This window comes from Prionailurus bengalensis, chromosome D4, assembly GCF_016509475.1.
Source record: "Prionailurus bengalensis isolate Pbe53 chromosome D4, Fcat_Pben_1.1_paternal_pri, whole genome shotgun sequence".
Lineage (NCBI taxonomy): Eukaryota > Metazoa > Chordata > Mammalia > Carnivora > Felidae > Prionailurus > Prionailurus bengalensis.
Window position 1 is genome coordinate 53948146 of NC_057359.1, and position 72089 is coordinate 54020234.

The following is a 72089-nucleotide window of genomic DNA, read 5'->3' on the forward strand; positions in this document are numbered from 1 at the left end:
AGAAACAAAACAACAGATATACACTATTTTATCATTATGGAGCTTCCTTTAGTCATGACCTCTTACCTTACCTGTCAGTTCTACCACTTCTTCCAAGCAACCCATTGTTCTCAACCAACAACATACCTTCTTCATTTTAAAACAAAAAAGTAACTAGGACTGAATCTGCCAATTGCATTTGATCTTACTTTTAGAACACAAGTTTCTTCCTCAGAAATCTGTTTTTTTTTTTTTCAGGCAGAATGTCCTGGAAGATATTGAAACGTCATTGGCATAGTTGCATGGTCTTGACTCAGTGACTCTCACAGCACAAAGTCAACACTGTTTTTTAAATAATACATGGCAGGGGTGCCTGGGTGGCTCAGTTGGTTGAGGGTCAGATTTGGATCTTGTGGTCCATGGGTTCGAGCCCTATGTCAGCCTCTGAGCTGACAGCTCAGAGCCTGGAGCCTGCTTCAGATTCTGTGTCTCCATCTCTCACTGCCCCTCCCCCAACTCACTTTCTATCTCTCTGTCTCTTTCTCTCTCTCAAAAATAAATAAGCATTAAAAAATTAAATAAAATACAGCAAACACCTCCTAGATTACATGACTTAAGTTCCTACTTTCTGAGGTCATCAAGTACACTGGAAAGAGAAACAAATCAAAGATTTCACCCTATGAAAACCCTTATGTATATTTACATAGTCCCTTCTGGTGGCTATTACCACTGCTCTGAATATCTTCTTCTTTGAAGATCCAGAATCATCCTTTTTTATGCAACGCTCCTTCACATATTTATGTATTTTTAAAACATGAAAGTAATTGCTCTCAAGGTTTGCAAAACTAAGTCATTTCATATTCATGGAATATATAAGGGCTGTTTTGGTGGAGGAACTCGAGTGGTGTCATGAGAGTTAGGAGGGAGGTTCTAAACAACCGACCGATAGAGAATCAGAATCCCATCTAGTTGAATACATTGGTGTTTATCAAGACGAAACCTATTAATGTTTCATTAACCACATTTACACAAATGAAAGCAAGTATTTTAGAATTTATATTAAGGATCCATGAAAAACTAATAGAACGTCAAACTCCTAAAAATTTTCAGGCTATTAAATCAAATTCATATACCAAAAAGCCTCTTTGAAGTGATTCAATAAGACTAGTTATCAGGTGTGTGTGAACAACACTGTATCCCCAGCACTTAGCCTATACTCAGGCAAAGAGTAGACACTTAATAAAAATCTTTTGAATGAATAAATAAGCAAACACAAGCCATTAAGAGAGTTAACATAAACATGAGGAAGAACAGTGACCTTGAAAAACCACTCATTATTTCTGGAGTTTTATTATAATAGTGGTTCCTCGAGTTAGCCTGTTGAAGAGTAGTTACCTGAGCCTGGAAGCAGAAACAAAGATGACTTCTTTGACAAAGCAAATCTATCTTTTCTGTGATTTTCTGAGGCACGCAGAAGTGATACAGGGAACCTTCTGCACTGGGATCGCAGCAACTATCTTTTGGCTCCCCCTAGGGTATGAACTGGAGATATAAAACTGACAGAGGTTTTAAGTTCTGAAAAAAATATGTATACTGAGGTGTAAAATAAAAAATATGAATGTAATGTGATAGTTGAGTCGTGAATGAGTTGTTAATAAAACCCAAGGTTGCTACGGTAAGGGTATTTAATACTATTATAAAGGCAGTATCATGCATGATAACTTGAAATTCTCCACAAAAAAGAGTTTTTAAATGTGACTAAATTGGGTAGTTATTTGTTCTCTACCAACACCATAGTAGCAGATGAAAGTGAGGATTCAGACACAATAAAAGCAGCTTTTATATGATTTGGAAAAATCATATATAAAAAACAATGAGGCAATAAGAAAAACAGTGAATTACTTAAATGCCATTAGCCCTTTTTATTTCTAATATTAACAAAAAGTAGTATTTAGCAAAAGTAAGTAACTGAACTGCTCTTAGTGTTTGAGGACCTTCTTACATATCAGGTTTGTTTGCTAAGTTTATCTATGTTTTATCATTAGTCTTTACAACTCTGCTTGCCAAGTATTAATAACTATAGTAGCGTAATTCAATATGTTTTAAGCCACACTTATTTTTATATTATAAAATAAGGATTGGGAGTTTTGAACGCAGATCTCTTGTTTCAAAGTCAGTGCTCTCTTCCAAATTGTTGCTGGGATTCATAGCTATAGCCATGACAACTTAGTGACCTCCTTCGGGATAACTATCTTTTCACAAATAGGTCCCTGATGGGTCTTGAGGCATTTTCTAAGCTCAATGAGTTCAAAACTGTACTCTGCTTTATTCATGTTACAAATACACTATAGTTCAAAGATCTTATACAAAAGAAGATAAAACAAATTAATTGCCAATTTATTTGGCGTGGTCTCTAGAAAACGTGGCCCTTCTTTTAAAGGAAAAGTTTTGGTATGGCAGCTACGTAATACTTACAATCTGTTCTTACTATGGCCATTTATTGTCACTAGTTTCCGTAGGGAATTAATTTTTAATAATACTGGTATGAAACATAAGCTAAATGTTAAAGAAAAGAGCTAAATATTATTTAAAAACACCTATAAGATTCAGAATGATTTATAGGGATAGTTACATCTGTTGGTTGAATTCTAAGCCTCCAAGTGCCCTTTCCCCTTCTCAAGACGTAACTAATTTTCATCAGGACTCCATCTAAAAACTGAGTGTCCTCAAGCGCCTCATTCTAGTCCATGTGAATTTGGCTAAGTCTGTCAACAAATTCCATTTTCATGGTCAAAGTGATTTATTTAGAGGCTGCAAATGTGATTTTCACTAATGCAATAAGAGTGAATGTCAGGGCTTTGTGTAGGAGTTACTAAGGACTAAGTTACTAAGTTTCTTAGGACTAAAAAATCTCTATTTATGTGAGCCACACAACTTGCAAGCAAAAGTATCTGAATTGATTCAGAATTTAGTTCAGGGAATTAAAGATTGACAGTATCAGATCCTGAAATTCAAATTAACTGAATTAAGGAGGCAGAACAAAGGGTAGTAAAGACCCCGCCTCTCCCTCCTCAACAACGCAAGATGGCAATCCTTATGTGTTGGTAAAGTAGCTGTGAATCTGTGATCACTGTACATAGCACTCAGATTTTGTCTATAATAAGCCTGCAAAATTAGGGTTGGGGCAGAAAAATGTCCTAATGTCTGAGTGTGTTGACTAATGCTGCAGCTTTAAGGAAGGTCCTGAAAGATACAAGCTTTTCTGACATCAGCCCATCTGAAAGCAGGAAAAAAAAAAAAATAGAGCTTTGCTGAAAGCAACTCCTTTGTCTATGGACTGAAACAAAGAATGACCAAATTCTAAACATTTTAGAAAATGTTGGAGAAGCCAAATTCTATCTATAAAACTAAAGTTAGGGCAAAGTTATACGAGATCGCTTTTGGTAGGTAGGATATTTGTTAGGCAATACGATCAGAGCCTAAGGGAAATTTGACATCATCTCCTATCTACAAACCCACAGCGTTATTGAAAAGCTTCAACCTGATTATTAAAAAGAGGAGGGGTGAGGGGAGGGAGGGGTGGGAAGGAAGAAGAGAGGGATAAGAGAGAAAATAACTTCAGGGATGTGTACGGAAGGCAGGTTCTGTTTCAGCAGCAACACCCATCCACAGTATCGAATTCAGAGAGATTTGGGGGAAGCCTGGGTGGCTCAGTAGTAGGTTAGGACTCTTGATTTAGCCTCAGGTCTTCATCTAGCAGTGTGTTGGATCAAGCCCCACACTGGGCTCTGCCCTGTCAGCACAGAGCCTCCTTGGGATTGTCTTTCTCTCCTTCTCTCTCTGCCCCCTCCCCGCTTGTGTTCTCTCTCAAAAATAAATAAACTTTTATAAAAAGAGAGAGATTATGAATGATATGCTACAGTACAGTGCATGGGCGGGGCTTATTTGCATAACAGAATTCACAGGCCTGATTGGAGGTTCAAATGTTATAATCAGATAATCTTTCTAGTTTTGTTTTCTAGCACACATCATTGTCTCAAATCGGGGAGATGTGAAGCTTGTTAAAAGTTTTAAGGGAGTGGTTTTAAAAGGAGACTCCGATACTGATAAATAGGTGCCTATGATTATTCATCTCAGCACACAGTGGTCACACACTAGAATTTGCACTGAAAGGAACATGGTTAGGGCAGGATAGGTGTAGTCTCTAGTCCATGCACCTCTCAGATATAAACATGAAGGATAATGTATAAGAGAGAGTCCTGGAACAAACAGCCCCGGCAGCCAGGCAACCCCTTTACAACAGGCAAGAAAGGTTCTGTTATTGCTAAGCAGAACATGAGAAGGTCCAGAGATGAGACGCGCAAGGATATTGTTTCCGTTCTCTGATGTTCGAATGGAAGCTTTTGCCATTGACAACTGCGTGTGTCCTAACTGTTCCATAAGCTTAATAAAATGAAGAATTTCATTCAGAAGGCCTTTGTGGGGTAACCAAATTCTTATCTTCTTGAGGGACAGAAGTGGGACATATTTTTAAAATGATGTTTCAATGCAAAACATTTTAGATCACTGTGTTGGTACCAAAGACTGCATATGCATAAAATCTTTTTCATGTTTTTACATGTGGCAGTTTTTATTCTTTTTGTGATCAAGTCATATCAAACTAACATACAAGTTTGCCATGGATTATCTGTGCTTTATAAAATGCAAAAAGGTGAATATCTATGCTTCTTTATTTGTCATATATTTTTCCAGGGAAGTATTACCCAATGTATATTCTGAAAAGCAATAAATATATGATCCATTCCTTAAAGATGGGAGCCCCCTTGTCAAAAAAATTTGAGTAACTTGGCAAACATTTCATTTTTTTATGGAGCATTACTGTACTAAGTAATCTATTAAACCTTGTGAGAAATCTTAATTTTAAAAATTGTCAAATTTCGGTGTGCCTGGGTGGCTCAGTCAGTTAAGCCTCTGGCTTCAGCTCAGGTCATGATCTCATGGTCTGTGAGTTCGAGCACCACATTAGGCTCTATGCTGACAACTCAGAGCCCGGAGCTGCTTCAGATTCTGTGTCTCCCTCTCTCTCTCTGCCCCTTCCCCACTTGTGCTCTCTCTTTCTCTCTCTCCAAAATAAACATTAAAAAAATAAATTTAAAAAATTGTCAAATTTCAGTAAGCTATAAATATGTTTAAATTTCATTAATATTTATCCTTTGATCTTTGAGTTAATTAGGAGAATTTTTAATTAATTTCTGAATTATCAACTATAGATTCAGAGTTATGGATGTAGATGTAGAATGAAAAAGAATATCATAATTCCATGTAGTCCCAAAAGATCATTCTTAAAGAATATAGGAATTGTAAGAAAACAAAGATAATAAGGAATGTCTAATTCAAAATAGAAAATAATACTAAAACCAGTTTGAAAAATTAATTATTTTTACAAAATAGAATTATGGAAGTTTTAAATTAAATGTATCAATTAATGTTATTTAACACATCCATCAGTTAGAACTAATTGCTAACATCAAGTAATGCGGGCTTCATTTAGACTGGAATTCATTCATTTATATGGAATACTTTATTTACAGTAAAATCACTAATCTTATCTTTAATTGTAAATATTGAGGCATATTTCTTATCTTCTAATATTTTATAGTAGGCTAAACTTAAAATGAAAGCTAATGTATAAAACAAGTATTATTGGGAAAGGACTCTAGTCAATATTTGTCAATGAAGTTTTTCCTTTTTTAATCTGAGCTACAGGATAGAGAAAGGCATTTTTTAAACAGGAGCTTTACAGCAGATAATTACTTTTAGAAAATCTTATTTCTTATAATCCCCAAATTATTCACGTGTTTGACATTATTAAGTAGCAATAGAAAGACCTTTAACCTTAGAAACACTAATGGCTATCACTATAAAGTGTGAACTATAAAAATACTTGGCTTCAATAACTGAAAGTGACCTATTTAGAAACTCATATTTTGTTTGGGGAAAAATAAACTTATAATGATCAAGTGCATCATTGATTAATTAAGAACCACAGTGACCAAGGTAGAAAATAATCCATATCATAAACTTAAATGAGGTTTCAATCCTAACCTAAGGCAAAGGGATTTGTAGTTTCTGCCAGACTTTGCTGAAGTTAATTAATTAATTAATTAATTAAACAAGTGTGTGTGTGTGTGTGTGTGTGTGTGTAATGAGCTAAAAGCTTCATATGAGTTATCATCTGGACACTTCTCATTACTTTTCTGTTTATATCTAATATTTATGTCTGAAATCAATTAGTATTAGAGGAATGTTACCTGTGGGCATGCACCAGAAAATACTCAATAAATTATGTAATTTTGCATTTCTAACATGAAATGAGTATATAGATACCTAGTAAAATAATAACAAATGCTCCACACTGAAGAAACAAGAAATTTGCAGTGCTATGTGAAGTAAATGTCTGTAATGGGGACAAAGACCACCTAGTGAACAAATGTAAAGAGTAGGAAACTTGTTGGATAAACATGGAAAGAAACAAAACTCCCAAGTTAGAGAATCTCAGGATATATCACAGCAAATTACCGACTCTGTGGGAAGGAGCAACAACTCTGCCCATGGCAAGGGCTGATGAAATTCTGATTTAAAGAAAAGAAACATAGAAGGCATACAGTTCTCATACAAAGCCAGCTTGCTGAGACCAATGTGGTTGACTCTTGATTCCCTCACAAATGCTCCAATCAATCAGATTTAGATCTGCCTCAATACTTCCATTCCTTCCCTGTGTAAGACCCACGTTGCCTCAGAAGTGATTTAAAAAGGGGGTGACTAGGATTGGTTTAAAAAAAGCTCATTTGATTGGCTATTTTCGGGATCAAATGCACCACAATCCCCGGCAATTAAAAGGGTCATTTATCATTCGGTGGCAGTGAGGAATATAAGAAGGTAATTGGAAGATTCTTTCATGATATCTCTTTTAACTACTTCACTCCAACTTTGCATTAGTTATCCAGAAGACTACTCACATGACCCTTACATACATTAAAATACCAAACACAACCTAGCAAAAAACAGTCAGAGCACGTGTTAAGATTTGTCACTCAGAGTAAGCCCTGAGACAGCTACATAAATGCATGTCACATTCCTATTATTTTAAGTAAACAGTGCACTTCATGTTGTGCATTAGTCTTCCTCAATCTTTAGACTTGGGTTAAAATGAAACTTTTCAGGCTTACTGAGAGGAGTAATTTGAATTGAATCTCTCTCACAGACAGTGTTAGGTGATGTATTGGACACATCTCATGCCCTATCTCAAATTTCTCACAGCCCACTCTTTACTTTGGCCATGGCTGCGGCAACCAGCTTCCTACAACTCGAACACATCTGCTTCTTCTTCAGCTGTTCCACACAACTCGCTTTCTGGTTCTGTGCTTTCTGATCCAGCAGAATGGGATGCCTCTGGAAACTCTAAACTCACCCAGTCTGGAAGTGGTGGCGCAAAGGATATGGGAGAGAACTTCCTTGCATAAATAATAAGAGATAGGACTCCTTTAAATACCCCCCTTTCACTCTCTTGCACAGACCATTCAACTATCTTCTTAGAAGACTATCAAACTATCCTTAGAATATCTGGCAAGATTGGGCACAGTTACTCACAGAGGTAACCTTGGAAAATGCACCCTGATATTGGCTTTTCCTCTTTACTAGTTTAATCATTCCTAGTCCTTTGTTTTTATTTCTTGAGAAAACTTTGCAGAGTAAGCTTACTTCTATATCAGCCTGTCTCAGATTCTGCTTTCCTGGGAAAAGACAAGCTAAGCCACTCAGTATCCTGAGAGACAAAGTGGGGCAAATAAGTGAGTAGCTCTACCTACAAAATGTTGGTTGGGTGGGTTTTCTTTTACTCTGTTTCATTAATATTGTAGAATATTCCCAGTAACATATCAAAATTTAAAAAGTACAATCTTGGTGGGGCACCTGGGTAGCTCAGCTAGTTATGCATCTTACTCTCGGTTTCAGCTCAGGTCATGATCACAAGGTTTCATGAGTTCAAGTCCCCAGTCAGGCCCCATGTTGAAAGCACAGAGCCTGCTTGGGATTCTCTGTCTCTTCTCTCTCTGCCCCTCCCCCACCTGTGCTGTCTCAGACTCTCTCAAAATAAATAAATACACTGAAAAAAATTTGTTAATGTACAATCATGGCTTCCAAGGTCTAGGTTTTCATAATCCTAAACCCACTGCTTCAGGGAGCTGTGTGCTGAGGGGTGTTAGAGGCAGCTGCTCAGATAATGTAGGAACACTTTGTTGAGGCAGTGTATCTAATAAGTTCCTGAATCTTTGGTTTCTTCACAGTTTTAAGATTATATATATATATATATATATAACTCCTTGATATTATTTTGTCTTGCTTTTTGCATAACATTTTGTGGAAAGACAAAAATAAAACCACAAACAGTTATAAAGACATCTGTGAAGAGAGGGTTCACCGTCTGTTCTGACTGAAACAAGCATATAGAAGAGTTGCTTCATAAGGTATGCATCTTGCCTGAAGAACACCGTGTTTGCTAAAAAGCAATTGCTTTTGTGTTTTCATTGCCCCAATATTCCATGTGAAAAAATAGCTGCTAAACACAGAAAATTTGACTACAAGCTCTGGATATCAACCTACCCTCCAGCTTACGATTCGAAATGGATATACCAGGTTGTCAATAAATAGCTCAGAGCACTAACCTGGTGTTAAGTCTTCACAGTTCATTGGTGCAGCTAGCAGTTTCTACTCTTCCCCTTGTAGGGTTACTCATGGTCTAGAAATAACTCAATTAACCAAGAAGGAGCAAACAAATAAAATTCATTAAAAACAATAACAAAGAATTTACAGAAATAGTCCATGACATGATAAAATCTTGTGCCCCAATGGTACCCTGGCCTCACTGGCCTTCCTTCAGGAAAGGCTGCTTGGTCTTTCTTTGACTGCTAGTAACTTCCTTGCAATGTGGTGTAGCTCAAACTTCTGGCCTTTGGGCATGATGCACTGGTTACCATGGTTCACTGATATCAGTTCAGTGGTCTCTCTTACGGTCCCTGGACTCAAGGTCCAAACACTCAAATCTACCACAGACTTCATTCAGTTTATTGGTGATCTTTGGATCGCCACATTTCTTAACACTATCAACTCTTGTCTATTTTCCCTATAGCATTCTGAGAATCACAATCCTGCCCACATCAATACTATATTTTGTCATTAATAATCTACCTCCTATTTGCCCCCCTTTTTTATTTCTTTAAAGTTTAGTTATTTATTTTTGAGACACAGAGCTCACATGAGGGAGGGGAGAGAGAGAGAGAGAGAGAGGGAAAGAAGAGAATCCCAGGCAGGCTCTGCACTGTTAGCACAGAGTCTAGAGCCTGATGCAGGGCTCAAACTCACAATCCATGAGATCATGACCTGAGCCAAAATCAAGAGTTGGGTATTTAACTGACCACCCAGGTGCCCCATCTCAACTTTCTTTGAGCACCAGCAAATTCTAGGATTCTGTCCTGGGAAATACACATAAAATACCCCTTTTCCCATTCAAAGAATCATTGTTTTTATAAATAAAAAGTGGCCTAGCTTTCAGAAAACCATTTCTACTACGCACCAAAACTAATAGTTGAATTTTCCTCTACACTGAGACCAACTTTTCTGTGAGGCAATAATAGGCATGGCAAAGTCCTCGTGTTGGATGTTTCGTAGAGGATAACAATCATAAAGTATAAACTAGCGATCTTTTAGACTATTCTGATTCATGTGCTAGTAAATGTGTTCAGACTGGGAATACTTCAATGCACAAGATAAGCAGTTACTCATACAGGTTTATATTTACATCATTTTTTACATCTTGTTCTCAGAAAAGGGCTAGCCCCTTCCATTGTACATTGAATATTAGTAAGATCTAATCCATATAACTGGTGGGCTATTGAACATAAGACACATGATTAATGGTGAATTTGTATTTAATGGGAAAATAAAATGAAAGGTATCTTTTGTTTTCGTAAGTTCTTATCCTTGACTGAGAGCATTTGATTTAAAAATTTATACATGCAGACATTTCTGTATATACATGTGTATTCCATTAATTATCTAGTAGTTGAATGAAAGAGTCAATATATTTGCTTCTTGATCTTTGTGTCCACACTTGTGATATCTAGAGACCATGTTAAGGACAAAAGAATAATGAGTAATGTGTAAACCAATGACTTCAAACAGTTTTGATCTAAAAATGTCAACCAGTAATAGACACTTCTTTGATGATGTGACTCCAAGAAGCATGTCAATTGTCCTTTCTATTGTTACTAAAAGCAGGGGCCACTTTAAATGTTGAGCAATTTATCTCTCCATGTACAGAAGGCCCGATTTCTCAATGCAGTTACTATGCAATCATAGAAAACTGGACAGGTCATGAACTGGATAAATTGTAGTACAACATTCAATGTAATATCATGAAATTATTATAAAAATAAATCTGATCTATACCTTTAAGTCAGCCAGGGAAAGGTATTTAACATTAAATAAAGATGGAATTAGGAAGGTAAGTGGTGATACATATGACATATAGCAAATTTATCACATTTTAGTGCTAAAAGTTTCATAAACTTTTACCCTTTTTTGAAACATGGATAATGCTAAAATTTCAATAGAATACTAGACACTAGCATCTCTAAACTATCTCTTGTAGACTACCACCTACTGCTTTAGATGTGTAAATTATTATTGTCATTAGTATTATTCTGAATTCTTTGCTACCTTCCTGAAGAAACATGGTACCACATGCACCACCATTTTGTTTCATCATTTTTTTAAAAATGCATTCGTTGCAAAAATAAAATCACTTTCAAAAGTTTATTTGGAGCACTCACCCTTATCAAGCCACAGACCCAATGATGGTAACTTCTCATGTGACACCATTAGTGTCTCTTTTTCTAATTACAGCTGTGACCAGCCAGTCCGCTTACTGTTCTACTGACACTTAACCTGTGTGTTGCAAAGCCATGTTTTTCTGATAAACAAAGTCTACGTAGTTCTAGTCCTTTCTATTTGGGCAACTTAAAAACTGAATACAATGTGACTGAAGGGAAAATATTTTTCTCAGATGGAAGTTGGGGTCTATGGTCAAAAGCCATTGAGTGAGAGTTCCCACGGCCTTATAGAGGATAAAGGCAGTTGTGATAAGGCCCTTGTGCTGCTGCCGTGTAGCTTTCAGCGAACCAATTCCACTGTTGTCTCTCAAGGGAGTGAGTAATGGAGAATGACAAGGAAAACAAGCATACACACACGCACACATACAATTGGATATTTTTCCCTATAAACTGTGAGTTATACCCTTCTGGGAGCTTTTCTCAAGGGTATGACTAAAAATTGCAAAGAGAAAACTCTCCTCTGACAATAACTACTCAAGAAGTACCTCTTATAAGGAAATTAAGGAAGTGTTGCATGATTTCATTACTGTAAGAGATGTTCCCCCACCTTTTTTTGATATGAAGATCCACAAGGGATCAAGTAAGTCTTAAGAAAAATTTTTCCTTTAACATTTAAATATGCATGCCTGGGTGGCTCAGTTGGTTGAGCGTCTGACTTCGGCTCAGGTTATGATCTCGTGGTTCTGTGTTCGAGCCCGCATTGGGCTCTGTGCTAACAGCTCAGAGCCTGGAGCCTGCTTCGGATTCTGTGTCTCCCTCTCTCTCTCTGCCCCTCCCCTGCTGGTGCTCTGTCTCAGTCTCTCTCTCTCTCTCTCTCAAAAATGAATAAACATTAAAAAATTAACATTTAAATCTGCCAAAATAAATGTTTAAAACATAATTCCGACTTCCTTTTAAAAAAGCAAAGAGAGCTAAGTAAATATTGACTCAAAACAGGAGGTCTGGTTGTTTTAAAAGTTTGACCTGGATTCTATAACTTCAAGCTTTTTGAATTTTTTAGTTTGTTTTGCTGAATGTCTAAATCAAAAGCGTCAGCCTCTTGGTGTGCCTATGCCACACAACCAAATGTTACCATTTTTACAAATGGAGCTAAAAGAGCTGTGATATTTGTCTGTCACATGAGCTCTCTTCCACACAGGTCCTCAGCAAATCTCAGCAGATCCCACTGCTTTCCAGCTTGTGCCAGATTCCCTGAAGATTAATTGGTAAACTACCTGAAGTCTCTTTTGAATCCCTAGTAACACTGAGAGTTAATGAACTGTCAAAAAACAGCTCCCTGCCTTCTTCAGTTTTGCAAGGAACATGTAGGATATAATGGGACAGTCAAGAATAATTTCTTCGCCTACCTATAAAAATACTTATGAAACACCCACTGAAGTAAGTTTTGGCTTAATCATAGGAAATTCAAGAACCAAGTGCAAAAATAATAATAATAAATAGCCCTTAAAATAATGCTCACTATGAATTAAAGCAGTAGCATCAACAGCCTGTGTTTGATTTCTCAGATGTGTGAGTGCTGGTCGTGTTTGTTATCTGTGCTTAGAAGATTTACACATAGTCAAATCTCTCTTTTGTTTTCCTTACAACCTTCTGATATTGAAATTGCTTCTTTTTGAAATTATATTTGCAAATCACCTTTAGTTCCTGGGAATGTAATAAAAATACATAGTAATTTTAGTCCTAGGAATAATAATAGGTACTTCAGATTAAAGAACTCATTATCAGACATTGCACTGTTTCTTATTTATTTTTATTCAATTTATTCAAATGATCCACAAGTGATTTCACAGTATCTTGATAAAATGTAATGGCTATTAATAGAGAATTTAAACATTTGCAAATTTATTTACTTTCATAGAAGAGATTGATACAAGGGCACATTTTGCAAAACTTAAAAAAATCATCCCATCTATAATTGATGTCATATCAATTTTTGAGTATTGGAATGTAGCTTTGTTTTTTGTTTGATTACCGTGGATTTTTCACCAACAAAATAAAAAGAGCACATTTTTTTAAAGAACACATTGTTGAAGAAAGTAGAAAGTAGCAAGAACTTTCTAAGCAACAACTAGTGTGAAATGGCCTATTTTAATGAGAAGAATGTTTAGTACTTTCCTAAAAAGCTAAATAAAATCTAGTAAGAGTTCCTGATAAACATCAAAATTCAATTATAGTTACTTGAATGTGTTTTTCATATCTGTTTTTTTTTTGCATTTTTACCTCTCACTGAACATTATAGTCATTATTCTTTCTTCATATATTTCTAATGCTAAAAGGATACATTCCTAAGATCAATATCTGGATTAATCAAGTAACCTTCCTAATTCACAGATTATGATCTTAAATCCATAATTTAACAAGTACATTAGTATTTGGCTTCTGTCTTTTATATTCACCACAATTAAAATCAAGAAATGATGAATGGATAAACGAATAAACCCATCCTTGATTTAAAAAAAAGAAAGGGAGGGGCGCCTGGGTGGCGCAGTCGGTTAAGCGTCCAACTTCAGCCAGGTCACATCAGGATCTCACGGTCCGTGAGTTCGAGCCCCGCGTCAGGCTCTGGGCTGATGTCTCAGAGCCTGGAGCCTGTTTCCGATTCTGTGTCTCCCTCTCTCTCTGCCCCTCCCCCATTCATGCTCTGTCTCTCTCTGTCCCAAAAATAAATAAACGTTGAAAAAAAAATTAAAAAAAAAAAAGAAAGGGAGATTTCAAAAATAATGACTGGCAAAAAATTTTCAGTTCTGATGAAATTGTTTTTCTCATTTATCATTACCTATTGACATATTTCTGAAATACTTGCCGGTCCATCCTGATGTGATCACTTTATTAACATATTCATTGCAAATCAAGTGAAATTGCTCAAAATCAGGGGTGCCTGGATGTCTCAGTGGATCAGGCGTCCAACTTCGGCTCAGGTCATGATCTTACAGTTCGTGGGCTCAAGCCCCCCATGGGGCTCTGTGCTGACAGCTCAGAGCCTGGAGCCTGCTTCAGATTCTGTGTCTCCCTCTCTCTCTGCCCCTCCCCTGCTCATGCTCTGTCTCTTTGTCTCTCAAAAATAATAAACATTTAAAAAAATTAAAAAAAGAAATTGCTCAAAATCCAACTTTCATACTTTGTCATTAGCAACTCTTTTTCTTGTTGTTGCTCCTTTTGCTATTGCCAAAATTCATGCAAGTGCTAGAGGCTCAAACAGCAGTTTTCCTCACACACTTAAGGAATTTTCTTCAAAAAATTCTACAAAGTGTGTTTACACCTGTCGAAGGAGCTGTCTTATGAATTCCTAGGTTTTATATCATGATCTGTATTTTGATGACACGTTATTTGGAAAAATTCTTTTCCATCTTCCATTTGAATATAAACTATGTAGCTGCTCACTTTGTTTTCCGGGGGCTTCACTGGCATGCAGTGGGCACACAATAAAATACTTTTGAATGAATGAATTTAGAAGTTGTTTATCATTTTGTGAAGTAGACACACAAATAAGTAAAACGAAGATATCATCTGTAAATGGACTTCTAACCTAATCGGTTAAGTAACACTCTAATTTGAATTATTAAAATCAATGTTTTAGTAAAACAGATGCAGTAGCATTTTAGTAAAGAGACAGACGTGTGGGTTGGTATAGGTCATACATTTCCACAGAGCAGGCAAGACTTGAAAAGATGATGGGAAAGAGTAATTAATGATGGGGTCGCTTTGTGCAAGGCCCCAGTAATGCCATATTGGATGTAGTCATTACAGTTCTGGCGTCCAGTACCGGTGACTGTATATTTTTTCCTATCTTTCAGGATTTTATACCCAAATTATAAAATCGCTTTTCACTGCACTCTCTAAACCCATTTCTTAAAATATGACAAAGGTGAAAGTACATTTTGGCAAGGTGATTTTATTAACACGTCCCTTCAAAAAGGGCAAGGTGGATCCCTGTTTTAATTGGTCAGATTAATTACAGTTTCTTTACTGAATATCGTGCTATTAAGTGTAACGTATTACTGATTCATTTATGTTTGTGTTGAAAAAGGAAAACTCTACAAAAACATGAGTATGACCACAATTATTACTTACATAATGTGTGTTTTTAAGTAAAAGATAATGGTGTATCTGGTTGGTCATAAAGACTGATAGAGAATTTCCATTTAAGCCATGAAATGTGTGGGGTGTCCAAGAAGAAAGGAAATAAAATGACAACGTAGACAGAACTGACCAGATGCTAATAGCAGATGGGAAACTTAAAGTGAAGTATTAAAAGAGCAGGTTTATGATGCTACAGCTGGTAATTAAAATATCTCAGTATCTAATCAGGCAACAACATCTGGCCCACTGCTATTCGGTGGTTTTCAAACAGTGAGAACCACAATATAATTTAATAATCAAAAGTGAACTTCTAAGGCTAGCCAATGAGTAGAAACTCAGAAGACCCTACCATACTATCTCTAGACTGTTCAAAACAAGAGAAACAAAATACTAAAACTTTCCTTTTGTTCATTAAATTCCATATATTGTGGAACTGATGTTGGGTAAAAGTTTAATCAAGCTTTGGGGGTGCCATTAAAAAGGCAATAAACAAATGATCGCATAAATAACAAAAACTTCTGAGTTCTCCTCTAACTGTATAAAAACAAAATTAACAAGACAACGTGTCACTTGGGAAACTGGCAACAATAAAAAGCAGTAAAAATTATTCATATTTAGTTTTAAAAGATTATGGTGGTCATAATTTCTCCATTTTCACTTGTGATTTATTTTCTATTAATTTGAATAAAAAATATAAAGCAATAAGAGAGTTAATGACTCAGTAATGTTTAACATGAGGGAGATCAACAGGCAAAAACATTTTTATTCTGGAAAATCAAAATCAGTCATTTCATTAAGAATATTATATCCTTACTTAAGATAAAATAATACCCAATGTGTTGTATTACATCTCTCCTTAAGTCTTGTTACAGTACTCAGGTGATTCAAAGCTTATATCCAAAGACTTAAGTGCTATGTAAAAACCCTTCTTTCTCTGGTCCCAGCCTAAATATCTAACCTCTTCAACCAACACATCCTCTCATGAATGATAAATTTGGGATGCATTAAGTTAGTCATAATTGCACAAAAAAATCATCTTCCACTTCTTTATATTCTCATCCATAATTTCTAAACATTCCCATTTCTATATGCTCTATGATCACCTCTACTTTTCATGATATAAGCCCAAATGTATTTTCTGAGAAAATCCCAGGTGGGGTTAATGACTCCTTACTTTGCTTGTCTCCGTTTTATCACAGATCATTGACTTTATTTATTTAAATGCCTATTACTGCCCAGGGATTGCTAAACCTGAGTAATTTGTAATTTTCTTACGAAATGCTTAATAAACCTAATCCATGGCCTGGCATACATTATGTTTACAATGAATAAATGAAGTAAGTAATTCTATTATCAAATCAAATTACAGAAAAGAGTATAGTGGTGACATTTTTGGCCAAGTAAACTGCTCTCTTTATTTGGCATGAAAATAAAGTTTAGAGTGAACATATTAAATAAACTTTATTGTGTTTTCTCTTCATCTATTACTATATCTGAGATTCTCATCATATGGTCACACAGAAAACTTCAGAAAAATAACAGTACTGGAAGTTTACCATTACCTTACTTTTCAAATTTTCTTTTTAAATGTAAGGCTAAAGCCTGATTTTTTTCCAGAAAGACTTTATTTGGGAGGGGTAGTGGAGTCACGGTGGAATCTTTTGCACCAAATTGAGTAAAATGTAACAAAGGCTACCGTAAATTGCTCGCTTTGAAAAAGTGATTAATTATCACCTTTCCTCCATCAAAACCCCTCTGCTCACCGATTTGGTAATTGACTCATTTGATAGCTCTGTATCTCTATCAGATGAAGAAAAAGAAATACATCACTGACTTCCAAAATGTGAGGCTGATGAAAGTTACTGTCTGTCAGTAACTTTCAAGGTCAGTTTTCCACAAACCTTTAGTCTCTCCGTCGACATAAATCCAAATAATACTGAAGTATTTCCAGAGTACTGCTAGATAGTTGCCATCTTATCATGATCTCTGTATGTGTTACCTAGACTTCTGTGCCTCAGAAAATAACAAAGGAAAGATCAGGTCTGTAGGAATGGATGATGGAAATTAGAAGTGACAGTGAAATGACAAGTTGTAAGCTGTGTGTGGAAAAAAACATGAAAAAAGAAAAAAACAACATCAGAAAAGCTGTAGTATCATCAGTAAACTTCCCTCTTGTGTTAAGATGGTTTGTATCTAAGAAACTTAATGACTTGAGTCTCTAAGATTTTATCGTACTGGAAAGAGAAGATGTCTGCAATATAAAAGTAATGTTTAATTTTGACTGAAGGATATAAAACATGAATAATCAACACATCCTCAATTGGATAGCTTATTTTCCTGGAAAAAAACATTTCACTATATACCAATTAGAGGAATGTTGCTATATTTGCTATATTCTCCTTATATGACTACCTGTGTGACATTATTGAGCTTTAAGGAGCGGTTGTAGGACTGTGTGAATATCAATCTTTTTTTCTAATGGCAATCTTTCTGCCTACTCACGCTCACCACCCCAGACATCCATAGTGATGTTCAAAGAGTCTTCCTAAGCTACAATTAAACATGCTCAGTGTGGAAAAATGAATCAGGCAGGACCAATGTGTTTCTCCCCAAAAAGCATGAAAACAGCTTCTTTTTAATGGTAGTAGATATAGATATAAATCACAAGGTTCCTTGGGGCCAAACTGACTACAATGAGAAGAAGATTTGGACCACAGTAAGAGACAATGGGAAGAAGAAACTAGGAAAAAGAGACTACTCACAATTGAAAGGTTCCTGATGCTCTGGAGGACTTGTGTCCTTACTGAACACTACATCCAGTTCCCTGTTTGGACTTCATGAATCAGTTTTACTAGTTTTGGGATTTACTCTACTCCATCTTAAACACTGTATATCTTATGTTTTGTCACATATTTTTTCAACTACAATTTAAATAATACCAAAAGAGCTAGAATTTTTGACTCATTACTATGATTCTGGTAAATGGTCCAAATACATATTTAATTTTTAAGTACCCCTATAAAATAGGTATTAATGGCTTCCATTAATTAGTGACACCATTTGGAACCCAGGTCTTCCCTGATTGTGAGCCTAACAATTCTAAATTGCAATCTTACCCTCTAGAAATATTTTTTGGTATCATTGCATAATGTTAGTGTCATTTCAAAAATTACTGAATACACTTTTAAGACATATAAATAGGGGCATCTGGCTGGCTCAGTCAGTAGAGCATGTGACTTTGATCTCACGGTCGTGAGTTCCAGCCTCATGTCTGGTGTGGAGCCTGATTTAATAATTAATTAATTAAACAAAAATATAACCACTATAAATATATTTGAGGACAAAACAAGTAGTTCTCAGTCATGCAACAAAATCTGAGACTAAAAACTATAAGGTGACTAGTAAAATTTCAAATATTCTCATATTTTTTCATATACAACAAATATACTTAGATAAAAATGTACCAAATAATGAAAATGAAATTTAACACACAAAAATATTGCTTCATTACAAATATTGTTAGGATGGTCATTGGCATGGTTTTATAAGCAGATAAAGTTTGACAATTTCCTTTATTTGAGTCTCTCTGGTGAACTGATTTTGACGAACAATTATTGCTATTTAGCATTCTTTAAACAGTCTGCAATTAGTTTAAATTTAGATAATCTAATGTTGCAAATATAATGATGGAGAGTATAAAAATAATAAAGAACACAGTATGCACTCACATCTTTATATTATAACAGATCCTGCTGTACCATATTTTTTATTGTATTTTAAATATTATTTCAATTTATATCAATGATTTTTTCATCTTATTTTAATAATATTTTAAAGGAATAATTTCAATTTTATATATTAGAATACAACATAATATTTTACATAGCCTGCGAAGTTAGTATAATAATTTTTCAAAAATTCAAATCCATCAGGTAGGACTTATAAATGTAAATAATGTCAATAAATGTAAATGACCCTTTAAATCTTTTGTTTGTGTGTCTTAAAACAGATCGTAACTGATAGAAAATAAAAAATTATCTTATTAATAGACAAACTATGAAAATTTTGACAGAAATTGCCTCTTTGCCATAAGTATGTCAAAGCAGAGTATATATATCATATTCAACTAGATCTTGAAATTTGAGACAATAGTATCTGTTTTATATTGTTCCTGGTACCTAAATATGATTTCTAACAGTTTTAGCCTAGCTTTTAAAACAATAGCATACAGTTTTTATGTTATATGCTAGAATTTATATGTGGATTTGTGTATAAGAGTTTTGTTATATCTTGAAAATATACATATGTAATTCTGGCAAAGCTTCCCAATTTTTGCTAAAATTTTCTTAATATTGTCATCTAGTATTCATGCCTTAGCTCTATCAATGATTTCTAATTGAAATACTTGATATGTTCATATCAGATGGACTCCATTACAGTGCATGGGAAATATTGACTTAGTTCTACCTTAGACAAAAAATATAGAAACAATGGAAGGTGAGAGTGGGAAATTCCTCTTACGTGACAAATTTTAGAGTAGTCAAATATGAGTGTTGGCACATTTCATATTTTAAAAACATTCCCTGTTGTGAGGATATTTTAGAAAAGGTATCTAACTAAAAAAATATTGCCGGGTTTGTGAAAGCAATTTTGTCGAAGCTTTTTATTATTATTTTGGGGCTAATTAACATCTATATCAAGTCTTTAATACATGAGCAGGTTATATCGCTCTATTTGGACCTTCCCTCATTTCTTTGTTTTTAGCATTTGATGTTATTAAATGTAATGTTTGAGATAATAGTATTCATCACTACTGGTGTTGGGTAAATAAGAGTCTTAATGTAAACCAGATGCTTTATGACGATCCCGTGGGTCTTTAAATGTTCATTTGCCAAAATGGAAGAGGATTTAGGAGAAAATTGATACACTATCTTGGCCTTAAGAACAAGTAGAATGGACCCCAAGATGGCACATTCATTTACCAGTTTTCCAGATTTACTCAGATTTGTTCTGGAATCCCAGCATCCTACCTCCTGGTGGATTTTTTCCTACTGGGTTGCTCTAGGACCAACAAATACCATCTGGTGGCCTGTGTGTGTCCACACTGCTGGAGTCCCATCCTTGCCACAGAGGGAGACAAGCAACTTGATACGGGGCCATCCCACTGATCCTCCGTGAGGTTGCTTAGTAGTAGTGTATGAAATTGAGTGAACAATTCTACCTGGAAGAAAATCTGAACTATAAGATATGCTTGTCTTCACGTTGTGCTTTTATTTAAAATATGCAGTGAATCAAAAAAAAATCCACAAACTGGACAAGTAAACTTTATCTGTTCACATATGTAATAGAGGTTACGGCAATAAAATTCTGGCTCTGCTAGGTGTTCCTTTTTCAATTCCTTTAATTTGAATTTTTAGTTTTCAACATATAAATCTTATACAAATTTCATTAGCTATACCTAATAATTTTATTTTTTTAGTAACTCTAAATGGTATTATATTTTTAAATTAAGTGTCCTTATGTCCATCACCCTTACAGAGAAATAAAATTGATTTTATATGTTTATCTTATATCCTAAAAACTTTATGAACTCACTAGTTCTAAGAATAGTTTTGTAGATTTCTTGGGATTTCCTATGTACACAATCATGTTATCTGCATATAGGAACAATTTTATACTTTTTAATTTGCATGCCTTTTATTTCCTTTTTATTGACTGTTTGCACTGGATAGATAGAACTTCTAGCACTTTGGTGAATATTTAACAGTCATTCTGGCCCTGTTCCCAATTATAGGAGGAAACATTCAACCTTTCACTATTCAGTACAACATTAGCTGGATTTCTCTCCTTTCTTTTTCTTGCCAATTGCTCTGGCTAGAAATTCAAGTGCAATGTTGACTTGAAGAGATAAGAGCTGACATCCTTGTCTTGCTCCTGGTCTTAGGGCGAGAGTATCCATTCTATTATAATTAGGCATAATGTTAATTCTGGGTCATTCATAGATTTTTTAGCAGATTGAGGAATTTTCCATCTAGTTTGTTGAGTTTTTATCATGAAAATGTGTTAGATTTTTTTGTCCAATGCTTTTTCTATATCTTTTGATATGATCACATAATTTTTGTTTTTATTCTATTGATATGACATATTACATTAAATGATTACCATTCTTGGAATAAATTTTAGTTAGCCATGGCATATAATTTTTTAACATGTTACTGGATTTAGTTTGCTAATATTTTGTTGAGGATCTTTGCATCTGTATTTATAAGAAATATTTGTAGTTTTCTTGTGATCTCTTTGATGGTTTTGGTATCAGAGTAAAATTGGCTTTACAAAATGATTTGGAAAGTATTTCCTCCTCTTGTTTTGAAAGAGTTTGTGAAACTGGTATTCATTCTTATTTAAAAGTTTGATGGAATTCAGCAGTTTTCAAAATTATTTTATTATTAATAACAAAAAACAAATAGCAAATCATAAAAAAATTTTTACTATTACTTTAATCTCTTCACATGTTATAGGTCTATTCACATTATTTATTTCTTATTGTGTTATTTCTTATTATTGAGAGACTTAGAGAAATTTATCTTTCTAGGAATTTGTCCATTTCATCTAAGTTAAGTAATTTGTTGGCATATAATTATTCATAGTATGCCTGTATAATCCTTTTTATTTCCCATATAAATGTCTCTTCTGTATCCAATACTTGACAGTTGAGACTTCTCTCATTTTTCTCAGTAATTTGGATACAGTCACTGATTTTTTTTTCCTATTTTTTTATTTCATTAATTACCACTCTAATATTTACATTTTTTTCCTTCTTCCTGATTTAGGTTTATTTTGCTTTCCTGTTCTCATTCTCTTAAGGTAGAACCTTAAGTACTTATTTGAAATAGTGTTTATTTCTTTTCTTTTTAATATAGGCATTTGCAGCTATAAATTTCACTTTAAGTACTCATTTAGTTTTATCCCATACATTTTATATGTTTTGTCTTGAGTTTCAGCGTTCAAAGTTTCCTTTCTTTTTTTTTTTTTTTAATTTACATCCAAATTAGCATATAGTGCAACAATGATGTCAGGAGTAGATTCCTTGGTGCCCTTTACCCATTTAGCCCATCCCCCCCTCAAAGTTTCATTTCAAAGTATTTTCTAATTTCCTTCTTTTTTTAAATTAAAGTTTATTTATTTATTTTGAGAGAGAGGGAGAAAGAGAATCCCAAGTAGGCTCTACAGAGCATCGCAGAGCCTGATGCAGAGATCAATCTCATGAATTGTGAGATCATTACCTGAGCCAAAATCAAAAACCGTATGCTTAACCAACTGAGCCACCCAGGCGCCCCTGATTTCCCTCTTGACATCCTCTTTGACTCACTTGTGACTTCAGACTGTATTTAATTTCCCACATACTTTGGAGTTTCTAAGTTTTTCCTGGTTATTTATTTCTAATTTTATATCACCTTCTGACTTTATATAGTCTTTATATAGTCAGAAAATAGACTATCACTAGAGCGCCTGGGTGGCTCAGTAGGTTAAGTGTCCAACTTCAGCTCAGCTCATAATCTCATGGTTCATGAGCTCGGCCCTGCATTGGGCTCCACGCTGACAGCTCAGAGCCTGGAGTCTTGCTTCAGATTCTGTGTCTCCATCTCTCTCTCTGTTCCTCCCCCACTCACTCTCTCTCTCTCTCTCTCTCTCTCTCTCTCAAAAATAAAGATTTTTAAAAAATTTTTTTAAAAAGGAAAATAGAATATTACTATTTCTATCCTTTTTGATTTATCGAAGTTGTTTTGTGGCTTGGCATGTCATTTATTATGGAAAAGGTTCCATGCTCTGGTTATAGTTGGTTGATAGTATTGTTCAACACTCCTATTTCCTTGTTGAATCTTCAATCTAGGGTGTATACACAATTGAAAATGGGCTACTTACATATCCTATTGCTGTTGTTGAATTTTATATTTCTCCATTTCTTTCAGACTGGTTTCATGTATTTTGGTGCTTGTTGTTAGGAACAAATAAGCTGTATTGTGCTTATTGTGAAGAACAAATAACTGTTTTATCTTCCTATTATCTTTATAAAATAAGCCTCTGTATCTTTTAATGTTTTTTTTTTTAGTTTCAAAGTTTATTTTGTCTAACATCAGTATCTCCATTCCAGCTTTCTTATGATTGTTGTTTTCATAATATATCTTTTTTACCCTTTTATGTTCAATCTTTTTGTCTTAAAAAGTATGTCTAAAGTATATCTCCTATGGACAGCGTTTATTTGGATCTTGTTTTTTCCCTCTAATCTGACAATCTCTGCCTTTTGTTGAATTGTTTAATTCATTAGTATTTTATGTTATTGTTAACATAGTTAGATTTATATCTGCCATTTTAAATCTTGCTTTTTATGTGTCTAACATATTTCGTATCCTCTCCCCTGTCTAGCTCTTTTCAACAAAGTAGCCACCCTGTAATTTAACATGTATTTCACATGTAGTTTGTCAGTTCACTGAATCTACAGATTTCTCAATTGCCACTGCCTACCACAGTCTCTACTGTTTTTGAGAACGCCCTCAGACATTAGCTTTTTCATGCTCTTTCATTAATGAACTGAGCTCCTTTGCAAAGAGATTAGGAGCTATGCATTGTACTGTTTGCTTCTCTCTCCATGCAAAATTTCTAGACCAAGGTTCTAGGGAGGGGCACAATGGCAGGCCTCTGACTGACATGTTCAGTCTAGGAATGAACACTGGGAGGAAAGGGGCAGTAGCCTGAATTCTTTTTGGATTGCTTCACCTGGTGTGGGACCCTAACTAACCAGCCAGGGCAAGAGTATATTCTCAGTGGTTTCAAGTTCAAGATAGAGCCTCTGTTATAGAGATGGGTCTCGAGTAGAAGAAGGTAACCCCTGCCTCTCAACTGCACTCATTTATCGTAGCCTAGGCCACAGGCAGCTGGGGACAGAATGAAAAATGCTAAATGAGAAATATCCTCATGGGAAGATTTCCCTGACAGGGAATAGGGAGAGAGAGTGTCTGTGTTCCTGCTCTTGACTGTAACAGTCTGGAATAGAATGAAGTCTTGCTGAGCTTAGTCCAGATACTACAAAGTCTTGCTTTTCTTGCTGGATTTTCATACATATTCCTGAGTAGATATTTATTCACTTGATGTATGCTCTTTGGAGCATTTTCGGAGGGTACAAATGGATGTATGCTTTTGGAGCATTTTCAGAGGGTACAAATGCACATACATATACACACACAAACTTGTTATGTATATATTACAAATGCCTTTATATATACATAAATTATATAAATATAGTCTATTAGTTATATACATATTATATATATTGTCTATATATATTGTTTATATTGTAAACATGTAAGACTATATAAAATTATATATATTTTTATAGATAACTTTGATTATGTTTACATGTAATTTTAGATTCTAGTTATGTATAATTGTTGTTATATATATTATATATATATTATATATATATATATACACATACATGATATGATCCATGTATATATAAATTTTCATCCAGTTTCATAGGGAAGTGGTCTGTAGAGCCCTTCATGTTCTCATTCTGGGAGCAGGTCTCTGTACATGTGTTTCTTTTATTTTTGAGGAGGAATAAGGAAATGTATGTCTACATCCCAGAAATAGAGTCCTCATATTTGTTTTTATTTTTATGTAGTCAAATGTACCAATCTGTCTGTTTAAAGATTCTTGTATTCTTGCTGAGAAAGTGCTTTATCATCCCAATGTAATAATAAGTATTTTATCCAATTTAATTTCCATATATTAATAATTTGATCAATGCAAATCTTTTATTTTTTTAGAGAATACTTTTATACTAATATTGACCCAACTTAGCTGGTTGAATATCTTTCTAAATTGAAATGTCAGGAAAATTTCATATTAAAATTCAGTATGTTTGTCCAAGTAGGATTTCTATGCTCTTTCTTTAATTATCGTCTTTTACCATGCATCTATACCGATATCGTTTATATTTTTAAATTATATCATAGACCACTATGGTTGCACTCCTCCCTTGTATATAACTACTTTTCTCTAAATATTTGTCTTTTTCAGAACCATACTGGACTTTATAATCAGGTTATCTGTCAAAGGAAACCACAATAAGAGTAAATTTGCCTATTAGAGTAGTGAAATATTTTAACAATGAATCTTTCCATCAAAAATCAAAGTACGGTCATCCATATTTACATGATTCACATTTAGGAGAACTGAAAGTTTTTATAACACAGGGAGATATTTAACAAATTTCCATTGCAAATATGCTGTTATTTTTTTTATATAAGAAAATTATAAAATTTTAATATTGTACTGATTTTTTCATATTATTCATAATAATGTTTTGTTAGTTCACGTGAGTGTTCCAGTTATTCTACAATGATCACTGATAAATATTGACTTACTTGATTAATTTCAGATTTTTATGTCATCCGTTTCCTTGTTCTATGTTGGTTATACGACCCAGAACAATGATACGCAGTAATAACCATTTATCTGCTGCTCGAGAGAACTGCAAGGTGTTTGCATGTGTCAACTACTACGTCACTTGCAAGTAATCAAATAATGAGCATATCAGATGTTTCAGCATAACAAATGTTGCAGAAATCATTATATATACATGTATTTTTACTTTAGTAAACATTTCATCAAAAGTATTAAATTTTCTCAAGTCTGCTTGTGACCTGTTGAAATCATTTTTTAACTTTTGACCAAAAAATAATGCAAAAAATATATGCAGATTCTAAATGTTTAACAACTGTTGAATCATGGCTACAAATTCCATATGGCTACAATATACTATTTTTTCTTATGTTGCTGTACTGTTTTTGTTAATATTTCATATAAGATTTTATTGTTGATATTAATATGACATATTGGACTATAACGGTGTATTCTTATACTGTGATTTTCCCTGCTGTTGAAAATTCAGTAGTCACAGATTTTTTTAAAAATAGCTTTTCTTTGCATCACTCATGAAAAAAGGGTTAGTTTCTTTTTTATCTATTTGATCCTCTTCAGGTTCATGCTCTAATTGCCACACTTTGTTCTTCTTTGATACTCATTTAAAATTTTCTAGGGGTGCCTGGCTCAGTCTGTTAAGCATCTGATTCTTGATTTTGGCTCAGGTCATGATCTCACAGTTCATGAGTTCAAGCCCCACATTGGCTCTGTACTGACAGCGTGGAGCCTGTTTGGAATTCTCTCTGCCCCTCTCCTGCTCATGAGAGCTCTCTCTCTCTCTCTCAAAATAAATAAACTTAAAAAAAGATTACATAGATAGATAGATAGATAGATTGATAGATATAGATATAGATATAGACATAGATAGATATAAAGATTTTCCATATATTTTTGCTAATTCTTGAGTACTTCCTTTGTCCAAACACTCTTTAAAACCATGAGCATTTTGGGGTGCCTGGGTGGCTCAGTCAGTTCATCCTGGGACTCTTGATCTCAGCTCTGGTCATGATCTCATGGTTCATGAGTTCAAGCTCCATGTCAGGCTCTGTGATGACAGCACAGAGCTTGCTTGGAATTCTCTCTTTCTCTCTCTCTCCCCTCCCCCACTCAAGCTCTCTCTTTCAAAATAAATAAATAAATAAGCCATATTCATTTTAAACTATTAAGTGTATCATATTACATATGTAAAATAAAATACTATATAAACCTCATAGAACATACTTATAAGAATTTAATGACATGGCAACATTCTTGCATTACAGGTATGAATGAAAAATTTAACCTGCTTAAATGACAGAAATATGACTTAAATGCTTTGAAATTTTTGTATGTATGTGTACTTAAGGAAAAAATTAAGCAACCAAAAATCTAATAGGCATTAGGTACGGATTTAAGAATGATACTGGTTTTATTTATAAAGTGTCTACCATGGGTTGAATGCTCTGTGTCAAGACATTTCTAAGTTTACAAGTTAATACTTTAATCTTATAATTATTTAAGATAAAACATTACCATTTTCGTTATTTTAAGTAATATTTGACAGTGTGACTGTTTCATTAAAGTTATCTGACCAGTCATAATGGCATTAACAGTTCCTATTTAGCCCAAATATCACATCGGTCACTTTTCTAAGCACTTTCTGTGAATTTGTCACTTAATCCACATAACGAATCTGTGAAGGAGGCATTTGAATTTTTTTTTTTAAGTGTTTATTTATTTTTGAGAGAGAGAGAGAGTGTGAGTGGGTGAGGGGCAGAGAGAGAGGGAGACACAGAATCCGAAGCAGCCTCCAGGCTCGGAGCTGTCAGCACAGAGCTCAACCAGGGGCTGCGAACTCACGAACTGCGAGATCGTGACCTGAGCCGAAGTCAGACGCTTAACTGACTGAGCCACCCAGGTGTCCCAAGGAGGCATTTTAAAATACAGTTTATTAGGAATCCGTTTGATGCCACTGAAGAAACTTTAAATTCTAAAGCTACAGTACTAAAGTTTTATCCTATATGACTTTATCCTTTATGACTGTAAAGTCCATGCTTTATACCACTCATCTAGGTGACTATTCTTTGTTCCTATTTTAATAAAAATACTACAGTGTTTCTCCATTTAGTATGAGGGAAACATGGTGCTGAGTAACTGATAATATACTGTTCTCTTTGTGTTTCCCCTCAGCGATCACTTGAAAGTTTTGCTATTATCTTCTATTACTACTACTCCTACCACCACTATGGCTGCTACATTCACTAGATTGTGGATTGCCTAACAAGGATTAATAAGTAGAACTAATTGGTTACTGACGTGCCATTATCTCAACTGCCAAGGCTGCAAATTTGACTTCTCTTGCAAAGGCAAATGCTTGTGGAATATGGAATGACAGGTATCAAAAGGTTATTGTGAGTATTCAAAGCTTAAACTGCAGCCCTAAAAACATTATCTGGATTTTTACGATTGCTCTTTTGTTATCCTTCCCGTCCCTTTCATAGTCTTTCATTAGATGTGCCCCAGAGGTGATCCATACTGATTAAAAATTATGACACTTCATTTTCATAATAGAGGCTCATTTCAATTCTACGACCAAAAGGGTTTGAATGAATAGAAAAATTCTCAGTGAAGAGCATGTTATCAAAGAAGAATGCTCTACAAATCTGAGCTGACAGTTAAACCACAAACAAAGAAGTTTCTGAGAAGCTCATATTCTGACCACAGATTTGTATGTTTTGAAATTCAATTATCTATTGTATAGAAATACTGTTTTCAGATTTCTTCATGTCCTGAAGACCTTGGCTTGTACACTCTTTCATTTTCAAATGAGACAAAATTGTCTCTGAAATGACCAGGACCGCTGCCTCATGTGTATGGCGAATAGGAGAATGAATTTTGGGGAGTCCATCCTCCATTCAAATAGGAAAAGTCTTGAACTTTCCTCCTTGATGCAAATAGGGAACGTCTTAATCAGGGTATTGAGTAATCCTCTGTGCTTTAAGCAGACTTCCTTTCTCTGGCAACATACATAATTTCCTAATCACACTGCTCTCCCTCTGGCCTCAGTACATTCCTGCCCATGATGTTACTGACCTCCTTCACCTTATATTTACAGTATCCTTTCCAGCCAAGTTGTTCTTTTGATTCTCAACTTCATTAATTAGAGCCCCCTAACATGTGTCATCCCTGAACGATACATCTACTTCTTAATAAATAAGAAACTAATTTCTCTTTGATACGGTTCTCACAACTCTTACATCTATATGTGTATTGCGGTCATAGAGCAGAGCAGATGTCACGTGGTTTTTTGCACACTGTAATTTGTGTGGCTGTCCACATTCCTGGTGGGTCATCTTTACAACATGATCGGTCTCCAGTATTCACACTAGAATATTCCCTCAGCTTTAGCGACCACGAGCCCCCAGTTATGCCCTAAGGTCCCAGTATGTCTAAGGGCACAATGCTGCATGTTAATAACACAAAGGCCTGAAACTCTTCTGACCCATTCATACCCAAGTAATTTTTCTGGCACTCGCTTGCTGGGAACATACTGAAGACAGTCCGACAGCCAATCTGTCACTTCATTCAGTAGTTGAAGATGCTGAACACAGTGATATAACAGGTTGGGCTGTGGCATGCTTCACAGATTATTAACTTTTTTTTAAATGATCTGTGTTTATTAGAAACAGCTTAACTGGCGAATTCTATCAAACTTTAAAAAAGAATTAACATCAATTCTTCAGAAACTATCCAAATAAATAAAGTACAAATAGTTCCCAATTCATGGTGTGAGGCCATTATTCTTCTGATACCTAAACAAGACATCACAAAAATGAAGCAAAACAAAACTGTGGACCAATATTCTTTATAAATATAGATTAGGAATTCTCAGAAAAAACAAATAAAACTGCAAACTAGAAACCAAACCAGCACAGTATGAAAAGTCTTATACAACATTACACAGTGTGATTTATCTCCAGAATGAAAGCTTGGTATAGACATCCTCAAATTAGTCAATATAATATACTATATAAGGAGAATAAGCACAAAAAACCCCACATGATCATCTCAAGAAATGAAGAAAAATCACTAGATGAAAGTAACACACTTTCAAGTAAACACACTAGAAAAAGCAGGAATAGGAAGGAACTCCCTCGGCCTGATAAAGAGCTTCTACAACAACAGACTAACACACAAACTAACCCACAGCTAACATGATACGTAATTGTGTACAAGATCAGGAAGAAGACAAAGATGCAGGTCTTCTTGTCTTTTCTATTTGATACCTTACAAGAGGCTGTAGCAAAAGAATGACGCAAAAACAAGTAATAAAAAGCATCCAGATAAAAGCAAAGATTAAAACTATTTCTTTCCATTGAGAATATCACCTTGTATATAGAAAAATCAGGGGCGCATGGGTGGCTTACTTAGTTAAGCGTCTGACTTCAACTCAGGTTATGATCTCAGGGTTCATGAGTTTGAGCCCCATGTGGGGCTCTGGGCTGAGAGCTGAGCCTGGAACCTGCTTCAGATTCTGTGTCTCCCTCTCTCTCTGCTCCTCCCCCGCTCATGCTTTTTCTGTCTCTCTCAAAAATAAACATTAAAAAAAAAATTCTTAAATGTCTTAATGTGACACCAAAAGCGCCAATGATAAAAGAAAATAAATTGTAATTCATAAAATTTAAAAACTTTTGCATCTCAAAAAACACCATCAAGACAGTTCAAAGTGAATATGTAACTGCATTTACCAAACCCTATATATATTACGTCTTTTCCGACATGCACCTACCTATGGTAAAGTTTAATTTATAAATTAGGCACAGTATGAGATTAACAACAGTAACTAATAGTAAAATAGAATAATATATATATACTATATACATAATATGTGAATATACTATAATAAAACTTAGTAAATGTGGTCTCTCTCAAAATATCCTATTGTGCTGTATTCGCCCTTCCTTTTCTTGTGATGATGTAAGATGATAAAATGCCCATGTGATGAGATGAAGTGAGGTGAATAACACAGACATTATGATGTAGGGTTAGGCTTCTACTGATCTGCTAACAATGTGTCACAAGGAGGATCATTATCTGCTTCTGGAGGGTAACTGAGTCTGTGGAAAGCAAAATAATGGGTAAGAGGCGGGGTGGGTGGGAGGACTACTATACATAGACACAGAAATTGGATTATCCATTACCTGGACCCAGAAGTAAGGAGAAATAGATAATGAATGCTAATGGGTATGAGGTTTCTTTTGGGGGGGATGGTAATGTTCTCTAATTAGATTGTGATGATAGTTTTTATAAACCTGAAAATATACTAAAAGCCACCGAGAGTCGCTTTATTTATGTTTGAATTTTGTGGCATGTGAATTATATCTTAACAAAGCTGTCAATTCAAGAAAAAAAAATTAAGGAATCCACTAATAATGCCCTAAAAAAGCTGGAAATATTGATACATATCTCAAAATTCCTATACTAAACAATCACAATTCCTACACTAAAATTGCTCACTTACTAATTGAAAGACAAATAGGTATTGGAACTCTTCAGACAGTTTCACCGAACTGTGACAGAGCTGTGAACAGGATGCACAGACACAACAAGTATTGGCCAGTAAGAGTGGCAGAGACATAGAAGAGATGGCTTGTGGATTGAGTTTTGGAGGATGAGTTGTTATCAGCTAGTGAAGAAAGGAAGTAGTGGTGTCATAGCAGGGTATAAGAATGAGAAATGAACAATTTTGTAGAGAGGTAGAGAGGATCATAAAGGTGACAGAAATCTATCCTGAAAATTAAGAAAATACAGTGAGAAATATGGATGAAAGGGGGACTAACCAAACATTAAATGTTTGTTTTAAAAAATATCCCTTGAAGGGGCACCTAGGTGGCTCTGTCAGTTAAGCGTCTAACTCTTGATATTGGCTCAGCTCATGATCTCACAGTTCCTGGGATAGAGTCCCATATTGGGCTTTGCACTGAGCTTGGCGCCTTCTTGGGATTCTCTCTCTCCCTCTATCTCTGCCCATCATCTCCCAAAGTAAATAAGTAAACTTAAAAAAATCCCTTGAAGTATGATAACTGGTAAAAACAAAACCCAGCAAGCCAACAACAACAACAAGGTGATAGGAATCAGCAATAGGGATAGTTGAAGACCTAGAACTGAAACTTACTGCTTTGAAATCCTGTCTTTACATTTATGCTTTCTTTCAATGACTTTTAGTTAATGGTGATTTTTCTTAATGTTGAGTCTTGTCCCCATTTTTTCCAACTTCAGACAAAAATTCAGAATGAACAATTCCAATGAATAATTCAAAATACATATAATGAATAATTTTACTATTTAGAGTCTACTAAGAAGTATTTTAGAAATACTACATACAATTTACATAACTCTCCCACCCCCCCCCACACACACCAAATTATTTCTGTATGGGTGAGTTTAATAATCCAATTTTATTAAACATAAACTGTTCCCTTGATTAAAATGACATTGAGTTAAACCTTCCTATCTTTGCCATAAATTTCTGTAGCAATATCTGACACCTTCCATCACTAAAGAGAAAATTTTTACCAGAGAACATAAATATAGTCAGTAAAGATGAAAATAAATCAATACATGTTAATGTGTCTGAAAAGGAATTTATGTCTGCTTCTTAATTGTTATCCTACTTCAAATTTTGTTCACTCATAATATTCAGATAATGCATTTCAGTTAATTTTTATGGTGACATACTATAATTTATACGTTATTAAATTATATGTTTAAAAAAGAAATGAACAGGGGCTGGTTTGAATTTCTTGAGGATAATTATAGAGTAAATTTCCAAAATGATTTCAATTTCCTACTTATTCTATAGCTTGCTTATGATATAATCCTACTTGCCACAAAGATAATATTTTTCAACAAAGATTGCTAACTGATGTTTTATATGAATTTATTTTAAGAAATGTTTCACAACTTTAACATATATTTTATATATCAACTCTTTCTTTCAGTTTTTTCACCTTTACCTTTCTTCATATCACTTCCAATCAAATGTAATTGAATGTAGAATTTATACTACATATATAAAAGTACATATATTAGAAAATGGGGATACAATTAAAAAAACAATTTCTTAAGTGTCATAGACTCTGGGTCTGGAGTTCTCGCAAGAGAGCAGATACAGGATTGATATGCAAGAGAGGCTAATGTCTGGGAGAAGACAAGAGCCCCAAGTAAAGGTTCCTGCTCCATTTTTATTAGGATCAGCAGGCTTACAAGCATGATGGATGTGCACAAAGAGACAATGAAACCATGATCATTAACTCATGGGTGTGGGAGAAAGGGGGTTTTGAAGATATGCGGTATGCGGTGTTAGGGTTTGGGGTGGATACAAAACAAAATTCTAGTACTGGGCAGAAGGTTGTTTATGGCAGCCAAGAGGCACTACCTCTGTTTACCTAACATTGCCTAGGGGACAAGAAAGACAGAGCATGCTACCTCAGGGTCAACAAGGCACCTTTCTTTTGTTAATTAGCTCCACTCTGGGCAACTTTGCTCTGCTGTGATCTCAAGTCCTGTTTTCCTGTTTTTGTCCTTTCTTCCTGTGAAAGCAGCTTTCTGCTTCTGTGCTACCTTGGGGAGACATTTCCACCCCGAATACTTAATCTTGTTTACCTCATTTTTGAAGCTTTCATCCCGAGGCTTTTCTATTCCTATATCTTTGTCCTATACTGGGGGCCTTTGCCCTGTTTACCTAACCTTGTTTACCCAAACTTGGGTGTGTTCATCCTATGGCTTTCTAATTCTTTATGCCTTGTTAACCCATCAATGCAAGGTCAGGGAATTCCTAACCTTATTCCTCACACTTAAGTACTATATATACCATAATAAAACACATTGAAAATACTAAGATTAAGGGAAATAATTTGCCAATGTATTACACATACTTGATGGAAATATTTCCTTTAAGCATGAAAGTGAACAAAGATATTCTCAAGAAAACAAAGTCAATAGGCACCTGGGTGGCTCAGTGAGTTAAGTGTTCAGACTCTTGATTTCGTCTCAGGTCATGATCTCATAGTTCATAAGTTCGAGTCCCATGTCAGTGTGGACCTGCTTGGCATTCTCTCTCTCTCCTTCTCTCTCTCTGCCCTCCCCCATTCATGTATACATGCTCTCTCTAAATAAATAAAAATAAGAAAACAAAGTCAAGAAAACTTGCAGTAAGTAAATTGAACTTCGAGAACATTGAATGCAGTTCATTAGGTTGAGAAATGCTAATTCTGGATGAGAATTCATAGCTATGCAATAAGATAGTATTAGAATCTACACTTTAAGAAATGGCAGAGAAGTGAATAAAAAAGAATACATGCAGCAACCATAATGACAATATATTTGAAGGTTTCTACCACATTCAGTTGGGATTTTTAAAAGGGATAAATGAAATTCAATTGTTACAAACTTCTTTTATGGTTTGGGATGAGATAAAACTAGTAGTTAGGATGTCAGCAATAAATTAACAAATTTTGAAATAATATGATAAACCACTAATAAATGATGAAGATATTACCAAAATGCTAATAGAGATGGTCAAATAGAATACTAAAAGCAACTTGATTAATATAAAAGAATACATATGATATTTGTCTTTCTCTGACTTATTTTGTGTAGCATAATACCTTCTAGCTCCATCCACACTGTTGCAAATGGCAAGATTTCATTCTTCTTTATGACTGAAATGTTTCCACTATACACACACACACACACACACACACACACCACATCTTCTTTATCCATTCATCAGCAGATGGACATTTGGGCTCTTCCCATAATGTGGCTATTGTTTATGTTGCGGCTATAAACATCAAGGTGCATGTATCCCTTCTAATCCTTTGGGTAAATATCTTGGTGTATAATTACTAGATCACAAGGTAAAGACAAACACCGTATGATTTAACTCACATGTGGAATTTCAGAAATGAAAAAGATGAACATAGGGAAAAAATAGAGGCAAACCATAAAACAGACTCTTAAATAGAGAACTAAGGGTTGCTGGGGGAGGTGGGTGGGGAATGGGCTAAATGGGTGATGGACATTAAGGAGAGCACTTGTGATAAGCACTGCATGTTATATGAAATGGTGAATCACTAAATTCTACTCCTGAATCCAGTACTACACTATATGTTAACTAACTGGAATTTAAATAAAAACCTGAATCTAGGAAATATATAAGAACATAAGAAAGAAGGAATCAAGGAATGAAGGACAGATGTGACAAAGAGAAAACAAATAGCAAGATGATAGACTTAAACCCAACTGTATGAATAATAACATTAAATATGAATGAGTTAAGTGACCAAGTAAAAGACAGAGATAGGGTGGGATAAAGAGAAAGGGAGAGAGAAGGGAAACCTAACATCCTGCTTATAAGAAACAACTTTAAAAAGATAGGTTGAAAATTAAATAAAATTTTTTAAAATACCATGCAAAAACTAAAAATGCCATGCAAAAACTAAAGATAAGGTAATATAACTATGTTAACATTGCGTTAAGTAGGTTTTAATGGCCAAAATAGGAATAGTCCTCAAAAACACATTTTAAGTACAAAACCAAAATTATAAAGAAAAGTACAATGACAGAAAAATAGATACCAAAAGCAGATCAGGGTGTCTTTGTTAATTTCAGGTGAGGGAGACTTTAAGGTAAGAAATATTATGAATGATAAAGCAGAATATTTTACCATAATAAAATAGTTAATAGAACAATATGACTAAGTTTGGAGGCACACAGCATAGTTTTCAATTATGTAAAGTAAAAATTAACATAAAAAAATAAGACAAAATAAAAATCATGATGAAAGGGATTTAGCATGCTTCTTACAGTAGGGGAGAAAAGTGTAAATTTAAAAAAATTAACATTGTTAAGTAAGTGGACTTATTTGATATATATAGAATACCACAAACATAACTGTAAAATACACATTCTTTTCATATAGTCACAACACACTGAACAAAATAAAGTATATTGTATGTCACAAAGCAATTTTCAAGAAATTCCAGTTCAGGAATAATAAAATATATAGTTTCCAACCTTTGTAGAAATAAATTAACACTCAATAATGATAGGTAATTAGAAAACACCCAAATATTTGTTAATTAAGGAACTACTAGATAATCCATACGACAAAGTAAAATTCTAATGGATATTAAAAAATGTTTGGGGATGAAAATAATAAAATTATGACAATCCACAAAATTTGTGAAGATATTCTAGATAAATACATCTGAAAATGACTTGTATCCAGAGTATATGAAGAACTTTAGACATCAAGAAAAGAGATAGAAACTACAACTTAAAAAGGGGGCAAAATTTTATAAAACCACTTTACAAATAAATGTATCTAAATGATCAATAAGCATACTAAAAGGTATTCAACATCTTTATCAGCAGGGAAAATTAAAATTACAATGAGATTATACAACACACCCATCAGAATGGCTAAATGTAAAAAACTGACTGTATGATGAGCTGATGAGAAACTTGTGCTACTAGAATGAAATCTTGCCATTTGGAACATTGTGGATGGATCTAGAGGGTATAATGGTAAATGCAATAAAATCAATCAGAGAAAGACAAATACCATATAATTTCATTCATAGGCAGAATTTAATAAACCAAACAAAGAAAAAAAGAGACAAGCCCCAGAACAGACTTTTGAATATAGGGAACAAACTGGTGGTCGCCAGAGAGGTGATGAGTACTGGGAATGGAGGAATTAGGTGAAGGAAATTAAGAGCACACTTGTCACGATGGGCACTGAATAATGTATAGAATTGTTGAATCACTATATTGTACACTTGAAACTGATATAACGCTGTATGTTAATTACATTGGAATTTAAAAAAAAGTCTCCTGATGCATATTATAAAATGGATGAATCCCAAAAGGATCCTGTTGAACAAAAGAAGAAAAACAGAATAAACCACAGAGATTATTTATACTTTTATTTTAACTATAGAAAAGCTAATATATGATGATAATATGATGATAAAAATTAGTATTGTAGTTAGAGTAGGTGCCTCTGAGGTTTACTGATAGTCTGAAGAAAACTCCTGGGAAATTATTGTATTTTTTAAATAAAAATTAAAAATAATGTAAAACAAAATGTATTAATTTCAACATTGGAAAGTCTATTAATATCAAAATATAAAAGCAGATCAAATATCTGATTATATTAATTAATGTAAGCATTTTAAGTTATACTAGAAAAAAAAATCTCTTTCCCAAAAGCAACAATAATTCTAAGGTACCTAGAAATGAAATTTTTTTAACATGTTTCTGAACTTCTGGAAAAAATTACAAAGCATTATTAAAAAACAAGGCAAAACAAAAACATAAAGAAGCCCTATGCATAAGCAGAAGTTACATGCTGATTGAGAAGATTCAGTATCTAAACAATAACAATTCTTTTAAAAATTAATCTAGGTAAAATCAACACAATTTCAGTTCAAATCTTGTCAGGGTTTTTCATGAAATTCAGAATGGATGGGGAGAATTCCTTATGAGATATCAAGATTTATAATAAAAATTGATGAATAAACACTGTTCAACACTGCAGTTAAAATAATAGATAAAAGAATATAACAAAAACATAAACAGATGTGATACCATATAATTTTATATATATATATATATATACATATATATATGTATATATATATAAAACAGAAATTATCTCATCAGATGGTAGACTATTCCACATCAAAATGGGAAAAGAAAATATAACTTTTAAAAGACATAAGAACATAATCTAATTACATTAAAATTACTAATTTGCTTTCTTATAACATGGACATAAATACGAACGAAAATAATGCCACAATGCAAATGATAACAAAATCAAATATCCAAAATACTTATTTAAAAAAGCAAAAGGTATTGATGAATCAGCCCAAGAACATGAATAGTAAATTACAAAAGAGAAAGCCTAAATAGTCAATAAATGTAAGAAAATCTGTTCATTTTTAATAGTCATATGTGAAAGCAAATTAAAAGAGCACTGAAATAATATTATACACATAAGATTAATCAATGTTAAATATTTTTACAATATCCAATGCAGTTAAAGCTGTGGAAAATAAGACATTTCATTCACTTGAGTAATGATTTTGATAATTAACAAATTTGGGAATGATCTGTTTCAAATGGAGAAACTATGGAAACTTGTCTGTGGGATGTGACATTGGAGACGTGCAAGATTTATACCAGACATCAAATAATCAGGGGAATAACAGGTGAGAACTTTATGAGGAAAAAAAGAAAAAACCAGAGAAACATTACAGGAGTGACCACTTCTCCACCAGGAATCCTTAATATTGATTCCCTTCTACTTTGTGGAGCCTCTTACGTGGAAAAGTACATATATTAAAATAATTTTTATAACCTTGGCCATGTAACTTCCTTTCATTGCAAAACAATGGTGAAACAGTGGTACCTGAGGTCCTTTCTAGAGAGAACATGTGCTGTAGACCACAGTCAATAGAGAAGAGTTTGTGGACATGGAGAACACAGAATTAAATATTAACTGGAGCTGTCAGACTGGAGGTGAATAAACAATCTGGGAAGCAGTTGGCTCGAAGGGTTTTCCATCTGTGTGTATCTGAGTTTTATGTATCCTGAGAAAGTGACTCAGAGTAATCCAGTGCAGAAGTGATACCCAAAGCTTATGACCTTCCCATGCTGCTTTGACCAGAGATGTTGAGCTTCATCTGTTTTACATATTAGATTGCAGTGTGTTATTTTATTTTAACAAAGGACTGCAATGAAAACACCTTGGATAACCACCTGTTCATATTTATATAATGTCAAAAAGAAGACACTTTGTCTCAAGGTCTCCAGCCTTGGCTGGAGAATTAGAGATTCTAATTGGCTGGAATTAGAGACAGGGTCTCCTGATTTTCAGCCTTAAATTCATTATAGAAACAAAACAGAAAAATCAGTGAGCACTGTAGAGTGGAATGAGCCAATGGGCCTTATTTGTGCAACCCTGCTCTATATGTATTTATTTGATTATGAAAATGTGGACAGAGGTGAAAAAGTACTGCAGAGGAAACACATGTGAACACACAGATATGGTTAAGGCTTGGGGACCGATCCTGTGTATTACCTGGACTAAACACTTCAGTTATAGAGGAAATTTTGAAAAACGTTTGGCTGAAATGAAGCCAAACAAAATGCTTTCTATATTTTTGCTTCACGGATTTCAACCTGCAACTCTCATAGTGCTATAGAGCTTACAGTAACGCTCTCTTATCATTCACCCCTCTGTTCTTTGGTCAGAGGGCTGTATCTTCCAGTTCTCAAGCATGCCACTCTTGAGTCTTCCTTTCTTCAACAAGCGTTCTGTGCTGTCTCAGACCCTTTTGCTGGTTTCTCTCTCCATAACATTACCTCCTATCTACTCTTCAAGCTATAGCTTGAAGCTATAGCTTAAGGTTTCCATATAGCTTATAGCTTTCTAGAAAACTTTACCCTGTCTTATTTAGACATTCATCTATTTTGCTTCAGTTGCACTATGTGCATTAATTTTTTATGTCACTTATCATACTGTAAAATAAATATTTATGAACATTTTTATTTCTTCTATTAGGCAGAGAGTTGATTAAGGGAAATTCCCAGCACCAGATGCTATCTTGTGTGCAAGTAGCAAAAAAATTTTTAATGAGTATATGAAAAGGAGGAGGTAAAAATACTACATGGATGATAACATGAGTGATAAATAAAATAATTGCTATTTATGTAGTGAGAAAACTATACAGGATATTGCCTAATTTAAAAAAAAATGTAGGATCAATTTTAAGATCTTTTTATAAGGGTGATCAAATAATAGATTTAAAAACATAACATTTATATCAGACAACTTTGCCATTATTTCAAATAATCACTCAGTATATACTATATCAAACTATCAATATCATATAAAGAAATTATGTACATATATGAATAATTCATATGAATATATGCATGAATTATGAAGACCTACTGAATCCAAATATGCGGAAATGAGCTCCTCTGGCTCAAATCAATCACTGACCATTTTGTTTCTACCTATGAATGGTATACAATTAACAACAGAACATTTAGTACAAATCAAGGAAGAGATTATACAAAGTTACCTTTATTGTAACAATAGTAAGAAATGCTGTGGTCTCTACTGGTGTCTTAGACTGCCTCCCTGCCTCCAGTGTTTCTCTACTCTAGACCCTTGTGAACATTTCTCTTGGATTAAACATACATGGCTAAAAGCAGCTATAGGTCCACTTCAACCCACTAAGAGAACTTTGTCTTTTTCCTTTCTCTTGGAATAAGTGTATTTCTTTTTGACCATTGTTTCCAAAGAGTAAGTACTTAAACATTACTAAGTGTATCTTGTCTTGAGCCTTTCTGTAGACTGGGTGAATTATTTCTCATGCAAGATTTAACTATTTATATTTCTCTCTCAAACACTGTGAAAAAGCCTTCCTGCGTATTTTTGTGCATCTTTCTGTAGAGTAAACTTCACTAGAGTTATGGTTTATTCTCAAGCCATGTTTAATAGGATGATGAGATCACTTCACATTCAGACATATATAATTATTTTCTATGGGTGACCAGTCACAAATGCAATAGAATTTACATGAATGCTTCGCACAGATCTCCACAGAGAAGGGTCATGACCTGTCAATTGCTCAGAAGAAGTACATCTAGTTGGTCATGCCCTGCCACACATATTCTCTTTTTTAATAGAAATCAATAATTCTCTTGGTGGAATCTTGGATTTGAGTTTGCATATATTTAGGCAATAATTGTTTGCGTAGGATTATGTAGAGATAAATAGTTTCTAAATCAATCAACACCTAGATTGCTGGTCTAGTTGTTTATTGATTTTTGAGTCATTTTTTTGCTATTGTCAAAAGAAAAATATAAAAAGATTATAATTATTTTGATAATGCTCCCAGGACAGATTACTCTTGTGTCAGAAATCAAATATGTTTGAGAGAGATAACTGCCCCTTGTTCATTTTGTAATTTTTCATGTTTCCTGTGTAGCAACTTGAGCATAACATACCCATTTCAAAAATAACCCTCAATTTTCTACCCCTTCAGAAAACACACATTTAGGATCATGGAAGGGGCACCTGCATGGCTCATCTGACTCTTGGCCAATAGCCTGGAGCCTGCTTAAGATTGACTCTCTATCTCTCTCTGCCCCTGCCTCCACTTCTCTTTCTCGAAGTAAACTGAAAAAAAAAATAAATAAATAAAGATAAAATAAATGGGAAAGCAACTTGAAGATCATTTGTGACATCTAAAATACTTGTATTAACTAGGTGAATAGGTTGTGAATGCTTAGAAATCTAATGAATGTTAAATGTTTAATTTCCCATGGTTACACACATTAAAAAAGACATATGTCTTTCAGATAACTATTTCTAACCTTCTCCAACCCATGTAGTAATGTGAGCTCAATAAACTCTGAGCGTACCGCCAAGGGGTACCAGTAAGGAGAGCAGAGAGAGAAATCTAGGAAACTTTTTTTTTTCAAATAAGCAACATTTCTCTATGATCAAAGTTTTCTTTAAATTGGGTGAAATATTTTACTATATGATGTCTATAACAATCTAATATGCCAATGTTTACTGGAGATAAACTGACATGAAGAAAGGTATATATAAAGCAGAATTTTTTAAACTTACTTAATTTTCACATCTCATTTTTAAGGAACACTTCATTGGAGTAGTAGTGGTCTATGTAACACATTTTGGGGATACATTTATTTAATGGTATATACAGTTCTATGACTATGTCTAGTTAGAGATGGGCAAAGAATCAGAGCAACAGTTTCATAAGTTACAATGAAAATCATGGCCAGTGCATGATTAAGTGTAGGAGACCTTCTCATGCCCATGTCCAGAAACAGAAAACAGTCAATGATGAAAATGAATAAGAGAATAGGAAAAGGCATGGAGTTAAAGACATAAGCTGGATGGAAATAGAGTGGAATCCAAAGGAATTGTGTAATCCAAATTGAAAGTTAAAGGTATGATGAACGGTACAATGAAAGAAGACAAACCTAGCTTCAAATCTAGGCTGTATAAATAGTTTGACAAGTAAAATAAAGTCCCTGACCTCCATTTCCTTATGGAAAAAATGGCAGTATTACATCACAAAGTTAATTAAAATCATAATGCCACAAGTTGACTCATGGCAGTTGGTCAACAAAAAAAAGTTGTTATCATAGGTATTAAAGTATAGTCTTGAAAGGTAATGATGATTGGGTGTGCATGGCTCAGTTGGTTAAGGGTCTGACTTCAGCTCAGGTCATGATTTTATAGCTCGTGAGTTTGAGCCTGGTATCTGGCATTTGGCTCTCTGCTGTCAGCACATAGCCCACTTCTGATCCTCTTTCTCTCTCTGTGCCCCTCCACCGCTCATTCTCTCTCTCTCTCTCTCTCTCTCAAGATATTTTTTTTAAAAAGATGATTATTTTTTAGAAGTGAGACAATACTTTTATTTTTTATTTTTTAAAGTTTATTCATTTTGAGATAGGGAGAGTGCAGGAATGGCAGAGAGAGAGAGAGAGAGAGAGAGAGAGAGAGAGAATCCCAAGCAGGCTTCACGCTGACAGGTCCAAGTGGGGCTCAAACTCACTAAGTGTGAGACTATGATCTAGGTCAAAATCAAGAATCGAACACTTAACCAACTAAGCCACCCAGGTGGCCCGTAATGATTATTTTCTGATTCCTTTATGTTATTAAAACTATAACCACATACCTAATGTAATTTTATAATCTTCCAAGCATGTATTTGAAATTTTAACTGAACTGTTTGAGAAAATGTGGCTGACCTGTGGAAATACATCCTTATACCCGGCAATGGATCTGGTGGTAGGGCAGAATATTTATGGGAAAAAGAAAGTAAGAGCAAAAGGGGAAGGTAGATAAGAAACTCCCCAAGTTCTGCAAACATGGCATTCTTCTCTGGCTACTAAGAGTACATATGTAATAGAAGGGAAATATGGTGACAAAGCACAGGTATAGTTAAATGTGATTTCGTTAAAGGCCTAAGATAGTTCAATTTTGTCTGCTCTCACATTTCCTAATAACAGACTTTCACTGTTTTAGTGATGGCCTTTAATTAGAAATGGATTAAACACATTATGATTGTAATATATGATATGGAAATTCAAAAGAAAGAAAATAATAGGAATGACAATATCATATGGACACAGATTAACACTTTCAAGAATGTCTATTTTACATTATATTTTTTTGGATTTGCTCTATTGCTCTTTTCCTTAAGTTGAAACTCAACTCACTGATTATTAAACTTTTTTTTATATATTTAAAGTTAAAAGTTTCCCTATTTATTTGCTTTAGCTATATCCCACAATTGACAGTGTTTTTATTGTGAGTCAATTCAAAATATTTAAATTCCCCATTATATTTTGACTTAGGAATCATTTAGAAGTACTTAATGTTAAAAATGCTTCTATAATACATATTGCATATGATTTTAGTTGTCGCTCCCAAATTTTGTTGTGTTTTGATGATACCAATCCTTTGGTTTTGTGAGGTTTACTTAATGGTCAAGTATGTGACTATTTTAAAGAATGTTTTAATGTTTATTCTTGAGAGAGAGAGAGAGAGAGAGAGAGAGAGAGAGAGAGAGCAGTGGTAGGGACAGACAGAGAGGGAGACAGAGAATCCAAAGCAGGTCAAGGCTCTGAACTGTCAGCACGGAGCCCCCGCACGGGGCTCCCGCACGGGGCTCCAACTTACAAACTGCAAGATCATGATCTGAGCTGAAGTCCGACGCTCAACCAACTGAGCCATCCTGGCGCCCCAATGACTAACTATCTTTAAATGTCCCTTGAGTGCTTGAAGCCTGAAAGCTACACTGGACGGCCCACTTGAGAGGGGGTTGTAGGACTGAGAGTTGCCTACTAGTTCTGTTGAGAAATATAGGTTTCCAAAGTCTTTTTTTTCTTCCAAATAATACTGTAATGAAATACCAATAACTGAAAAAAAATGAATGTCTATTTTATCTGGATAATTAATATTTCAGGACTGTAACTCTTGGAGATCTCCCGCTATGCTCTCCTACTCCCTGCAATGTTTATTTTCTGGGATGATTGTGCATCTCTAGTTTTACCTCTTACTATTCACTATAGAGGTTTAAATTCAATAGGCAGAAATGGACATATTCAGAAGCCAAAGTCTTTTGTTTTGTTTTGTTTTTAATTAGAGGTAATTTACAGATTATTCATTTTGCTTAATGTGTCGTTTTCCTTTGTAAAATTCTTGAACTTCAAGTGAGACTTTTACCCTGCTTGTCTTAGTTTTTTTATGCATAAAGATTTTATTAAAACATGGTCAAAAAGTCAAAGCACTGCTTAAAACTCTGCCTGATTTATTATATAAAAAGTAAAATCCTTTTCATGGCCTACAAGTGTGAGCCAAGATGGTCCCTAACAATCTCTTGCCTGTGCTCCAGCTATATTATCCATTTTTGTTGAGGTTCATTTTCTTAAAAAGAATTTTCCTGAAATCAGTAACACATTTATTCCCATTCTGTTGTCCACAGTGTTCTGTGTTTAACCTTCATGACATTGATCACAGTGCATAATTATTTTTTAGATTTGAATGATTACTCCATTCCACTAAAATTTTAAGACCCAGAATGGTACACAATGACACATAATAGCCAATGACAAGCTTAGAGTGAATAAACATGCTGTAATAATTTCACATATTTTAACCAAATCTAGTATACGTTCAAGGACTGTAGAAATTTCCCAATATCGACAATAGGTCGTCAAAGTAAAGACAAAGGTATTTAACTTATTTTAAAATTATCCATAATTTGAACCTAATGCTTAGCAGTTTTCAAACTTCTTGGTCTTTTTGCCTCCTCTATTTGAGATTCTGATTTCATTAAAACTGAGAGGAAATTCCAGAGTCACCCAATTTCATTTTGACACCTAGAAATGAAAAGAAACCATCAAGGAGGGCTTCTTAAAAGTACTAAGGATCTGACCTTTGATTCCAAAAAAAAAAAAAAAAAAAAAGTTTCACTTTTATCTCAAGGTCTCCCCAGCTTGACAGAAATTTTTTCCACCTGTCATTTATCTCTCTCTCTTAAGTAAATTAAGTTATTGCTGTGACTGCTGAGGACTGTCATCCTTTCTTCTTTATAGGCATATATCAGATCAAGATTTTTTAAAACTGGTTTTGTGTGACCTTATAGGTAGATAACAAATTTGAAGAAGTCCTTGGGCAGCGGACACGGCATTCTGCTCTCTACTGAGTTCATAAGAGATATTCTCTCTTGCTTTAAAGTATATTTTTTTCTAACCATTTTTTTTAGCTGGCTTTATTTTTTTAGCTGGCTTCACAAAATCTTTTAAAAGTGTAGAGATAGGTAAAACTTGCATACTATCACATCAGAATATTATTGTATTTTATTTGATCATTTATAATGAATCGCAAAGCTTTCATTCAACAATAAAAAACTATTATTGTGAATAAAACAGTTAAGCTCTTAGAATGGGAAGTTAAATCTAAGGAAAATCTCATGTCTTCAACCAACCTACATACGCACACCCACACAGCAAGTGAGTTGTATATAGTTTCATATATATGTTTAATGTATGTATAACTATATATACATATATACTTGTTTTCTAATTCATATATGCATATATGCAATGTTTAACATATATGCATATATATATACACACACACAAGATCAACTTTTTGCTTGGGATATTTAGAAGTTACCAAAAAAGAGAGTAATGTATCAATTGTTTGTCAGAGTAGATTATGAAGAAAATAATAGGACAAAGGGAGGATGGGAAGTCAGCATACACTTGAGTAAGAAAAGGGGCCACTGATGACCAAATAGATTTTTATTTCCTTAATAACAAAGACTACTTCTTAACTAATTGTATAGTCAGTCTTCTACAACAGAATGTAACCTCTTTGAGAACAGGGAACATGATTGTGTTGTTCTAGGAGGGTGACTGTATATAGAAGGCACTAAATAGTATGTATATTATACAGGCATTAAAGTCATTCATATGAATAATAGTGAAGTCCCTTAATATTATCTATGTTATATTCAGTGAATTAGAAGTATGTGCATAAACTACGAGCATGCTGATTTTATTTATAATTTGTAAAGTGCATATCTAAATTAAAATGTTAATGATTATGCTCATCCACATCACAAATTCTGTTGAATTCCTTTACAGGATACTAAAATTTGACTACTTGTAAGTTCCTCTGTTCCTGTACGTATCCTCCAAAATAGGATTCTGCAATCATACAAAGAGCCTTCAGACTTGAATCTATTTCCTCAAGTCCCACCATTACCAGATTCTTCAGTCAGGTTTCACCTGAGAGATTGTTCCCGTATCTCTCACCATTCCCATTTGCCACCTAAAATCTTATCTTACGTTATCAAAGAATTATGACATATAATAACCATTTCTGGAAATAATACTCTGAAGAGCATTTTAGGACTACTAATAAAATAGCTACAGTTTAGAAAATGTACTGTATGGGGGAGCCTGGGTGGCTCAGTCAGTTAAGTGTCTGACTTCAGCTCAGGTCATGATCTCACGATTTGTAGGTTCAAACCCTGCGGGGGGCTGTGCTGACAGCTTGGAGCTTGGAGCTTGGAGCCTGCTTTGGGTTCTGTGTCTCACTCTCTTTTTGCCCCTCCCACACTTGTGCTCTGTCTCTCAAAAATTAAAAAAAAATTTAATATAAAAAAAGAAAATGTACTGTATGCAGTACACTGAGTGAAGTATTTTAGGTACATATGTGATACATTTTACAGTTACAAGTACTTGTATCTATCATTATCCCTGTTTTGCAAATGAGAAGAGTGAGGTATAGGAAAGCAAGAAAATCATATAAGATCTAATAATAAGTGAAAGAATTTCAATTTTTATTCCAGTGTGTCTGATTCCAAGGATCTTGTTCTCTTGACCTGAACACTGGGCTTGTATTCTGGTCTTCTGAACCTTTATGATTTCAGGATATAGACCTCTGTTGGGCTAAGGTAAGATAGCCTCTTATTATAGATTAGGGGTTTTTGCCAGAAAATCAGATTCCCATTCTCGGCCCTGTTTCCAAAATCTGCAAAGATAAAACATTTTACTAAGAAAACCAGTTTTAGAGCAGGTTGGTTAATAGCAGAACTCTAACAAATCTGATCCTTTCTTACTGTGACCAGTACTCAGGTATCCGTAACATGTAAGAGTTTTGGTTCCTGCAGAAGCCAGTAACAGACAATTTCTATTGTTAGAGATAGGTAAATTTCCCCCTTTTCCAACTGTCTCAGAGTTACCTGTTTCAAAGATGTCCTGTTCACAACCTCAAGTCCTGAGCCTAATTATGCTGGGGGATGCTCCGTGACCTTCCCACCCCGAGGCATCTTGGTCGCCCTCTTCCCATCTAGGGACGTTATGGCCTTGTTCCCAAGGAAGGGACTACACATCTTTCTTCCTGGTTCCAGACAACCGAAGACACGACTTGGAAATATCAAATCTAAGCCCCTTCTGCTTCTTTTGATAGCAAAGGCAATCTCATCTTTGGGGGCAAATGCAGTGGGACACCACAAGGTAGGGGAGCCTTCGGTTCTTTGCCAGTCTCTGCCAGTCTGTAACTCAAGGCTGCCTTTTCCACACTCTTGAGGCCCAGGCACATTCTGGTCTCTAAGCCTCAATTACTTTAAGGATGTAAACATGGAAAGCACGCATAAAGCAGGCAAACACCTAAGTGATCAATCTCAGAAATCCTCAGAGATTCTTGGCAAGAGGCACAAGAAAATTGAGAAGTCCTTTTCTTTCAAGGGGGTTCAAGATCGCTGCAGAGTCAAGTACTCATAGAAAGAGAAAACACTGTCCAGTCCTTTGGCGTCTACAATCAATAACTGTTTCTCACAACACTTGAACTGTGAGAGCTGGGACAAAAATGTTAAGATTAAGCAATCAATTACATGTATTTCCATATACACCTGAGTTCCACATGGGTAGCAGCTTTTAAAACAAGATAACTCCCCACTCAATGGCAGTTGAAATTTCCAGGATACCTGATTTAATTCTGAGATCTTAAGAAATATTGAGACTAAATATTCTCAGAAATAATTGCCTTGAGTTGTTATAAGTTTCTGTACGCCATTAATTTTATTTTCTTCCTGGATATAAAAAATCTGTATGGAAGCCAGTGCCTCATTACTTTTCCAGGAACATCTCTAAGCTGGGATAAGCATTCTAATCAGGGGCAGGAGCCACCACCTGGGCTGAAATCAGATTTCTAGGTAGGCTTAGATTTCCCACTTAGGAGGGACTTACAAATTATCCAGCAATGGTGGGCATCTCCTCTGCGGTGGGCTCAGCTCTCGGCCTCTCTTTGCTTCTCTACAACTTTTTCTAGCCTTTAGCATTATTCATTCACTACCATTTAATTTCCTATGTATGTATTCTCTGAGGAGAAAGAAAACATGTCTTTTACTTTGATTTTCTCATCTATAGGAATGCCATTTGGACATAGTGCTTGCTTTCTTTTCTCCTATCAAGGTGTTAGCAGAGGCCAACCTGACTCAGCTCAGCACACCAGACCCAGTACCCTTCCGTCAGGAGGTCGTGAAGGCCTGACAGTCACCCTCTGTTTCAGCCTGTGGCAGCTCAGCTCTGTCCTTAGAACCCTACCTCTCCTCTGGAGGGGGCTATGCTCCTCTTTCCTAGAAATCCCACCCCTTCCTTTCTCTTTTCTTTGTCCTCTGAACCTTGTTTCTCCTGTTTGATCATTAGTTATCTTAGTGGTTTCTGTCATTTTTGCTGTTCCGTTACAGACAGAGTGATTCCTGGGCATCTGTACCTCAACATCACTGTTCTAATTCTTTGTTAAATTACTATCTGTTCCCTTATTATTTACTTCTGTCCAGGTGCCCCTGGAACAGTGAGAGTAGAAACGGTTCTCTCAAGACAGGACCCAGAGAACAAATGGGGAAAATCCTCAGCTGATACACACTTAAAAGAAATTCTTAGGTTAAATTTCAGACATCCTCAGCTTCTAAAGTATAATGACTACAAAAGTGGTGAGATTGTATACACTATGTAACAAGTTCCTTTATTTTATTTTACTCTTTATGTTTGATCTTCATGCTACTTTTTTGTTTTTGGTGGAATATTTTTCAGAATTTAACCTAACCAGCAACTAGAGTGACTTTCCCCAAGCCCCATAGCCATTGTATATATAGGAAGTGGCCATGTTGAAAGATGGTTTGGGAAGCAAGGGGATGCTCTACATTTAATTCTTGAGTGACATTTCACCGTGTTTATCCCAGCATGCTTTCTGATACCCAGATTTTTATCTGAAGAATTTATCTATCCAGAGTCCCACTTGAAATCATAGCCATATTTTCTTATCCCCTGCCCCCATGTAATCTACAGGCCTTCTGATTCTCTTTGTCAAGCATTCTAGTATCTTTCTCTCTCCACCACTTTTCTTAATATCTTCTGCTTAACAGCATGTCCCTTTTGCACACATGGTCCTAGTAAAGAACAGGAAATAGTAAAACCCAGTTTCACGATAACCTTGATAAGTTCCTGCAAATGTTTCTTCCTTAGGTTAAATTGCATTATCCTCAGTAATTCACGAGAAAACTCCAGTATCCTAGGAAACCAGAGAACAGCAAGCTGAGAGTTTTACTTGGCCACTGAAGACATGGCAGGACCTCTATTGGACGCAGTGAGCTTGCTGAGCCCAGTTCAAAGCTGTCCTCTTAATCCTCAAGCCCTTACCTTGTTTCCCAATGACAGCCACCTTCTTTTCACCTCCCTGTACACTTCTGTCAGAAATGGAGATGGGGATGGTGACAGGGACATGGGCCATCTGAAGTAAATCTTCTTGCTCTCTTTAAACCTTTGAGCTGAGAGTAGCAGATGATGTGTTGTAGGGAGGGAGTTTCCACCTATGCCCTTTGCTCGATGTCATCCTTTTCCATATAGGCCTCATTTGGGGGCTGAAGATTAGCCCACTCAAGTAGCCAGCAGGGAGGGAACTGCCCCTCAGGACACCAGGAACCTCTTTTCTTGTGTATTAAATCCTCCCTCTAACTCCTCTGCGTGGGACCTGTGTATAATACATTTTGTACACAACTGCTCCCTTTAATGGTTTCATGGAGGAAAGATAGGGGTATTACAGGTGATAAAAAGAAGAATCAATCATCTCCACAATTGCGGTGTTTTTTGATCAGGCTACCTCCAGCAGCTATAGCACAGGAATCATCTTATAGCCAGGTTAACTGAGAAGAAAAAAATGGAGAACAAAATTTTATGTTTTCACACACACACAGGTATTGAATACTTAGAAATTCTCAGGCACAGTGCTAGAGACTTGCAAATGCAGACCTCAGCTTTGGTGAAAGCCTGGAATTGGCAGGGAAGTGAGATGTTTTCTTTTGTTCTAACCTTCTTTATTCCCAGCCATCACTGGTAGGAACCAAAAGCACAGAGCGCCTTGTTCACCAGGCCACTCTTTAGATTGGGTCAGAAACAGTGTGGCTTCCTCATGAGAGCAGCTTTTGCCCACGGAGCTCTGATGTGTGCTCCATTCTGTCCCCCTCCCCACACTTTCACCTCCCAGGATGGCAGTTATTTTTGCCACTGACAGTTAACTACTCAGTCCTCTCTGCGCTCAGCAAGCAAGTGCCCCTCCCCCTCCAAATCAATGTCTTTCTTTTGCCATTCCCCTTACTCCATCACATTCCCCATCTAATAGAGAGACTTGTTAGGTAGGACATGTTTTCCCCCCTTGAGAAAATAGCCTCATGATCTTGATATGATCCAAAACTAGAATAAAATGTATACCTTACGTCTACCAACCACCAACCTACCTACAACTTATTCCCCATGATACATAATTTCAGGTTTTATCATATCGGCTCTTACTGAAGAGAATTTTTCTTGATATCTAGGTTTGCTCCAGCCCAGTCTTTTAAAAGTCAAGAAATTCTAATCTCACTTTAGGCAATAATTTTCTGGGTTGCATTTTCCTCTTTCTTAAGATTAGGTGATTTCTCATGCTACTGTCCACTTTCCAGATCATCACAGATGAGCAAAGGTGAGACAGAAAATAAACCAACATAGAAGAAGACAGCAGCCATCACTCAGGTAGATAGTGAATGCACGGCAAAGTTACCTCGCAAAAATGGTGGTGGGCGTAAGGCCCTTACCAAGGAGTGCTTTGGTTATTTGTAGGTTCTGTTTCCTCAGGCATAACTGATCTCCTCTGAAAGGAAAACAATAACTTCAGCCTTTCTCCACTTAAGTGATTTAGTCTTCCTTCCATACTCTCTTCCTCCTCATTGAAAGCATATCTCAATCCACCCCCATCTCTGCCCAAGAAAGGATGCCCCAGTACTGACTTCCAGACCAGCGGGAAGCTTCTCTGATATCTTCAACCTCCAGATGCTTCTCCATTCAAAAGTGTTTCATTGCAGCTGGCTTTTTACGGCAGGGTGCACTGATCCTGTAGCTAGTCTGTTCATGGTGCTCAGATATGTGGATGACCACAGTTCTCTTCCAATCCTCTAAGACATCATGGGGGCCCCCATTTCCAATCATCCTTTACTCTAGATGGCAGTTGGGGGTGGAATATTGCTAAGGGTTCTGGAGCTTTCTTTACCTCATCAGTTACTCCTCAGGGTTCTGCCATCCCAGATTAAGTTTACATAAACCAACTGCCTCTGAAAGAGCAATTTCTTAAAGGAAATGCTTTCACTTGCTCACTCTTAATCACATGCTTAACTACATCTGGATTTGGACATGCATGAATTTTTGAGCTTAAGGAAAACCAATCCTGCTGGTCAGAAATATCCTAAACCTGTCACTTCAGGGAACAACCCCTCACTAATATAACTTTCCCAGTCACCAAAATGAAATGAGTGACATGATTTTTTTCATTTACATAATTATAGTAATACAAGAACTTACTTTTGCAAACACTACTATACTATTGTACCAACACTATTATATAGAAAAAGTTAAAAGATTTTATTAAAATCCTATCATATTCACAAGCCATTCTCTTTATTTTTTATCTCTTCCTGTCTTTATCCTAAAAGGGTGATATTTGTGTAGATTTTAAGTAGCATATGTGAAATTTTAGAGGCTTCATTTCTTCATGTCATGACAATATTCTAAATTTCAAGTGATTTGAGTGAAAAATATTTTTTAATATGAGAAAAATTATGATGTTTATATTCCCTGTTAGTTTTCTTTCCTTCACTGTATTCTTCAGTTCAATTCTTAGAAACTACATCATGAGAGTTTGAATATTTTAATAACCCCAAAATATCTTACCCACTGCTCCAAACATTTCCTGTAGCTCTCATAGCTCATGAGATCAAGCCCTGCATCAGGCTCAGCACTGAGCATGGAGCCTGCTTAAGGTTCTCTCTCTCCCTCCCTCTCTTCCCTTCTCTTTCTCTTAGAGGGAGAGAGAGTATAGGTATAACAATTCTCACTGTGTAGTGAGAAGGAAAATTAATGAGGGTCCCAAGGTAAGACTGGTAAAATTATTTTTTCTTACTTTTTTAAGTAGTAATAAAATTTTATTTTAATTTTTATTGTTTGTTTCAAATTTTTATTTAAATTCTAGTGAGTTAACATATAGGGTAATAATTGGTTTCAGGAGTAGAACTTAGTGATTCATCACTTACATACAACACCCAGTGCTTATCACAACAAATGCCCTCCTTAATGCCCATCATCCATTTAGCCCATTCCCCACCCACCTCCACTCCATCAACCCTTCAGTTCGTTCTCTATAGTTAAGAGACTCTGATGGTTTGCTTGCCTCTCATTTTTTGTTCTCGTCCCCTAGGTTCATTTGTTTTGTTTCTTAATTTCCACATATGAGTGATATCATATGGTATATGTCTTTCTCTCACTGACATTTCACTAGGCATAACACTCTCTAGCTCCACCCATATCAATGCAAGTGGCAACATTTCATTCTTTTTGATGGCTGAGTAATATTCCATTAAATATACATCACATCTTCTTTATCCATTCATCAGTCAATGGACATTCTGGCTCTTTCCATAATTTGGCTATTGTTTATAGTGCTACTATAAACATCAGGATGCATGTGCCCCTTTGAATCAGTATTTTTGTGTCTTTTGCATAAATACCTAGTAATGCAATCGATGGATCAGAGGGTAGTGCTATTTTTAACTTTTTAAGGAACATCCATACTGTTTTCTAGAGTAGCCACACCACTTTGCATTCTCACCAACAGTGTAAGATGGTTCCCCTTTCTCCACACCCTTGCCAATATATGTTATTTTCTGAAGTTGTTAATTTTTTTTAATTTTTTTTTCAACATTTATCTACTTTTGGGACAGAGAGAGACAGAGCATGAACGGGGGAGGGGCAGAGAGAGAGGGAGACACAGAATCGGAAACAGGCTCCAGGCTCTGAGCCATCAGCCCAGAGCCCGAAGCGGGGCTCGAACTCACGGGCCGCAAGATCGTGACCTGGCTGAAGTCGGACGCTTAACCGACTGCGCCACCCAGGTGCCCTGAAGTTGTTAATTTTAGCCATTCTGTCAGGTGTGAGGTGGTATCTCATCATGGTTTTGATTTGCAGATACTAAGTCTTCATCTGATATGTCATTTGCAAATATATTCTCCAATTCCTTAGGTTGCCTTTTAGTTTAATTGATTATTGCCTTTGCTGTGCAGAAGATTTTTATCTTGATGAAGTCCCAATAGTTCATTTTTGCTTTTGTTTCCCTTGGTAAAATTATTTTTCAAATCCCCAGGTTAAGGCTCCAACATGTTCTAAAGCAGAGCATGTGACTATTTAACCAAACTTTTTCTTTTTATTTTACAAAATCAGCAATTCCCAAACTAGTATCTAAGTTACAGTTTGAAAATACAATCCTCTTCTCTCCCCATATCTTAAATTTGGTCTAAAAAAGAAAGCAAAACTTGAAAAGTAACTTTTCAATAATAAAAACTATCTTCTCTTGTGGAAACCACTGGACAACTTCACAACTTTACTTCATAAAATATTTGAAAATAATAGAAAAATATTTTAGAATATATATATATATATATCCATATATCAATATCTCATCTTTATAATATATGAAGGTTCAAACATATATAGACAATGCCTGACATAAGGTTACAACAAACCACTCTTCTTGAACTTGCATAATGAAGAACTATCTGATCTCTACAGTAGAGGGGAATCAGTCAAGTTCAGCCTGGCTGAAGAGCCAAGCCACTGTGTAACAAGACAAAATTAATTTTAATATAAAGTCACTGGTTTCTCCCATTTTTCTCCTACCCCAACCTCTCTTCAACCTCTTAGTTCTCTAAACCAATCAGACAATCACATTTACATTTCAGGAACCACAGCCTTTTTTAAAGTTTTTATTTAAATTACAGTTAACATAGAGTGTAATATTGGTTTCAGGTGTGTGATATATTGATTCAACACCTAGGAACTACAATCTTTAAGCAAACACTAAACAAAGTTTTCGGACATGGGGTTTCACCTAAACGTTGAGTCATATGTCCATAGGCACCAGTACTTTATTCCTTAGAACTAATGGAAACAGATTTAGAAGAGTAGAAAGAGAAGGAAAAAGAGACTGTCTCCTTTTGCAATTAAAAATTAACTGATGTGAAGTACTGGCACCAAGAAAAGTAATGGACCAAGTTATGATGTTCTTTACTTATATAATTACTGTTCGTCTATTTATACAGTTACATCTACGATTCCTCCAAGGGACATAAGGCAGTACAAAATGTTAAAGATGTTGGCTGGGGCTGAATAGGAGATGAGGACTAGAAACATGCATCTAAGAACACTTGAACTAATACTTGAATTTCAAAGAGGAGAGAATGGGTGAAATCAGATTGGTTATTTTCAGATCTCTGCTTCCGAATATTGGTCTTGGGATTTGAACTGAAATTACATCCATCTTTCTAAGGGTGTTATGGTAAGTGACAATAAAATGCTGTTTTAAGGTTCAGTTCTAAATTTTGAAATTTCTTATCCCTTAGTATAGACACAGTTTTGAGGGAAATTGTAGCAAGACCGCAAACCTTACCATTTTGTTGCATTTTCCAGTAAATGGACTCAGGCCACTCATAGAATAAAGGCCACACATGTGAAAATAAAGAAGGAAGAAAAAAATAAGAAAAGAAGGCAAAATTAAAAAAAAAAAAGCTAAGTATTTCCAGCTTAGCTTCAGGTAATATGCCCAGACTTTTTAATTCCAACTGTAAAATGTTTTTGCTGCCTCTTATTGTGCCCTTCTTTGCCCAAAGGCTCTATGAAATACACATTATTGTCAATCTCTCCTTTTTTAAAAACCATTAATAATTCTTTGTAATTATCTAAGTTCATCTTATGTATTGATTTCTCTGCATATCTATGAGTGTGTGTATGGGTCACTAAAACCCTATTTTCTCTCCTCATTAATGTCTATTTGCTATTATTTTTGTTATTACTATTCTCTTCCTTGTACAAAAGAAGAAATATCCAAATGATTTCTCAGACTTCTCCTGAAAGAACAAATAAGACAAAATAAATAAAATCATTTTAAATTTTAAAAAAGGAAAGCAGTCCAACTGCTTGGAAAAATGATGATTTACATTTAGTAATCAGCAATATCGACCGATGGGTCATAATTGAACCTATGTTATTATTAATAGAAATCAAATTGAGTGTCTTGTACTCCCTGCACAGAGGCAGGATGGACCCCATAATTGGCTTGGATTTTGAGACTGATAATGTCACACACGCACTAAGAGGAGAAGAAAATGTTTTCAGGGTGTCTGAATGTCTCAGCCTGTTGAGTGTCAGACTCTTGATTTCAGTTCAGGTCATGATCCCAGGATTATGGGATCGACCTTCCACATAAGGCTCCATGCTGACCGTGGAGCCTTCTTAAGATTCTCTTTCTCTCTCCCTCTGCCCCTTTCCCCTGCTTGTGTGCTCTCTCTCATTAGAAAGAAAGAAAGAAAGAAAGAAAGAAAGAAAGAAAGAAAGAAAGAAAGAAAGAAAGAAAGAAAGAAAGAAAGAAAGAAAGAGGGAGGAAGGAAGGAAGGAAGGAAGGAAGGAAGGAAGGAAGGAAGGAAAGGAAAAAAAAGAAAAGGAAAGAAAAGAAAGAGGAAGGCAGGGAGGGAGGAAAGGAAGGAAGGAAGAGACAATGTTTTTTTTCCCAAGCACGTCCAAACACGGCTTGAGACAAGGGAGAGGCAACTGGCTTGGGGTGTTGTTACGTGTTATGGTGACTAGGGACCCAAGCTTGGTTAGTTTCTGAGATGGGGCTGGGTTGGCTTGGCATTCCTACTTCTACTAGGAGGGGACACTCAGTCTTTCTTTCTTTCATATTGCCCAGACAGAAAAGGGGAGTGGTGGGGCCTGAAATCTGTCAGCAGTCATATGTCACACAAGGAATGGGAATCTTTATTACAAGTGATAAGAAGGATACTAAAGAGACTTTGGGAATGGGAAAAGCTACAGAAATTTATGAACAATGGGCCCCTGGGTGGCTCAGTCGGTTAAGCCTCAGACTCTTGATTTTGGCTCAGGTCATGATCTCACGGTTTTCAAGATGGAGCCCTGTACTAGGCTGTCAGCGCAGAGCCTGCTTGGGATTCTCTCTCCCTCCCTGTTCCTCCCCCACTTGGTCTCTCTCTCAAAATAAACACTAAACAAAAATTTATGAACAAATAAAATAAATTCGCACTGAGTTCAATGGTTACATGCAATTGATTACATCTCACCCTTTCAATGTTTTATAATTGTCTTCTTTATATACTAAGGTATAGATGTGAAGGTTATTAAAGCTGTTATGGCACCTCCACTCTTAACTGTCAGGGCTCATTAACTCACATGATGGTTGGACAGTGTCCTTTTACTCACTTATTACTAAAGGATCAATGACAATAAAATACTCAGAGAAAAAAAATTCCGTTAGGAGCATACGCAATATTAAAACATGACTTGTGTCTGCTTCCAAAGGGCTATCTTTACACTAGATAACAATTTTGTCATGAGAAGAGCCATATTAATTGATGAGTTAGAAAGTAGTAAATTAAAAGTACCGGGAGAATTGGTTAGATTGTGAAAAGGGGAAAAAAACTTCTTCGAGTCATACCTCATACTAACACTGATGCTGATTCCCGATTTAGTATAAATGTAATAAATTTTTAAAAGCTTCAACGCCGAGAATATTCAGTGAACATAAACAGAAAATATGACATCCCAGACTAGAAATCAGCACCCCGGGAGATTGGCAGACTTGACTACATGAAAACACCACCTGTGCTAGTGGTAGTTCTGGTGATAACAATGATAATAACAATAAAACTCCCATTTATCTATTTCCATAGTAGGAAAGGGAGTTTAAGAAAGTTACAAATTTTCAGTTCTAAAATAGTCATGGAGATGAAAAGGACAGCATAGGGAATAGAGTCAATATATTGACTATATATAAATATATACATATATATGTATATATGTGATAGCCATAATCATAGAACATATGTATACATTATACTGTAGTAACACTGTATGGTGACACATGATGAGTACATTCGCCATGCTGAGCACTGAGCAACGTACAGAACTGTCAAATCACCATGTTGTACACCTGAAACTAACGTAACATTCTATGTCGACTGTACCTCCATAACAAAAAATAAGAATAAATCTCCCACATCAAGAGGTAGTCGTAATGAAAGAAAAATAGCAACCTGCAAAAATGTGTACAATTAACATTGTATGTCCTTAGAGCTTAAAATTTATAATAAGACAACTTCCGTAGCTAATTAGACAAAGAAAAATTATAAGTCATTTTAAATGAAACAAAAAATAATAGGAGACATGATGATCTCAACAGAGAAAATAGAAATGCAGAAGAGAGAGAATATACTGGCACAGCAGTTTGCAGCTACGGTAACTGGAGAAAAATTATATAATACTCTATCCGGAACAGTGTAAAGATATGGACACCCTCGTGTGCTGCTATTAGAAACACGAACAGGGACATTTGAATAAGCAAGTTACCAAAATATGTCGGAGCTTCAAAATGTATATTCATTTAGTCCCAGTGAATTCGACTTCTGGTAATAACTTGGGGTTAAGTAAAACCCAAATCTAGAATAAAATAACTTCATGAACAAATATGCAAGTTATTTATAATGCAATTTCTTATTATGAAAGACATGCATAACATTCAATATTGGATAGAAAGCAGGTGATTTTTAAAAATCTAACCTATATCCCTTATATGGAATGCAATGCATGTATTAAAATAAAATAGTTGTTATAAAATGAGATAATGACATGAAAATTCTTATTGGAGATTTTTTAAACCAAGTGCACATTTGAACATTAAAGATGATCACTAGAATGTAGACTCCCCCAAAGGATGGGGGATGCTGTCGCTGTTGCTATTGTCATTGTAACTGAGTGACAAATTCCTACCACACAAAACAGAGCCTGGCGACCACGCTGGTGTGGAACAAGTATTTATTTACTTAATCACCAAGACGTTCTGCATTGCTTCCACATATGGAAATAGAGCAAAATATTATCTACAATCATCAATGTGTAATGAGATTACGGGCATTGTTTTCTTTCTCTCTAACTGCCTATCAAAACCTTTTAAAATTGATCTGTGAAAATAAAATTACTTTTGAAAATGAGGTAGAGGAAGAAGGTGACGGGACCCATGTGCCTTACCCATTCCAACTGTGAGCCAAATTTCTGGAGGTTTACATGGGTAAGGGAGTGCCACACACACAAAGGAAATTTACCTGGGTTGGCAGAGAAGAAACACATTATTCATTATGCTAGTCATGATTTTCATTATTAGACACCACCAGAAATTTCAGGAGGGTGATCAATACAGTCCCACCTGGACAGATACCAGTCACTGTAAACTTGAATACAGATGTCAGAGTAGGGCAAGGGACCACTTCAATTCCATTGACATAAGGCCATTTAGGACTACTCCCATTTTGGACTGGAGTAGGGAGAAAAAGATATAGGAGAAACCTGAGAAACTGATTCACCCCTAAAAGCCTGCAAAAATTATCATGGTGGAATGGGTTTACTAAATTGGACAAACATATTTCTTTTCATTTCCCAGCTAATATGTAGATTAAGGTTTTATAAGAAATATATGATCATTTATAGAAAAAAATACATAAAGATGCATTGTATTTATAACCCTTAACATAATATGAGAAAAATCTCTGACCCTGCTATTCAGGAGGTATTTTTTTGATCATATGATTCCAATACCCCAGCTATATAAAACTATGAATAACATCTCTACAAATTTAAATAAAAAGGTTATTTTAAATAGTCTTATGTAAGGAAAGGGATGAAATATTGAGTTTGTAGATGGTTAAAGAAGAGAAAGACTATGGCTGTCAGGCCTCCTTTGTGAAAGGACATAATCAATTTTCCTACAGCAGGCATTTCCACACCCGTGGGTTGAGATTACATGCATAAATACTACACATCAGTCTTCAGTTTTTAATGCTTGGACAAGACAGGCTCATAATTTTTCAAAGATACTGACATTATTGATCCGAGTCTTCTCTTACTCTAAATAAAAGGAGTCCAAATTTACCAGAGGGTATGATCTGGAAGCTCAGTATTTTTTAAGGATGGCATAGACTGTTATCAGGGAGGCTGAGTGCCCTCCCTTATGAAGTCCTCAAGAACAGACTGTGCAAATTCTTAGTGGAAATATGTAAGGAATTCCTGCATGAAAGGTCAGGTTGCATGTAGATCAACTAGTGATCTTATCATTCTATATTTTTGTCCTATTTAGCTTTACTTGGTTTAGAACTTAACTCTATCAAACTAAGCATTTTTAAAATCTCAATTTTAGCACTAAAATGTTATGGGAAACTTGGATCTTGTGAAAATGAGATATATATGCCTTAAATGATAAATAAAAATGTGTGTGTGTACGTGTTTGTGTTCATACGGGTGTGTGTGTGTGTGTGTGTGTGTGTGTGTAGTATAACAGAAGGGAAATACTATTAATCATTTTAATTGGAGCTGTTTAGTTTAGATGGCTTTAGTTTAGATGGCTTCCTGAAACCAGGAACCCCAATCACTAGACTATAAGATCCTTCAGAGTATTGACTTAAATATGGGTTTTTTTGTTTATTTTTTATTCTACAGTACTTAGCACAGTGCCTGGTATTATATGTATGTAAGTTTATGTGTGTGTGTGTGTATACACACAAACTCACATACATATATATATATGTATATAAACTGATAAAACACTATACAACACATATTAAAATGTTTTATCTACTCATTCCTTCATGTTTAGTAGGCATAATTTCTTGATATAGAAAAGTATTACAAAAACTTCTTGTCCTTTTTGCACAGCTCCAATGTTTTGGTTTTCTCTCAAAAAATTAATTAATTATGTCGATACTTATTAAATAACCATACTTTGTCCTTAATTTTTTTATTATTCTTTGGCTCAATCAGTATTATTCAATATTATCCCAGTCAATATGCTATAGAATGAAGTATGGGAAATCCAAGATTATTAAGACAGTCTTGCTTTTCCTTTTTCAAAGTCTTACAATTTAATGTGTATTTTAACAGTTTCATACTTAAAACAGTAGTTCACAGTATTATGTAACACAGATATGATATACAAAGTATTATGTAACACATATGATGCAAAAATATTATATGCCTTGAAACAGAAGAGGGATGATTTTTTCCTTTCAGAGAATGGATATATGTAAATGAGTACTGGAAAATAAAGAGATTCTTGAATAGCCACTTAAACAATCTGTAATTTACTTGATAAGTGATGAGTAGGCTTTGAAAATTTGAGAGCAGGAGATAAATGTGGAACCTAAAGATAGTTGATGTAAATGTACTTGTTAGACTGAAGTAGAAAAAGCTTGGTGAAGAGGAATCAGACAAGAATTCTCTGTTAAGAGTAGTTCCAGCAGAAGCTGATTAGTGCCTGAATGAGGGTCATGAGACAAGACAATGAAAGAAAATGGCATGATGAAGAAAAAGGCAGCAAGACTTGGGGAACTTTTTGTGTTCTTTAGTAAGAGAGAATTGAATATAACATTTGGTTTTTGAGACACAAGTTTCACTTTAGAACTATCAATTATCATCTGGATGGAAATTATCTTCAAGATTAGGTACCACAACCGTTTCCTATTGTTTTGTAACATATTTCTACAACCTTGGTATCTTAAAACACATTTATTATCTTACAGTTCTTGAGATCAGAAATCAATCAATCTCATTGGGTTAAATTCAAGGTGTTAGCAAGACTGGCTCCTTCTGCTGACTATGAGAATGTTTTTGTAACTTTCTCAACTTCTAGAGGTCATCTTGAGAACCCTTGGCTCATGGTCCCTTCCTTGTTGAATCCAATCTGTTATTTCTGTTGTCATATCTCCTACTCCTGTTCACTCTGATCCTTCTGCTTCTTTTTCTATAAGAACCCTATAATTACATAAGCCCACTTGAATAATATAGGATACTCTTTTCACCTCAATATCCTTAACTTAATCACATCTGCGAAGTCTTTTCTGCCATATCAGGTAACCTATGCACGGGTTCTGAGGATTATTAGCATGTGAACATCCTTGGGGCCATTATTCAGCCTATGATAGCCATGGAGTCCTGCATTTGGGGAGGAGGTAGAACTTGAGACAAAGACTTGAGAGCCATTAATGTGGTCTGAGAAATGATACTCTACAGGCAAATAAAATCTCCAGAATAAAATACTACCGAGAGTTGTTAAAGAGGCATTGGAGGGCCTGCAGTTAGTAGGAAGAAGACTAGAAGTTGGAGTAATAGAAACATTGAAGTGGAGCCTGGCCTGATACTATTCAAGTAAGTTTTGTGAAATGACTTGATCAACTTTGGCAGCTAATGAAAGATTAAGGGGAGAGAGCCGATAAAATCTTACTGAATTTAGCCTAAGAAATTCTGTTTCAAAGCACAGTTGTAGGTATTTGAATCAGATCGATGAACATTGTGTTATGAAGCTGAGAGTGTAAATTTTGACATGATCTTGGATTACACTGAATGACAGCTCTTTTGGTTGCGCGTTGTGTAATCAGTGATAATTTATTTGAAATTCACACTCAGGAGATTGAAAATGGAAATAATGATACCTGTGCTGGAGGATTGTTGTGAGAATAAATGGTCATAATGATTATGAAAGTGTTCGTACATTGTCATCAAATAGAGGTTTGCCACTGGTAAGAATGGCATTATAGAGTTTTTAAAAGATTCACCCTTTTTCTCTGATATAAAAAAAAAAGTTTAGCAAACATAGAGAATATTAACAGGAAATGACACAGGATAATACATTATTAAAATAAGTTCGGCAGCAAATTTGGGGTGGGTTTGTTGTAGGTGTCATTGAGGCTATCCATTTTGTATAGAAATGTTCAGAGGCCAAGAATGGCCAAGATTAATGTTGGGGGAATTTAGTAATTAGAGGGCCTAGTAAACCATTCTCCTGCTTCTAAAGAAATGGAATGCAGGGACTGTTGACTTTTTAGCTGATTTTTAGCTGAAGAAAAATATCTTAAGTAGGAATAGTTTAACACCCTGGAACTGACTATGACTTTTATGATTTTTGAAAATAAGGATTAAAGAAACATTAATTAAGTGGGAGAGTTCCTATGGATCATCAATAGAGACGGCAAAGTAGACTGGCTGTAAAAGGGAAAGAAGGAAACAAGTAAATCACAAAGGGGTCATACTCATTAAAGACCTATTCTTATTAAGCACTTTGCTGATTTCAGGAATATATTATTTAATCCTCAAAAAAATCTTTGAATTAACATTATTACTCCCATTTATTGTGCATACAGTTAAAGAAGCTAAGAAACATATCCACAGCCCCAAGGCTAAATGACAGAGCCAAAATTTGTGTGGTTTGCTTAAATTTGATGTTTCCACTCACATCCTCAATCAAGTGCTGAAACCATGTAGAAAATTGGAAGTGTAAACAAAGTACAAATTCCTTTTATCCAGGGCCTGAGGACATCATAAGCAACCATAGAAAGACCAGGGTAGAAATACAGGTTTTTACTAAAGTTAGAAGTTATTTAGGTTATCCAAAAAGATATTTTGCCTTTGTATAATGATTTTTTTAAATTGCTTGAAGGATAGTTATCTAAGAACTCCTTCCAGGAACTCTAGCATCAAAAACCTAGATTATATTCTGGTTTGGTTAACATCTCAAAATGGATAATGTTTGATCCTTAAATAATTTATCTGTATTTGTGAAAGGCATTACTGGAAAATGATTAAAATCATCTCACTAAATTATTGACATTTGTCCTTCAAGATCCAACTGAAAATTTTACATAGGGCAAGCTGCCAATAAGGACAGTGTTTCAGCTAATAGAAAGACAGAGAAGTTAATCTCTATAGTAAGTTCTATTTAATACTAAGTCAGTTTGTATATAACTGTGTTTTATTATTTTATTTTTTTAAATGTTTATTTATTTTGAGAGAGAAAGAATGTGCAAGGGGAGGAGGGGCAGAGAGAGAGAGGAAAGAATCCCAAGCAGGCTCCCACGCTATCAGCACAGAGCCTAATATGTGGCTCAGTCTCATGAACCATGACATCATGGCGTGAGCTGAAACCAAGAGTTGGATGCTTAACTGACTGAGCCACCCAGGTACCCCTGATTGTGTTTCATAACCTTATTCTTTCATTCACTCAGGACTATAGAGTTAATTCTAGGTTCTTGTGGTATAATTTAGCTCTTTCTGAGATAGTCCATCATCTTGAATATTCTCAGCAAGCCTTATCAACTGACATTGTCGTCTCCAGGAAATCCTAAGTGCCTTACATCACTGGCAGCTTTCAGCCCCATCCTCTCTGTAAGGAGTTGTGTTCACAGGAATTGCCACTCTTGGTATTACGTGGACTTAACATCCCATCCACAGTCGACTGTATCACTGACAAATTTTTGACCTAAAAGTTACCATCAATAGATACATATGGAAGCAGAGATAAGGAGCAGCTAAGTCACCAAGTAATTGAGCATTCATGTAGTCGTGTACTCATGGCTCCAAAATGTTTCAATAGTTGGGCCAATTTAATAGCTTTTGAAGAACCTATAAGGTTACCATTCAAAACAGCCTCGAGTTATTTACTGGCCAACTCAAGCACAGGCTAAAAAGCACTCTTCTTGAATTTGTGAGGAGCAAGATGGCGACGTAGGAGGCCTCTGGGCTCACCGCACGTCCTGCTGATCACTTAGATTCCATCTACACCTGCCTAAATAACCCAGAAAACCGCCAGAAGATTAGCAGAACGGAGTCGCCGGAGCCAAAGGCAGACTAGAGGCCAACGGAAGAGGGTAGGAAGGGCGGAAAGGCGGTGCGCGCTCCACGGACTGGCGGGAGGTAGCCGGGGCGGAGGGGCGGCTCGCCGGCCAAGCAGAGCCCCCGAGTCTGGCTTGCAAATGCGGAGGGGCCTGACGGACTGTGTTCCCACAACAAGCGCGACTTAGCGTCTGGGAGGTCATAAGTTAACAGCTCTGCTCGGAAAGCGGGAAGGCTGGAGGACAACCAGAGGGAGAGCTGCTGAGCCCCCTGACAACAGAGCTCAGTTTGGTGGGGAACAAAGGCGCTCGCCAGCGCCATCTCCCCCACCCATCCCCCACCCGAAATCCCAAAAGGAACCTGTTCCTGCCAGGGAAGTTGCTCGCTCCGCACAAACACCCAACTCTGCGCTTCTGCGGAGCCAAACTTCCGGCAGCGGATCTGACTCCCTCCCGCTGCCACAGGGCCCCTCCTGAAGTGGATCACCTAAGGAGAAGCGATCTAAGCCTGCCCCTCCTGCCCCCGAGCACCTTGCCTACCCACCCAGCTAATACGCCAGATCCCCAGCATCACAAGCCTGGCAGGGTGCAAGTAGCCCAGACGAGCCACACCACCCCACAGTGAATCCCGCCCCTAGGAGAAGGGAAGAGAAGGCACACACCAGTCTGACTGTGGCCCCAGCAGTGGGCTGGGGGCAGACATCAGGTCGGACTGCGGCCCCACCCACCAACTCCAGTTATACACCACAGCACAGGGGAAGTGCCCTGCAGGTCCTCACCATGCCAGGGACTATCCAAAATGACCATGCGGAAGAATTCCCCTCAGAAGAATCTCCAGGAAATAACAACAGCTAATGAGCTGATCAAAAAGGATTTAAATAATATAACAGAAAGTGAATTTAGAATAATAGTCATAAAATTAATCGCTGGGCTTGAAAACAGTATACAGGACAGCAGAGAATCTCTTGCCACAGAGATCAAGGGACTAAGAAACAGTCACGAGGAGCTGAAAAACGCTTTAAACGAAATGCATAACAAAATGGAAACCACCACAGCTCGGCTTGAAGAGGCAGAGGAGAGAATAGGTGAACTAGAAGATAAAGTTATGGAAAAAGAGGAAGCTGAGAAAAAGAGAGATAAAAAAATCCAGGAGTATGAGGGGAAAATTAGAGAACTAAGTGATACACTAAAAAGAAATAATATACGCATAATTGGTATCCTAGAGGAGGAAGAGAGAGGGAAAGGTGCTGAAGGGGTACTTGAAGAAATCATAGCTGAGAACTTCCCTAAACTGGGGAAGGAAAAAGGCATTGAAATCCAAGAGGCACAGAGAACTCCCTTCAGACGTAACTTGAATCGATCTTCTGCACGACATATCATAGTGAAACTGGCAAAATACAAGGATAAAGAGAAAATTCTGAAAGCAGCAAGGGGTAAACGTGCCCTCACATATAAAGGGAGACCTATAAGACTCGTGACTGATCTGTCTTTGAAACTTGGCAGGCCAGAAAGAATTGGCACGAGATTTTCAGGGTGCTAGACAGAAAAAATATGCAGCCGAGAATCCTTTATCCAGCAAGTCTGTCATTTAGAATTGAAGGAGAGATTAAGGTCTTCCCAAACAAACAAAAACTGAAGGAATTTGTCACCACTAAACCAGCCCTACAAGAGATCCTAAGGGGGACCCTGTGAGACAAAGTCCCAGAGACATCACTACAAGCATAAAACATACAGACATCACAATGACTCTAAACCCGTATCTTTCTATAATAACACTGAATGTAAATGGATTAAATGCGCGAACCAAAAGACACAGGGTATCAGAATGGATAAAAAAACAAGACCCATCTATTTGCTGTCTACAAGAGACTCATTTTAGACCTGAGGACACCTTTAGATTGAGAGTGAGGGGATGGAGAACTATTTATCATGCGACTGGAAGCCAAAAGAAAGCTGGAGTAGCCATACTTATATCAGACAAACTAGACTTTAAATTAAAGGCTGTAACAAGAGATGAAGAAGGACATTATATAATAGTTACAGGGTCTATCCATCAGGAAGAGCTAACAATTATAAATGTCTATGCGCCGAATACCGGAGCCCCCAAATATATAAAACAATTACTCATAAACATAAGCAACCTTATTGATAAGAATGTGGTCATTGCAGGGGACTTTAACACCCCACTTACAGAAATGAATAGATCATCTAGACACACGGTCAATAAAGAAACAAGGGTCCTGAATGAGACATTGGATCAGATGGACTTGACAGATATATTTAGAACTCTGCATCCCAAAGCAACAGAATATACTTTCTTCTTGAGTGCACATGGAACATTCTCCAAGATAGATCATATACTGGGTCACAAAACAACCCTTCATAAGTTTACAAGAATTGAAATTATACCATGCTTACTTTCAGACCACAATGCTATGAAGCTTGAAATCAACCACAGAAAAAAGTCTGGAAAACCTCCAAAAGCATGGAGGTTAAAGAACACCCTACTAACGAATGAGTGGGTCAACCAGACAATTAGAGAAGAAATTAAAAAATATATGGAAACAAACGAAAATGAAAATACAACAATCCAAACGCTTTGGGACGCAGCAAAGGCAGTCCTGAGAGGAAAATACATTGCAATCCAGGCCTATCTCAAGAAACAAGAAAAATCCCAAATACGAAATCTAACAGCACACCTAAAGGAACTAGAAGCAGAACAGCAAAGGCAGCCTAAACCCAGCAGAAGAAGAGAAATAATAAAGATCAGAGCAGAAATAAACAATATAGAATCTAAAAATCTGTAGAGCAGATCAACGAAACCAAGAGTTGGTTTTTTGAAAAAATCAACAAAATTGACAAACCTCTAGCCAGGCTTCACAAAAAGAAAAGGGAGATGACCCAAATAGATAAAATCATGAATGAAAATGGAATGATTACAACCAATCCCTCAGAGATACAAACAATTATCAGGGAATACTATGAAAAATTATATGCCAACAAATTGGACAACCTGGAAGAAATGGACAAATTCCTGAACACCCACACTCTTCCAAAACTCAATCAGGAGGAAAGAGAAAGCTTGAACAGACCCATAACCAGCGAAGAAATTGAATTGGTTATCAAAAATCTCCCAACAAATAAGAGTCCAGGACCAGATGGCTTCCCAGGGGAGTTCTACCAGACATTTAAAGCAGAGATAATACCAATCCTTCTCAAGCTATTCCAAGAAATAGAAAGGGAAGGAAAACTTCCAGACTCATTCTATGAAGCCAGTATGACTTTGATTCCTAAACCAGACAGAGACCCAGTAAAAAAAGAGAACTACAGGCCAATATCCCTGATGAATATGGATGCAAAAATTCTCAATAAGATACTAGCAAATCGAATTCAACGGCATATAAAAAGAATTATTCACCATGATCAAGTGGGATTCATTCCTGGGATGCAGGGCTGGTTCAACATTCGCAAATCAATCAACGTGATACATCACATTAACAAAAAAAGAGAGAAGAACCATATGATCCTGTCAATCGATGCAGAAAAGGCCTTCGACAAAATCCAGCACCCTTTCTTAATAAAAACCCTTGAGAAAGTCGGGATAGAAGGAACATACTTAAAGATCATAAAAGCCATTTATGAAAGGCCCACAGCTAACATCATCCTCAACGGGGAAAAACTGAGAGCTTTTTCCCTGAGATCAGGAACACGACAGGGATGCCCACTCTCACCGCTGCTGTTTAACATAGTGCTGGAAGTTCTAGCATCAGCAATCAGACAACAAAAGGAAATCAAAGGCATCTAAATTGGCAAAGATGAAGTCAAGCTTTCGCTTTTTGCAGATGACATGATATTATACATGGAAAATCCGATAGACTCCACCAAAAGTCTGCTAGAACTGATACAGGAATTCAGCAAAGTTGCAGGATACAAAATCAATGTACAGAAATCAGTTGCATTCTTATACACTAACAATGAAGCAACAGAAAGACAAATAAAGAAACTGATCCCATTCACAATTGCACCAAGAAGCATAAAATACCTAGGAATAAATCTAACCAAAGATGCAAAGGATCTGTATGCTGAAAACTATAGAAAGCTTATGAAGGAAATTGAAGAAGATTTAAAGAAATGGAAAGACATTCCCTGTTCATGGATTGGAAAAATAAATATTGTCAAAATGTCAATACTACCCAAAGCTATCTACACATTCAATGCAATCCCAATCAAAATTGCACCAGCATTCTTCTTGAAACTAGAACAAGCAATCCTAAAATTCATATGGAACCACAAAAGGCCCCGAATAGCCAAAGGAATTTTGAAGAAGAAGACCAAAGCAGGAGGCATCACAATCCCAGACTTTAGCCTCTACTACAAAGCTGTCATCATCAAGACAGCATGGTATTGGCACAAAAACAGACACATAGACCAATGGAATAGAATAGAAACTCCAGAACTAGACCCACAAACATATGGCCAACTCATCTTTAACAAAGCAGGAAAGAACATCCAATGGAAAAAAGACAGCCTCTTTAACAAATGGTGCTGGGAGAACTGGACAGCAACATGCAGAAGGTTGAAACTAGACCACTTTCTCACACCATTCACAAAAATAAACTCAAAATGGATAAAGGACTTAAATGTGAGACAGGAAACCATCAAAACCTTAGAGGAGAAAGCAGGAAAAGACCTCTCTGACCTCAGCCGTAGCAATCTCTTACTCAACACATCCCCAAAGGCAAGGGAATTAAAAGGAAAAGTGAATTACTGGGACCTTATGAAGATAAAAAGCTTCTGCACAGCAAGGAAACAACCAACAAAACTAAAAGGCAACCAACGGAATGGGAAAAGATATTCGCAAATGACATATCGGACAAAGGGCTAGTATCCAAAATCTATAAAGAGCTCACCAAACTCCACACCCGAAAAACAAATAACCCAGTGAAGAAATGGGCAGAAAACATGAATAGACACTTCTCTAAAGAAGACATCCGGATGGCCAACAGGCACATGAAAAGATGTTCAGCGTCGCTCCTCATCAGGGAAATACAAATCAAAACCACACTCAGGTATCACCTCACGCCAGTCAGAGTGGCCAAAATGAATAAATCAGGAGAGTATAGATGCTGGAGAGGATGTGGAGAAACGGGAACACTCTTGCACTGTTGGTGGGAATGCAAATTGGTGCAGCCGCTCTGGAAAGCAGTGTGGAGGTTCCTCAGAAAATTAAAAATAGACCTACCCTATGACCCAGCAATAGCACTGCTAGGAATTTATCCAAGGGATACAGGAGTACTGATGCATAGGGCCACTTGTACCCCAATGTTCATAGCAGCACTCTCAACAATAGCCAAATTATGGAAAGAGCCTAAATGTCCATCAACTGATGAATGGATAAAGAAATTGTGGTTTATATACACAATGGAATATTACGTGGCAATGAGAAAAAATGAAATATGGCCTTTTGTAGCAACGTGGATGGAACTGGAGAGTGTGATGCTAAGTGAAATAAGCCATACAGAGAAAGACAGATACCATATGGTTTCACTCTTATGTGGATCCTGAGAAACTTAACAGGAACCCATGGGGGAGGGGAAGGAAAAAAAAAAAAAAGAGGTTAGAATGGAAGAGAGCCAAAGCATAAGAGACTGTTAAAAACTGAGAACAAACTGAGGGTTGATGGGGGGTGGGAGGGAGGAGAGGGTGGGTGATGGGTATTGAGGAGGGCACCTTTTGGGATGAGCACTGGGTGTTGTATGGAAACCAATTTGTCAATAAATTTCATATAAATAAATAAATAAATAAATAAATAAATAAATAAATAAAAAGCACTCTTCTTTTTGTAAGCAAGTCTGTATGGACTAAAGAAGCAATACATATGGTCATATTTAAATATCAGAGAGAGTCTGATTTTCCTAAGCCTTTAAACATTTGTTGGGATCATAAGAGAGTATGGCGGATAACAGTTTTAAGACATCTACCTGTTGTTTAGATTAATGGGAAATACTGGTTTACGGAAAAACAAAAACAAAACAAAAAAGCATCCTTGTACTTGTTTCCACTGTTGCTGAATCTCAGTATCGATTCTGGTTGAGAACCAGGCTGAATTCTGTACTACTTAAAGATAGATTGCTTATGAAAATTGTGGGATAGGTAATTGTAAACATTAAAAATTCCAAATATCAGTGGCACCTGGGTGGTTCAATGGGTTGAGCAGTGGACTTTGACTCAAGTCATGATCTCATACTTCATAAGTTCGAGCCCCACATTTAACTCACTGCTCCCAGTGCAGAGGCCACTTTGGATCCTCTGTCCCCCTCTCTCTTTGCCCCTACCCTGCTTGTCCGCTCTCTCTCAGAAATAAATACAACATTTAAAAAATTCCAACTACCAGGTTTTATGAGTTGAATTGTATCTCATCCCCTCCCCCCATCAAAAAATTCCAGATACATTTGAGTCTTAACCACCAGTACCTCAGAATATTACCTTATTTGAATAGAATATTACCTTATTTGAATAGAATATTACCTTATTTGTCTTTACGGAGCTAATCAAGTTAAAATTACATCATTAGAGTGAGTTCTGATCTAGTATAACCCTTATAAGTCTGCCCTTATTAAAAGTAGAAATTTGGACACAGACACACATACAGGGGGAAGACAATGTGAAAAGAGAGGGACAATGGCATCTCAAAGCATGGAATACCTGAAGCTACCAGAAGCTGGGAGAGAACTATGGAACAGATCCTCAGCCACAACCCTCAGAAGGAACCTACCCTGTTGACGCCTCACTTTGAGGCTCCCAGCTTCTAGAACTGTAGGAAAATATTTTTCTATCATTTTAAGCCATCCAGTTTGTTTTACTTTGTTATAGCAGCCCTAGAAAATTAAGCACCAGGTTATTGTGTTTTAAACATGACCATCTTTCAGGAAAGGCACTCATGTACAGCTTCCTGCCTCCAACATGGTCGTGTAAGAGTGACCTTAGGCCTGGAACATTTCCTTCCTGGGAGAAAAGACCCCCTCATAGCCCTGCAGGGCTCATCACTTTGTGAGGGAATATCTCTCGCTGTTGCAGATGTGGTGTATACTACTTGCTCTGCTTAAGCGTGTGCATATCTGTGACCCTCGGGCATGCCACAGGCTTTCCGGATTTCAGACCTATGAGAGAGGAGTCAATGTCATTCTACTGCAGCACTAGCAGAGCTGTGTGCAGCTACATTACCCCAGTTGGCTACAAAGTGGATCTGCTTTCCATCGACCAAAGCACTGAAACGACCAAAGCACTGAAAAGTGGCTGTGTACTCCTCCTCTCTCTCCTCTTGCTATAAGTAAATGTTGTACCACTTGAGCCTGACATGCATAGTGTCTATTCTCAGAAACCTTGAATCGTTTTCCCTGAATTTCATTTATCTATTTTTTTAATGTTTAGAGGGTGCACATGCACAGAGGAGGGCAGAGAGAGAGAGAGAGAGAGAGAGAGAATCCCAAGCAGGCTTCATGATATCAGTGAGGAGCCTGATGTGGGGAGTTGATCTCACAAACTGTGAGATCATGACCTGAGCCATAATCAAGAGTTGGATGCTTAACCAATTGAGCCACCCAGGCGCCCCTTACTTATCTATTTTTTAACCATTGCCACACAACCTGGCCACCCAGTAAACTGGAAAACAGCATCCAAAATCTTGGAAACACCTGAAGGTTGCATTAAATAACAGTACAGTAATTACTGGCCAAAAGGATCATGTCTCTTAATGTTTGAGTCATCAGAAATGCTGTCAGGTTAGTAAGACCACTGCCTGGCTGTGTGGCAGTCAAAGAATATTGTCTTGTATATTGTTGTATATTCTTCCAGTAAAACTTTAATCCTTATTTTATATCTAAGCCAATTTTAATGAGTTATTTGATCCTTCCTTCCTCCCTTCCTCTTCCTTCCTTCCTTCTTTCTTTCTCTTTTCCTTCCTTCCTCTCTCTCTTCCTCCCTCCCTCTCTCTTTCTTTCCTTTCTTTCTTTCCTTTCTTTCCTTCTTTCTTTCTTTCTTTCTTTCTTTCTTTCTTTCTTTCTTTCTTTCTCCCTCCCTTTCCTTCCTTCCTCCCTCCTTCTCTCTCCCTCCCTCCCTTCCTTCCTTCCTTCCTTCCTTCCTTCCTTCCTTCCTTCCTTCCTCCCTCCCTCCC

General features: G+C 36.0%; 1 long non-coding RNA gene across 2 annotated transcripts; it reads right to left on the reverse strand.

Annotated features, from left to right (window-relative positions):
- Positions 1–46435: 46435 nt before the first annotated feature.
- On the reverse strand, positions 46436–51153 carry LOC122474742. 2 transcript variants are annotated; one of them, XR_006295000.1, is made up of 4 exons: positions 50942–51153; positions 49317–49819; positions 47865–47996; positions 46436–46647 (listed from the first exon to the last, which is right to left on the reverse strand). It is a non-coding gene; the product is annotated as an uncharacterized LOC122474742 (long non-coding RNA). The 2 variants fall into 2 exon arrangements; XR_006294999.1 differs by having other exon boundaries at positions 49317–51153.
- Positions 51154–72089: the final 20936 nt, after the last annotated feature.